The sequence below is a fragment of the Microplitis mediator genome, chromosome 8 (genome assembly GCF_029852145.1).
Source record: "Microplitis mediator isolate UGA2020A chromosome 8, iyMicMedi2.1, whole genome shotgun sequence".
NCBI lineage: Eukaryota > Metazoa > Arthropoda > Insecta > Hymenoptera > Braconidae > Microplitis > Microplitis mediator.
Genome location: NC_079976.1, coordinates 14,519,857 through 14,591,945, shown reverse-complemented (window position 1 = coordinate 14,591,945; position 72,089 = coordinate 14,519,857). Strand labels below are relative to the sequence as shown.

At 35.5% G+C, this 72,089-nt stretch overlaps 4 protein-coding genes and 1 pseudogene across 5 annotated transcripts; 3 read left to right on the top strand and 2 right to left on the bottom strand.

The window, feature by feature from the left end:
* Positions 1 to 4,391: 4,391 nt before the first annotated feature.
* On the bottom strand, positions 4,392 to 5,546 carry LOC130673812 (uncharacterized). The gene has a single exon (XM_057479022.1). The coding sequence runs from the start codon at positions 5,544 to 5,546 to the stop codon at positions 4,392 to 4,394; it is 1,155 nt and encodes a 384-aa protein (XP_057335005.1).
* A 13,416-nt stretch (positions 5,547 to 18,962) lies between these two features.
* On the top strand, positions 18,963 to 21,048 carry LOC130673811 (GATA zinc finger domain-containing protein 10-like; annotated as a pseudogene).
* A 6,429-nt stretch (positions 21,049 to 27,477) lies between these two features.
* Positions 27,478 to 33,738, bottom strand: LOC130673810 (probable cyclin-dependent serine/threonine-protein kinase DDB_G0292550). Its single transcript, XM_057479021.1, has 3 exons — positions 33,715 to 33,738; positions 33,508 to 33,598; positions 27,478 to 29,837 (listed from the first exon to the last, which is right to left on the bottom strand). Exons 1-3 carry the CDS (start codon positions 33,736 to 33,738, stop codon positions 27,505 to 27,507), a joined length of 2,448 nt encoding a protein of 815 aa, XP_057335004.1. The 3' UTR covers positions 27,478 to 27,504.
* Positions 33,739 to 37,680: 3,942 nt separating this feature from the next.
* On the top strand, positions 37,681 to 40,061 carry LOC130672933 (uncharacterized). Of its 2 annotated transcripts, XR_008990794.1 has the most exons (3): positions 37,681 to 39,180; positions 39,281 to 39,473; positions 39,838 to 40,061. XR_008990794.1 is itself a non-coding variant. In XM_057477746.1 (2 exons), the coding sequence occupies exons 1-2, from the start codon at positions 37,723 to 37,725 to the stop codon at positions 39,839 to 39,841; spliced, it is 1,755 nt and encodes a 584-aa protein (XP_057333729.1). In that variant the 5' UTR covers positions 37,681 to 37,722; the 3' UTR covers positions 39,842 to 40,061. The 2 variants fall into 2 exon arrangements, 1 of the variants encoding a protein (XP_057333729.1); XM_057477746.1 differs by having other exon boundaries at positions 37,681 to 39,473.
* Positions 40,062 to 49,860: 9,799 nt separating this feature from the next.
* LOC130673809 (uncharacterized) lies at positions 49,861 to 50,583 on the top strand. Its single transcript, XM_057479019.1, has one exon. It carries the CDS (start codon positions 49,861 to 49,863, stop codon positions 50,581 to 50,583), a length of 723 nt encoding a protein of 240 aa, XP_057335002.1.
* Positions 50,584 to 72,089: the final 21,506 nt, after the last annotated feature.

The window sequence follows — 72,089 nt, the reverse complement described above, 5'->3', positions numbered from 1 at the left end:
CGGACATCATTCTGAAAATAGTCAGAATAGCTTCCTAGGACCTAAAAACGTCGACATCTTCATTTGAACATTTGACATCATCCTTTAATTTCTTACGAATTAATTCTTTTTCATCTCCATGCTCAACTGGATCGTGATTATGTTCCTGTATCTTGGCAAACGTATTGTTCTTATGCAATAGTGCTTGTCCAGGACATAAGATAGGATACTGCGGTTTGATATTTTCGCGATAGTTGCATTCAATAATCCTAAATAATAATAATAATAATTATTATTATTTTTGATTTTAATTTTATTTTTATTGCACTGTAAAAAATCGAAAGTGAATTCGGAGTGAAATTCACTTCAAGGGAATTAAATGCCCCGGGAAAAAATGTTTTCATAAAATTTTATAAAATAATGTAAAATTTCATTCAATTTTATCAAATTTTGTAAGATTTTATAAGATTTTACAGCCAAATATTATAAAGGGGGCGCTACTGTGCTAGTAAAGTGAACAGACTTGTCAGAAATTTTGTCCTCAGTTTTGGGTAGTTTTTCGAAGTTGTTAAATTATATAATTGAGTCCGAAGTGAAAATTTAGTTAACAATACATGCTAATACATTTTGACTATTAAAACAAGTTGGGATATGTGTTATTTGTGTAGATACATTAGATGAAAAACTGCATAACCAAAGAGGTTATGTTTCGGCATTAAAATCTTCTACGGTTGCCAAGTTTGGTGAGCTGAGCATGAGTCAGTCGCTTGCATCAGATAAACGAAAGAAAGCGCCAACTTTAGTTCAATCTATAGAACCACAAGAATCTAGAATGAACACAAAAACTACTATACCAGCTTCAGCAAAAGAAGAAGAGATAAACAGTGAAGTCCAAGAGAGAGAAGGTGAAAACAATAAGAAAAGGAAAGGCCGACCACAGAAGGCGCCACTTTTCGACAGTTCGCCGAAGACCAAGAAGGGAAAAACTAAAGAATCTAACGCTTTCACACATCACAATATTATTAAATACGATTTTCAAACGTTTTTTGTAAACAAGGATATAATGTTCCGGTTTAATACTCCAAGTACTACATCTAACACAGCAACGAACTCCAGCACGGCTAACGATATGTCTTGTAACGAAGAGGCCACAATTGCGGATGTGATGCGTGAACTGAAGAGGATGCGCGAAGAATCAACTAATCTCGGGAACTCAATCAAAGAAAGGATTGAAAAAGATACGGCATCGCTTAGAGGTGAAATTCATGAATTAAAAGGAGCCATAGAAAAGCTAGAGACTGAAAAAAATAATGATAAACAAATGATTATGAACAAGCTAAACATCCTCGAGGGGGAATTAAATAATTGTAAGGCACAAATTATCTCAAACACAGATGAGAGCATTCACAACAAAATTGGGGCATTGCAAAACCAATTGTCCAGTTTACAGGAGTCCTCAGGCATTATTATTAATGAAAATAATGAAAATAATCTTCTAATTCGGATTTCAAAGATGGAACGATCTCTGGAATATCAGCGAAAAAAAGAGATTGCTAATAATATAATCATAAAAGGCCTTGGAACAGATGGAGACGAAAAAGAAAAGGTTTGCTCCTTTCTCACTCAGAAGTTTCAAATTGATACAAACTCAATAGATGAAAGTAGTTGAGCTGGGGGAGTTCACCCCCCGATAAAACAGATTGTGGGTTCTAGTCCGTGCTAAGTTACCGACCGAGGGTAACCTACCGGCAGTCGGTGGGTCTGTTTTACCGACCGAGGGTAACCTGCCTGCAATCGGGATTGTTATCGGTAGTCGGTAGGTCTGTTTTACCGACCGTGCTTGGATATTGGCAGTCGATCAGCTTGTTTTGGTAGTCGGTAAAACCTCTTACCGGCTGTAATTTGCTTTTGAGCTCATTTTTAAGGGACTTTTTGAGCTAATGGTCACCATTTCGAGCTCATATCGATTTTCCCGGTTGAATCGAGCTCTTGTTTGGATTAGATGTCGCATACAGTCTCTTTTGAGTGGGAAATTTTGAAACAAAAGAGACTTCGTGATAGCGCTCAAAGCTGATGATTTCCAGTCTATCAGCCTTGAGCGTCATCACGAGGTCCATCTACATCTCTATCCGGTTTTATATATTGAAACTGGGGTATATATGGGTACATGCGAGAAGCATGCGAATAGCACGCCATCTAGTGGTTTAGTTCCCCCCACTCTTTTTTCTAAAGATTGCGTCATCTAACAGGTCTGGACTTGTTTTCCTTTGTTTGTGACGTCATTCGACAAGTCTGAACTTGTTTCAAAGTTTAAGTGGGGGATACAGGTTTGTGCGCTGAGCTCAAGAGCTCGCATTCAGTCAGTCTACGCTGAGAAGAGTTGAAGTGAACATATCGCTCCCCGTTATTTTATATTTATGGCTGAATTAAGTGAAAGTGAAAAGATTTTTCTTCGCAATAATTACCCGTTTGCTGAAAGTTTTGAAGATCTTATTGAAGGGTTTTTTGGTGACGTGCCTCCCGAGTCTATCGGTAAATTTATTGATGATATAATCGCGTTCGCAAAAAACACAGACATTATTCACAGTGTTCGATTAGAACCATCGTGTGTAAGCTGTCACGATAGGAGGATTTTATCCAGAAGATTAATAAAAACTACGGAAAAGTTGGTGAAACTGGAAAAGCGTATAGCAAAGAAATAATCACGATGAGTCGTTCGTCAAGGTATGTAGTAATGATTTTTTTAATAACCTGCTTTATAGTCGTTTAATTATAATAACTAATTAATTAAACTTCTTTTCCAGACCCCATGTATGTACGGATGTATGCATGCATGATGCGCAGATCGACTTCGAGGATGTAATGGTTGACGACAACGTTTATGACTTTGATCGTGATAACGAAGAACGAGAAAAATTAAAAAAATTGGCTGAACAAAAAAAAGAAATTGATATACAAGTGAAGCATTGGAAGAGATTATTGTTAAGCTTCAAAGATCATCACGAATACGAACAGGCTTGCCATAAAACTACGTTCATGCTAACCAAGTTATTGTTTCACGCTAACAATCATCATCATCATCATCATCATCATCATGGAACTAATCATTGATTTCGTGGGTTTTGAGATGCCTGATGGCAAATTCGTGATAAAAGAACTATGCGCTACTGATATTTGTGATGAAGTTTGTACATATGGACTTGCACGATGTGAACATTGGTTGTTTGAACCACCTTTGGATCAAGTCGATGTTGCTGTAATGCAGAAAAGTGTTGATCACTGTGGACATCATCATTCAATATCATGGATAGCTGGTTTGCTACCATATGAATTATTGAAAGAAATTCTTGAAATTATGGTCAAACGTACACGTTATTTTTATGTACAAGGTGAACATAAGAAGAGATGGCTTGAAGATCTAATTGACACCGCCGTACCGATTATTGATTTAGAAAAAATGAAATTTTTCTCACTATATTTCAAGAATGATTGGTTGAAATATCAGTGTCCATATTATGCCTATCACTTGAAGAAATTGGATACTTCATGCGCATTTCAAAATTTCCAAGAGTTCAAAAGATGGTTCTGGCATTTTTATGGAATTCAACCAACCTACGAGAAGTCGGTTCAGATCTTCAATCAATTAAGGAATCTACTGTGTATGGATTATCGAGATATCGCATGTCTTGATGATACATTTATCCTTGAAAATGCAGCTCAGCAAATCGATTTCGCTTGGCACAAACTACCAGAAGAATTAAAAAATAATGAAGAATTGATTGGCTATCAAAGGTGTCGGGATCATTATATATTCAACGATGATATCCCTGATAGCTTCGCATATCCATTTAGAAAAGATTGCTCTAACTGTAGTGTATTTTTAGGTTAAGAAAAATATCTATAATTTATTATGTATTTGAGGTTATGTACGGCTAGAATGTAATTTTTTTTTAGGTTAAGAAAAAATACTATAGTTTATTATGTATTTGAGATTATGTACGACTAAAATGTATATTTTAGGTTAAGAAAAATATCTATAGTTTATTATGTATTTAAGGTTATGTAAGACTTAAATGTATATTTTAGGTTATAAGTAATAAAAACAATATATATCAATATAAAAAAAGTTTATTCATTTATAAATGTAAGTTTTTTAATTAATACAGGTTCAATAATTATATTTAATTTATGAATTCTTTGTTTAAATCGTTCTCGATCTCTTGCTGCTTGTTCCCATTTGCTTTTTCTTGCTTGTTCGTGTGCAAATCTCCAGACATACAAGTAATGTATGGTTGGCGTTGGATTAAATTGTACAGTCTTCATATTAGTTTTCGTACGATGCTGCTTATGGGATTATACTCGACTATGCGATCATGTATAATGAGGCAATAAGCTGATGTCTGCGCAGGAAATTAATTTGCAGATTCAAATTCCAGGCGAATGTCCACGGGTCCAGATTTTATTGATTCGTTTTGTTTCGAGCAATCGATAACATACAGTGGCGCTTGTTCCAAAAATTTCTTCTTTGTCAGCAGTGGTTCAGGTTCTTTGTTGTAGTAGGAAATTTGGAAATTTATATACATGTCATACAACAGAGCATATTGATTATTTGCAATGTTGAGATTCAAATTCCCATATGGATAGCTCTGAGAGTTTAAAAATAATTTTATATCTCTGATGTTGCAATGATCAAATACGCTGGCATTTTTAGTAGCGTCATTTTTTCTTGCTGTTTGAAATCCAAGTATCACAAAACGTGGTTTCTCGAGCTGCGTAGAAGTTTTTACTGCCCAAATGTGCTTCGAAGTATTTGGCAATAGAGGATACTCGTACAGCTCCCAAGCACGGAAACTGATTGAGATAGCTGGATCACTTGTGATATAATTCAAAGCTTCAATCTTTTGTTTATCAGCCATAGTCACATATGGTACAATCCACTCGATTTTTTGCAGCATAATTTTAACAGCTTCAGCATGAGCTCCAGCAGCAGGTGTGGCCACAACGTAGGCATTCAAATCGGAATTTGATCTTATTAAAATTAATTCATGCTTTGCATTGATGACAACTTTATGGTAATCTTCAGCAAATCCAAGCAAAAGACTCAGTGGTATAGATACATCAAAGTAGCCATTATCATTGTGTAATTTGTTGACAGCTTCATCCATAATCCAGCCCGAATTTTCTAGTGTATTTTGTTGAGCAGGACTCAGTGATGTGTATCCTTTCATGAGACTTGTGATGCCAACATTTTTGCTACGATCAATCTCAACACCATTGAGTTCGTAGCGTATTTCTTCAAACATATGACAAACTGTCATGTTGACCATGTGAGTAGTTGCACTTACAGCTGTTCCATCAGACTTGGTGACTTTCCCGTATACATGTAATGTACTTTTACTCGGAAGTAGACACAAATCTTGATGTTGAACTGCAATTCTTATTTCATCGCTGTTGTTGAATGTTGATGAAGCATACGGTAGATGAGCATGCGCTTCATAGTGCGCTATTGACTCATCAAAAATTATTTGTCGTTGAATATTTAAGATTTCCGCCGCCGCCGCCGCCATGGTCGTGTACACGTCAAACAACAAAAATAAATTTTTATTTTCTTAATTTTCCACGTAATTTTAGTCCTAGGCTCTGTAGAAACTGAGCGTTCTGATGTGTTAACACCTTGTGAGGTACTCGGCGACTGATGTTGCTCGACCATGCTGCTATCTTTTTATAGCCAGCACCACTTTTTGTCTCATACACGATACCCATTATTTTATAGACTTTATATGTAGTCTTATCGTTATCGTCTCACCTCTGAAATTAGCCAGTTTTCCGTCTTGATCTACAATTCTCAGTCTGAGATTATGTATTGCTTGTATGGCGATCGGTAGATAAATGATGTGTGATGGCAATTCAACAATCTTATATCCAGGTGGTACACTCGGGAAAAATTCATGAATAGTGTGAACTTTGCGTTCATTTATGTAAGCACCTGATGTGATGTTGCACTCAACTCTCAGAGCATTGAGTTTTAATATCTTTACTGGTAAATCTGATGAGTGAGTTTTATGTGGTGCAAGCTTCTGATTTGTAAATCCCAATAGCTGACCAATAGAATCTTGGGGTGTAAAATTTACAAATTGATCACATTTAATTTCACTTCTCAATTCATTGTTATTAGCTCTGATGCTGATGCTGAGTCTTCGTAATTTCTTTTGAATGTATTTTTCAATGTCAGTGATTTCGTAACTTCCTGTTGGTATTGTCAAGACTTTTTCTTCAACAGTTTCATATTTTTCAGCTTCTATATCATTTTCACTCACTGAGTCATTTATATTATTATTTTCCGGCACTGAGATATTGTCATCATACTTTGTAATTATTGCCGCATTTCTTTTAGCTCTTTTTTTCTTGACTATTTTCTTTTTCTCATTGATGCTATTATCATCATCATCATTATTTTTATTCACAGGATAAGAGACATAGAATTTATTAGCACCCACATCAATATTGGGTATTGAATTAAATGTTAATAACTCTACAAGTCCCAGGACATAATTTTTATTTGGTGATAATTCAATTGGAGGGAAGTAGTTGGCCTCCAACACGGATGTAGATCCCGTTAACGTTAATGTGAATGACTCAGCCATGACTGATGTGCTCTACACAAAGTCACTTCAATTTATAGTTGTCCAGTGAGAAATTTGAGACATAAGTGTCCGCATATAATTGTATCAAAATCCTGATATCTTCTGTGATTATATTTCACGCTACCAACATCGAGATACTCCATAAGATCTTGCGGTGGTTGTAAATTACCAAAACTGTCAAAATAAATAACTTTATCATTATTTTTCTTGTATGCAACCCAATGAGTACCAGGTCCAAATTTATCATCAAGATTTATAATAGCTGATTCGTTTTTTCTCGGACCAGTTTTAGGTAAATCATTTCTCATAAAAACACCACGAAAGTTTGGAATTTTTAGAGCTTTAGCGTAGTTTAGTATGTCGATGTTTGTAAGTGGTCGATGTGGTAGCTCTACTTGTTTTTTGACTTGCATCCTCGACCTACTGGATATGGTCTCAAATATAAACCCATACCACGTCTGTAAGGTCTCAAGTATAAACCTTTACCCATGGATATTTGCTCCATTTTCAAATTATGACGTTTGCTCTCTTCCAATCGATTTTTAGCAGCACTTGCATCATTTACAGCTTTCGCTATACCAGCAGCACCCCCAGCCAAAGCTCCTGTTGCACTCAGGCCAGCAAAAAGTGGTATTAAAAATGGTAGTACACCACCAACTTTGGATGGAACTGGTAGAATTCGTGGCAGCCGAATATTTTTTTTCCCACCAGATTTTTTCACAGCCTGACGAGCTCCTTTCAACGCCGTTTTAATTGGATCACCTCCAGGAGTCATGGAATTTTTGGCGGCTGTGACAACTTGTCTTAGTGCTACTTGTTTCTTTACACTAGTCTTTTTCTTGCTAATCTTTCTCTTGCCAGTCTTTTTCTTAGTAGGCTTTCTCTTACTAGGCTTTTTCTTGCCAGCTGTTCTCTTCTTCAACCCCATTCCGAATCTTTTTTTCATCTTCATGATTTTATTTACACTCCACGCAGCTGCTTTTTCACCAATACCAGCGTCTTTTGCTTGATAACGTTGCCACGCCTTCTCAGCAAGTATTTGATCAGCCTCGTGACGTGCAGGCAAATTTTCACGATTATATGAGTATGCGATATCGTGTTCTTTACACGCAGCGTCCAGTGGATTAATTCCAGGATCTCCACGAGCTAATCTCTTAGCTAGCTTGGTGCCTGGTCCACAGTACTGGTATCCAGGTATGTGTAGTTCAACTGGTAGCTTATTAATTAGACTATTTATAAAACCTCTACCACTGGTCTTTACACATGTGCTCTCCATAGTAGTAGCATCATGACTGACTTAAAATGATATAAAACCTGATACTTATAGCTTGCTGAGTGAGTTGTTGTTGTGATCGCAAACTAACAACATGGAGTTTAAAAGTCAAGCTGCCAAGTTACCAGGAATAAATTTCGATCAGATTGTTCAAGGTACCGGAGTGAAAAAAATTAAAAGACATGGTGCTTTATTACCAAACAGTGTACGCGCTATATTTTGTGGTCCATCAAATTGTGGAAAAACAAATGCTCTGCTGTCACTCATCATACACCCCAATGGCTTGAGATTTGATAATATTTATCTCTACTCAAAATCTCTGAACCAACCGAAATATAAATTTTTAGAATCACTACTTAAACCAATAGAAGGTATTGAATTTTTTACATTCAACGAGCACGAAGAAGTACTGAAACCGGAAGATGCAAAACCAAACTCATTGATGATATTTGATGATGTCGCTTGTGAAAAACAAGATCATATCAGAGCATACTTTTGTATGGGTCGACATAAAGATGTTGACAGTTTTTATCTCTGTCAGACTTATACACGTATTCCTAAGCATTTGATACGTGACAATGCAAATTTTATAGTTCTCTTTCGACAAGATGAAATGAACTTGAAGCATGTGTATGATGATCATGTAAATACTGACATGTCATACAATTTATTCAAAGACTTGTGTTCAGCATGTTGGAATGATGTCGATGGTAAATATGGTTTTGTCGTGATTGACAAAGACAGTGAACTAAATAGTGGCAGATATAGAAAAGGATTTGACTGTTTTATTAGTATAAATTAAGTTGTACTTGATAAATAGTCATCAGAGGTTAAGTGAACTTTAACCCATCAACATGAAGACCGAGGAGCTTTCAAAGCAGAGAGATGTCTTACATCAGATATCTCAGGCTAGTGATGCTATCCGACGGAAGCACAGAATGCTCAAGTTGGGTAAAGACACAGCTGAAAAGGCAATGGGTGAAATGTTTAAGCCTATTGTTACACCTCTGCAGAGTCTAGTCGAATCATCTAAACATAAAGTCAAGCAAGAAGTCAAAGAAGAATTTAAAGATGATAATTCAACGGTGAATAATGATACAGAATTTGAGGATGCAAGTAAATATAACAGTATCATCTCTGAAGATAGAAGCGGAACTCTGGAAGAAACACAAATATCTCCTGCTGCATCGAGTACCCCCGCTAAGCCAATAAGTGGTGAAATAAAATCTTATTTAGCTAAAGTATATAAAAAAAGTAAAGATATAGATGTGAGATATGGTGTACGTCGACGTTATAATGATTTTTATATTGGTGATTCTGAAATAACTTTTGATGATAATGATAATGAAATCAATATAAAAAATAAAAATTACTCTGTGACTCCTGGTTTATTGGAATTATTATTTAAAAAATCGCCAGATGATTCAAAAGTCACGCAGAATGATAAAAATAAATATCTCGAAATTATTAAAATGACAAATACTCATAGAAAAAATTATAAACCAGATGGTAGTTTTTATGAAGACTCGACAATCAAGTATAATAATTATATTGCCGATTTTCTCGCTAAAAATGCAAACTTATCAAAAGGTAAAGGATTACCTGATTTTATGATTGCGAAAAAGAAAAAATCACGTATGGATTATGTCTACTGGGATGATCCAAATGAACTAGTTGACCGCCTGCGTTTACTCATGGCATCTCAAGCAGCTGGAAATCCAAGTCACACTAATGAAATCATATCAATTATCGAAGAGCTACGAGAAGCGGGGATTATTTATTAGCATCTGCTGTGTCAAATTTATGTCATTTACTTGCTAACTGTTGAAGTGAAAAGAACAAAAAATGAGTATCGATATATTTGGACGTTCACTACCAACTGGTGCTGTAATCAGTGGACCACCTGGACCACCTGGACGAGGATTTCAAGTAACTGTTGATGGGCAGTACGATGTTGAGAAAAAGAGACTGTGTCATGTTGGCAAACCTGCAGAAGATAGCGATGCAGCAACTGTAAAATTTACACGTGATCTTGTACATCGCGAGTTGTCTCTAATGTATGATAGTATGAGGAATGATCAGTCAGAGATCATTTCGCATTTACACTCTCAAGTGGTAACACTCGACTCAGCTGTAACGCTATTAAAAAAAGAAAATCAAGAACTAAAAGTTAAAATAAAACGTATGAAGTCACAAAAAGACTTAATCAGTAGAAATACACAACGAATAAAAGAATTGGAAGCTAGAATTTTTGTCAACAATGGAGGAGGAGGACAAGAAATCAGTAATAGCGTATGAGCTGCACAGACAAGCACGCAGGAATTATCAACGTCGTCATGTTGACATACGAGCACTTGATGAAACTTGGCAAGCTGACTTAGTTGAAATGATTCCTTATGCAACAGTAAACAAAGGAAACAAATATCTGCTAACTGTCATAGATATTTTTTCAAAGTATGCTTGGGCTGTACCGATTAAAAGTAAAAGTGGCAGTGATGTCACTAGTGCAATGAAATCTATATTTCAACTGGGACGTGTTCCAAAAAATCTGCACGTTGACCAAGGCAAAGAATTTTATAATAAAGAATTTCAAGAACTTATGCAACGTAAAAACATCAACATGTACTCGACATTCAGCAACTTGAAGGCATCCATATGTGAACGATTTAACAGGACACTTAAAAATAAAATGTGGCGTGAATTCTCTGCACGTGGTACCTATAAATGGATTGATATATTAGAAAACTTATTGGATACTTACAATAATACCAAACATCGGACAATTAAAATGAAACCTGCTGATGTAACTGCTGCTAATGAAAAAGAACTGCTGGAAAAAATATACAAACCTCTTCAAGCTCAGCAACAAGCGCGAAAAAATAAATTCAAAGTCGGAGACAAAGTTCGAATCAGCAAGTACAAACATGTGTTTGAGAAAGGTTACACACCCAACTGGACGACTGAAATTTTTACAATTAAGACTGTGCAGAAAACAAATCCAACAATGTATAAGCTCGTAGACTATCAGGATAAGCCAATTGAAGGTGGATTTTATGCAGAAGAACTCAGCAAAGTCAAATATCCAGATGTATATCTAGTGGAGAAAATTATAAAAAAACGCGGAAATAAATTGTACGTAAAGTGGCTCGGCTTCGATAGCTCCCACAACAGCTGGATTGAAAAATCTGATCTGTAAATAAACTTTTAAAAATACACTTATGTCTATAAAATAAAAAACAATTTTTTCATTTGTATATAAATGTTTTATTTATTTACACACATATCCTTAAAACTAATTTTTACATACTTTTTACATACTTAAAAAACTATTTTTTTTTTTTTTTTTTTTTTTTTTACAAAATTTTTCTTTTTTTAATAGCAACAACATTTTCATCATCATCATCGTTCTCATCTTTATCATCATTTGATTTGAATCCCCATGGCAATGTATCAGTTGAGTTGTCCAACAGTTGTCGTTTGTCATCTGTCCAGCTTAAGGCAATTTTGTACTGTGCTACTGTCGTCACGTCATGTTTTGAACTTTTGATTAAGTACTGTTTTTTCGTCAAGTTAATATGATCGTGAAGACATCTATCGAAATCATCAAACGTGATAGTTCGCAACGTAGGACCTCGGATTCCCTTTGCTCGTTTTTTGGTTTCATCGTCATTTAAAATTTTATAAGCGTATAGCTTGGCCCGAAGTCCGTTGAAATGAGTCATAATTTTCCCATTATTCTCATCTTTCATCAGACCTGGGACCTTTTTGTTTGCTAGCGGCATATTGTACGAGTTTTGAGGGGGGTAGTCCGAGGTATCGAATTTTGAAATATCACGTTTCATGATTTCGTAGATGTCTGGTACGGTAAAGTGGTAAATTAAACTGTCAGTGTCGGTATACATCAACTTAGATTGTTGATTTGTCAAGTTCTGTTTGACATAGTTATAGTGGAAATCGTAGATAAATATTTTTGATAAATCTAAAATCGCGAACCCAGTGTAAATGGGTTTATCAAAATATACCTGGGTTGTTTTCATTTCCACTATAACCATGTCTTTGTCAAAGATGGTAAGACTATGGAAGTTAGGCTTACAAATGAGGTCTGATGCACCATATCGACCAGACCATCTAGTAACCAATTGAACATCTTTGTGTTTCCTAACATTCTCCATAGTCTTACCGAAGACTGCGTTATTCATGAGTTTGAAGAAATTCTTCTCAAACTCATTTTGGGCAGCCTTCCTACAGTCTGTATTCTTGTCAATGTATGTCTTTAGCCATGGGGATTGCTCAAATTTGAGTATACGATGAATTTTTTTTAATTTCATACCTAAATCTAAACATTGTTTTAAATTTTCACAGTGAATAATATATCTATTTTTATCATACAGAGTGGTACATAATTTAGTAGACTTGCTACCTGGTGGTAAAAAGTGCTCAGGGCACAATGGTCAATCTTTGTGTAGCTCATATAGCTCCTGAGGATAGTGCAAGTCTACTTCTAAAATATATCCTACAGTATCATTGGTATTTACAAAATTATCTACATCATTTAAATCATTTTCATCAACCCACTCAAATGAGCCTTTAGGTAGTGGCATACTCATCGCCGCACCATACAAATTATTGACGTCAAAATACATCAAGTATGACTCGGGTTTATTTACATCAAATTCATCACCCATGTACCGATTGTTAGCCTTCGCATGCCTATTAGTACACTGAGACACTCCACCTCGTATACCTTTCTCAATGAAAAGTACCATTTCGGGGTCAGTCAACAGTTCAAGTTCCACATTGGTGTATTTCAACATTGCATCGAAAGCTAATCCGGGTGCTGTATAGTAGTGCAGCGGATCTAAGTTATAGTTATTTAAACAACTATGTCTGAAATTTTCAAATACATCAGCCAAGAGTAGTACATCCGTCTTCAGATACAGATCAGAGTACTCACCCAATGTACTGATATTAAATTTATTCCAGACATGTTGAGCAAATGTATAATTATCGTTAGATATACCATTATTAGATAATTTAGAAAAAAATGAATTTTGATCGGGCAACTGTTTGTCATTAAGCTTATCAATGTTTGTAATGTATTCATACGGGAATACACCCTTGCGAGTAACTAATTGGAATTTTTCCGGATCTGGGTAATGAAGTCTTGTAATTTTTTTATTGTCATCATCAAGATAAGATGCCAATTTTTCTAAACTTGATGCCACGAATCTAAATGAATCGATAAAGCGTAAAGATACAGATATATTATCAATTGTCTTTGTAAATGATATATATCGCTCTTTATTAATTGGCAACAATGTAACTTTACCTTCAAAAACTGTTGCTAATGATTTAATTAAGAAATGCGAATCATACCCAGATAAATTGTGAAATACTACCGGTATCATGTGAGATTTTGGATAATTTAAATTGCATGAGATGTGTGCAGGTCCGCGATAGTTACCAGTAAAATGGCAATGATCATAGCATTTCTCCTTGTCAGAGGCTATTGTTTTTTCGCAAATATGACAAACAGTTGACCGATCATGACTCTTTTGTTGCTGTTTGTCAAGTGGTTTCATAGGTACAGGATTCTTTAAATACTGCTCAACTTCAATAGCAAAATTTTCAAGTTTATTTACAAACCACTTTACGCAATCAGATGATCGATTAATTTCAAATTTTGATAAATTATTGTCATAATTACAGTGACGATAAAATGCAATGCTGTGTGGAACGTGATTTTGAATATCATCATCCCCCTGAGGCTCTAGTGTACACTCTAAGTCCGCGTAGACAACAAACGGTACCGAGTCTTTATTACGATAGTTTTTAAATTTTAATATTTTGTTTTCATTAGTGGGAAATTTCATACGGACTTTATTTAATTTGAAACAGTCATCATTGTGATTATTGATAGATGTTTCTGTTTTAAAGTGACTTAAACATCGATCACAGAAATACAATTTACAATGTGCCTTAGAAATTTGATTTTTTACTAATCGCGATAGATTTTTAATTAAGGCAAAATGATAAACAGGCTTATAATTTTTATAATCATTCTCATTAGACATATTCACATTAGCGTTCGCCTGCACCATTAAAAGATGAATTTTTTTTACATCAGACTTAGAATTTTTACTTAAATATAACGGTATAATTGTACTTTTTTCATTCCCGAAGCCGTTAAATTCTGACTCAATCCCGTATACATTAATTGACAAATTATTTAACGTTTCAAATTTTGGAATATCTTTCGGGGTAATTGGAAAATCAATACCTTCATACTGAAGTACGCTGCTGTAATGAGGGTACGATGTTGTCCTCTCCGGATGTCCAGTGTGAGCTTCGTGTGTTGCTGCCACAACACACCAGAGGAAGCAGTACTCGTCATGGTTCTCGATGTTTAAGACTGCGCGTTTACGTTGGATGTCTCTGGGTAGTCTGACGAAAGTCGATGCTCCAGCTTGTAGAGGTACATATCTGGACATGGTGATAACCAAACTATGGATCTCAAGTAATCTCCACCCCGAGTCCTTTTGATTGAACTCTTCAACCTTTTTTAATAAGTTCTCGTACACATGGTCAGCATACCAATCAGCGAGAGATGTTGTGGGTGTAATTTCACGACTTGTAGTGTTGAAAGATTTAGTTTCATCAACGACGTCATTAATTTTTTCATTTCTAAATTTACATACAAGTTCGACGTTGATTTTCACCCCAGCAACATCTCCCAACATTTCTTGGATTTTCTCGAACACCAAGTCTTGTGAATCGTTTAAAAATTCTCTCAAATCGGTGTGAGAGAGATTTGTGACACATCCAGTTCGAATATTATTGGCGAAAGCGTTATCGAGATCTTGCCACTTGATGAGTCGATGACGCATTCTCAAATCACCACCTGCAGCCAGGCCGCTGAGTTGAGCAAATTGATCGCCATACCAGCACAAAAGCTCAATACTGGCTTGAACGCTTCTCTTAATTTGAACACTTGATTGTGGATCTGCCAAAATAGTCTTAAAGTATTCAATTGTCTCAACACACACCTGATAGCACCTCTGACAATGTTCTTCATTCACTGACTCTAAGTGCAAATCGTTGTACGATTGTGCAACAGAATTCACTAAACCGTGAAGTGCATCAACTAATCGCGCCATTTTAAATAATGTTTTTATCAATAGTTTACAAATAAATAAAAAAAAAAACGTGTCTTTTGCACTAAAATACTAATAAGTGTCAGTTGCACAAAAACTAAAAACTAATAAGTGTCAGTTGCACAAAAACTAAAAAACTAATAAGTGTCAGTTGCACAAAACTAAAAACTAATAAGTGTCAGTTGCACAAAAATTAAAACTAATAAGTGTCAGTTGCACAAAATTAAAACTAATAAGTGTCAGTTGCACGAAAAATTAAAAACTAATAAGTGTCAGTTGCACTAAAAAATAATGTCTATGCACTTCACTTAAACTAAAAATTGTTTATAATTTTTTGTAAAAAAAATTATTTAAAAAACCGTAGAGAACTTCACAGAGAACTTTAACACAGTAAACGTCAGAGAATATTTGAGCAGAGATTCGTACTTCATTCAGAGACTCGTACTTCTTTTTTGTGGAGTATGCTATCGCGCGTTGCTTTTATAGGTGGGGCGCGACTCATCAACTGCGCAGTAGAAAGTTCTAGAACAACCTGTGACGTCATAAATGACGCAGTAAAAATAGATGTCGCCCTAAAAAGTACCAACATAACCAAGCAAAAAGTAGTGAAATCCCCTAGAATAACGTGTCAACATAATCTAAAACGCTAGATAGCGCGACAAATGGTATGACGTCACCTACTACCCAGTTTGATAATCAAACAAAGAAAACAAGTTTTTTCCTGCACGTGCATGAGTCATCAGTCTAAAAATAGATCTTCTGGAACTTTCTACTACGCAGTTATAAAATCAAACAAAGAAAACAAGTTTTTTCCTGCACGTGCATGAGTCATCAGTCTAAAAATAGATCTTCTGGAACTTTCTACTGCGCAGTTTCAGAATCGAACAAAGAAAACAAGTTTATTCCTGCACATGAATACGTCATCAGTCTAAAAATAAATTTTCCGGAACTTTCTACTGCGCAGTTTCAGAATCGAACAAAGAAAACAAGTTTTTTCCTGCTTATGGATGAGTCATCAGTCTAAAAATAAATATTCTGGAACTTTCTACTGCGCAGTTTTTTAAATTAACCAATGGAATTAAAATATTATTGATTAAAAAATTGTGTGGTGGGGGATGATAACAAATAGCTGTGCTGGATTTTTAATTATTCAGTAATTCATTGTCTGTTGTCGAGATACGAGCTATCAAAATGGAGATGATAATAGATGTGCAAGGGTTTAAAGGCTCAAATAATCAGTTTATTGTAAAAGAGCTTGCTTCAATTACGGTCCAGCATAAAATTGATGGTGTTGAAGAAATGTCATGTACGTTATTCAAACCACCTTGTGATTGGACATCATTATCAAATCAGTGTCAACGCTTAAATATTTGGGTAACATATAATCATCATGGAATCACCTGGGATGCTGGAAAAACGCAATATTTAAAGCTAAAAGAAACAATTGAACATGTGACTCATAATTACAAATATATTTATGTAAAAGGTTTTGAGAAAAAATTATGGATCGAAGATTTGATTGGAAGCGAAAAAATTGTAATTGATTTAGATGATTTTAAAGTTCCCGCGTTAAAAAATATAAAATTATTGAACAATAATTTTTGTGAATATCACTGTAAATTGAACAATAATAATTACTTGTGTGCTCTTGAAAATGTAATAGTTTTAAAAAATTGGATTTTTAAGTAATTAATAAAATTGAACTTGATGTTATTCTATTTTTTTCTCTATTTTTTCCCCCTTTTCTTTTTATTTTTAAAGATATTAAGTAATTGTTTACATTTTTATAATTAATTATTATTATTTTAATTGAATTATCAAATAATTTACATGCATTCTGGTAGTCAAAACTGATGATAAGTTGACATCAACTACTTGTTATCACATTTTGATGATAACAAGTTGAATTTACTACCACTATTAACGATCGATTTTAAATTTCCCGCGTTTTGAAAAAATAATTACTTGCATGCTTTTGGAAAAAATGTAGAAATTGATATTTAAATTAATTTGATGCAATTCAACTTTTTTTTCTAACAATTATTATTTTTAAAAGATATTAAATCATTGTTTACATTTTTATAACCTAGAAAATAATTGTTTACATTTTATAATTAATTGAATTATCAAATAATTTACATGCATAATGATAGTCAAAAACTGATGATAAGTTGACATCTACCCACTGAAATAATTTGTTGTCACATTTTGATGACAACAAGTTGATTGAATTTACCACCAACATTAACGATCAGATGTATCGATTTTAAATTTCCCGCGCTTGAAAAATAATAATTACTTGCATTTTTGGAAAATATTTAATAAAATTGAATTTGATGCAATTCAACTTTTTTTCTAACAATTATTATTTTTAAAAGATATTAAATCATTGTTTACATTTTTATAACCTAGAAAATAATTGTTTACATTTTATAATTAATTATTATTTTAATTGATGATAAGTTGTCATCAACATAATGTTGCAACCATGCTGAGTGTAATAAATTGATGACAATTTAACGACAACTTACGGTCATTTTCAGTCATTTATGCAAACTTGCTGACTACCAGAGTATATTTTTTACGAAGTTTGATTGTACCACAACTAATGATTAGATACATTGATTATTACTTTAGTGTTTTATCTTTTAAAAAACAGGTAATTATAATTTATATTTTAATTTATTTAAATGAATATCGATGTATTTCAATAAATATCGATGAATTTCAAACGGCTGGAATTTTATAGCCGATAATTCGAATACAATGTTGGTTACATTTTTTACTCATAGATGGCGGTATTCTAATCGTCTAAACTTACGCGCGCAAATTTTTTTCTACGATAAAATTTATTCATTTTTAATTAATTTGTGAATAAAAAAATTATGATTACGATCATACACCATGATATTAATTGATATATTCATATTATTTTTGTAAGACATCGTTTAAATCAATTTCTTTGAAAATGTAAACAAACCAGCGTGGGTTTGTTACCCACGAGCTCATAGTGACCAACAATAAAAGATCTGTAAATTTCTGCGATTGGCCAAGAAAAATCAATTTTTTTTCTGATTGGCCCTTTAATTTTTTTTTGTCTTACATATAAGATTTTAGAAAAGTGGTGGTGGGGTAGTTTCGTGTAAAAACCTGTCACGGAAGACAAAGGGCTGAAATAACGTGACAAGTTTTTCTATTGCGACAAGTGTTTGAAGTTATTCGATAAAATCAATTACGATTTAAAGTTCTTGGATAAAATCAATTGCGATTGAAAAAGTCATCATTAAAAAAACAACGTAAGTAATAAAAAAATATTTTCTTTCCTATTAAACAATTTTTTCTTTTTTTTTTTTTTTGAATAATTATGTCTAAATATTAAAAATAATTAGAAGGAAAATTAATTTTCTTAAAAATTCATTTTGTATTGATAAATTAATTTTTTTATTATTTAAAGACACAAATAAATATGTAAAATAATTAATCATGTAGAAATAAGAAAATTTCTTTTGTTTTAACACAGGATAGTAAAAATAATTGGGAAAAAAACTTATTCGTAAAGTCTTCAATTGTAATATAATCGAAAATTAAGTATATTAATAATTAAATACTTTATAAATAATTTTTTAAATTATTTTTACTAATCTGTGTAAAAAATAGTTTTTCACCGTAACTGACTTTTCTATTTTCTTCATGATTATTATTAATTTACATATTTAAATTGCGCGTGTGTGTGTCTCAAAATCCAAGTCATGATAAGGAAAATTTATTTCTTAGATTTTTTAATTATTAAATATTTTATGAATAAGTTTGTTTAGACGCAACTAATTATTTTAATTAAACACTTAGAAAAACATATACATAATCAAGTATTTTTGCCATTGCAGGACGATGGATCGAGAATTCAATATAGAAATGAATTTCATTGAGAGGCGGTTGCATTATCTCTTCGTAGTACCGTTAAGAATTTACTTAAACTACAATGACGAATACTTTTTGGCGGGTGATGTTCGAAGCCAAGTCATCCGCATTTTGAGTGGAGGTGAATCGGTGCGAGATGGCCCACTTATCGTTTTGGACGGCATATCCGTCGAACTAATTGTTGATGATTCCCGGCAAGAATGGGTGCTTCAAGTGCCAAATTCGAACCGGGAATTAAGAATTCTGATGGGGGCTGCCGTCGAAGCGATATTTTGTTGGATAGGTGATGGAGTTGTTGATTATCACCGTCAAATTGATGAGAACATCAATAACTTCTTACACCAACAACAACAACAACAACAACAACAACAACAACAACAACAACAACAACAACAACAACAACAACAACAACAACAACAACAACAACAACAACAACAACAACAACAACAACAACAACAACAACAACAACAACAACAACAACAACAACAACAACAACAACAACAACAACAACAACAACAACAACAACAACAACAACAACAACAACAACAACAACAACAACAACAACAACAACAACAACAACAACAACAACAACAACAACAACAACAACAACAACAACAACAACAACAACAACAACAACAACAACAACAACAACAACAACAACAACAACAACAACAACAACAACAACAACAACAACAACAACAACAACAACAACAACAACAACAACAACAACAACAACAACAACAACAACAACAACAACAACAACAACAACAACAACAACAACAACAACAACAACAACAACAACAACAACAACAACAACAACAACAACAACAACAACAACAACAACAACAACAACAACAACAACAACAACAACAACAACAACAACAACAACAACAACAACAACAACAACAACAACAACAACAACAACAACAACAACAACAACAACAACAACAACAACAACAACAACAACAACAACAACAACAACAACAACAACAACAACAACAACAACAACAACAACAACAACAACAACAACAACAACAACAACAACAACAACAACAACAACAACAACAACAACAACAACAACAACAACAACAACAACAACAACAACAACAACAACAACAACAACAACAACAACAACAACAACAACAACAACAACAACAACAACAACAACAACAACAACAACAACAACAACAACAACAACAACAACAACAACAACAACAACAACAACAACAACAACAACAACAACAACAACAACAACAACAACAACAACAACAACAACAACAACAACAACAACAACAACAACAACAACAACAACAACAACAACAACAACAACAACAACAACAACAACAACAACAACAACAACAACAACAACAACAACAACAACAACAACAACAACAACAACAACAACAACAACAACAACAACAACAACAACAACAACAACAACAACAACAACAACAACAACAACAACAACAACAACAACAACAACAACAACAACAACAACAACAACAACAACAACAACAACAACAACAACAACAACAACAACAACAACAACAACAACAACAACAACAACAACAACAACAACAACAACAACAACAACAACAACAACAACAACAACAACAACAACAACAACAACAACAACAACAACAACAACAACAACAACAACAACAACAACAACAACAACAACAACAACAACAACAACAACAACAACAACAACAACAACAACAACAACAACAACAACAACAACAACAACAACAACAACAACAACAACAACAACAACAACAACAACAACAACAACAACAACAACAACAACAACAACAACAACAACAACAACAACAACAACAACAACAACAACAACAACAACAACAACAACAACAACAACAACAACAACAACAACAACAACAACAACAACAACAACAACAACAACAACAACAACAACAACAACAACAACAACAACAACAACAACAACAACAACAACAACAACAACAACAACAACAACAACAACAACAACAACAACAACAACAACAACAACAACAACAACAACAACAACAACAACAACAACAACAACAACAACAACAACAACAACAACAACAACAACAACAACAACAACAACAACAACAGCATCAACAGCGAGTTATTGCTGATCATCAATTGATCTCAAAGGGCTGTCATGAGCGTTGTTGTTGTCATGATAGGCATCAATCACAACAACAACGGCGAGAATCGCCAACACCGTCACTGGCTTCAACGCTGCTGGTGAGTGATGATGATGATGATGCATCACCACCATCACGACCGCCGTCACCAGAGTCATTACCGCCATCACCTCTTCCACTGCAACCGCAATCATCATCGTCAGCTCAAAGGTTTCGGTCCGATGGAGAAAATTCGTCATCATCAGATGGAGAATAAAATTATAATTTTTTTTATTATCATTTTCTTATTTATAATTTTTTTATTAGCATTTTCTCATTATAATTTTTTTATTACCATTCAATATCATTTTGTAAGAACACACACACACACACACACACACACACACACACACACACACACACACACACACACATTCTTTTTATGTATCTTAAGTATTTTTTTTAAATTTAATTTTTAAATTTAATTTTTGAATATTAAATATTTTTTTTTTAAATTTATTGATTAATAAAAAAGTACTCAATACACTTATATTTTTTCGTTTATATGTTAAAAAATATACTTGCCTCTCCTGTCCAACTTATCCCTCATGATTAAAATAGTCGTAAATACCGCGCGCTGCACGGAGTGTGCGCGAGCGGTTTTTTAAATTTCCCGCAAATATAAAGCCTTGTGGATAGCGTCGACTTGTCATCTGCTTTGCGCTGCGCATGCGCAGTCTGACTTTTTTCCAATTTGGATTATTATTATTGTTATTATTATTATTATTATTATTATTATTATTATTATTATTATTATTTCTTTTTTAAGTAAATGCTCAGGGGGTTATCCCCGGTAGTCCGACTCTACCGAGGGCCTCAGCTGAGCGCCAAATCGTTACTGCTGCGATGCTTCATCAACAAGATGATCAGCATGCGCAGCAGGCCAAGTTTCGTTGCCTAAGTAGCCGGAGGGATCCAAGAATTACAGCCTTTTGCATCCTCGATGCCAGAAGCTCAACTTGCGCTGAACAAGTTGGTATTCTAGCCAATGCAGATACAAAAGACTGTTTCATCCCTCCTAGGACGCCAACAATGAGGACGACAAGTTTGACACGGTAACCTGAGTAAAGTTTGCCAATTTCGAACAGGAGATCCTGATATATCTCGTGTTTGTGCTCTTCTTTAACCGTAATGTTATACTCAGCAGGAGCTGAAAACTCAATGACATAAATGTCACGAGCGGTTTTATCGAAGAGCACAATATCAGGTTTGTTGTGATCTATTTTCCGCGTTGTTGCGAATGGCACGTTCCAATAAATGCGGCAACGGTCATTCTCAACAACTTGCGGAATATCTCCTGGCAGATAAGGCAGCACTGGTGTTTTGTCGATACCGTGCGTATGTCTAAGGTGGTAGTAGAGTACTCGCAGAGCAGCATTATGACGCTGGATGTATGCACTTCTTGCCAGCACAGGACATGCTGACAAGAGATGCATAAGCGTCTCAGGATGTTGCTTACACACCCTACACGATGTGTCGGGTAGCTGCATCTGGAGTACTTTCGCACGGTATTCGAGGGTATTGATTACACCATCTTGGCAGGCAAAAATATATCCTTCGGTCTCGGACATCAGGCCAGCTGACTTAAGGAAGGAAAACGTCAGCTGGGTGGACAAGCCATGGTCACGCACGTGTTTAAAGAACACGCTGTGCATGGACTTGTCCATGTGTGTACTGAGCAGTTTTTGCTGCTCAGCATTCCTGACGACACTCTTAAATTCCTCCTTAGGGAGTTCAATAAGAGGGTTTACTCTTCCGAGACCGAGGGATTTTGCACTCTTAAATTCCTCCTTAGGGAGTTCAATAAGAGGGTTTACTCTTCCGAGACCGAGGGATTTTGCCGCGTACTTTGCTGCCTTATATAAGAACGCTCCCTTCTGCAGATTCTCATGACTATGAACAATCTGCATAAGGAAGTCGTCCTCATCTGCAGTGAAATTGACAACTTCGTATGTTAAACCCAAAACCAAACGATCGTGTAGACACTCCAAGCTCTGTAGACCTCTTCCTCCGATGTTCCGGGAAAGGTATAATCTGGTGACTGAGGATTTAGGGTGCATGCTCCGATTGATATTCATGACTTTGCGTGTCTTGATATCGAGATCTCTAAGCTCTTTTCGGGTCCATTTAAGGACACCGAAAGAGTAGAGTAGTACTGGGACAGCAAGCATGTTTGTTGCAGAGACTTTGTTTTTTTCCGGAAAGTTCTGATGACCAGATTTTCCGGAGTCTCCGTCCATACTCGCTACAGAGAGTCGTTTTGATTTTCGAGACATCCTGCATAGGACTCCCGTCAATCCCTAGATATTTGTACGACTCTCCGGCGTCAAGATGGTCAATGACGCTCCCATCTACTAACTCGATATCTTCGCGCAAATCAGAGCACTTACCCCTCACCAGATTAACGACCGCGCACTTGTCCAACCCAAAAGCCATGCCGACATCCCGTGTATACTCCCCTACGATATTCAAGGCTGTCTGAAGGTGCTCCTCATCAGGAGCATATACCTTCAGATCATCCATGTAGAGTAAGTGGGTGATCGAATATTTCCGATCAGTTGGTGGGCCCACTGAGTATCCACGGGTACGGCGTAGCGCAACAGATATCGGCAGCAGTGAGATGCAAAACAGCAACGGGCTCAGGGAATCTCCCTGGAAGACACCTCGCTTGTACTGTTATTATTATTATTATTATTATTATTATTTCTTTTTTTAAGTTAAATGCTCAGGGGGTTATCCCCGGTAGTCCGACTCTACCGAGGGCCTCACCTGAGCGCCAAATCGTTACTAATGCGATGCTTCATCAACAAGATGATCAGCATGCGCAGCAGGCCAAGTTTCGTTGCCTTAGGAGACGGAGGGACCCGAGAATAACAGCCTTTTGCATCCTCGATGCCAGAAGCTCAACTTGCGCTGAACAAGTTGGTATTCTAGCCAATGCAGATACAAAAGACTGTTTCATCCCTCCTAGGACGCCAACAATGAGGACGACAAGTTTGACACGGTAACCTGGGTAAAGTTTGCCAATTTCGAACAGGAGATCCTGATATATCTCGTGTTTGTGCTCTTCTTTAACCGTAATGTTATACTCAGCAGGAGCTGAAAACTCAATGACATAAATGTCACGAGCGGTTTTATCGAAGAGCACAATATCAGGTTTGTTGTGATCTATTTTCCGCGTTGTTGCGAATGGCACGTTCCAATAAATGCGGCAACGGTCGTTCTCAACAACTTGCGGAATATCTCCTGGCAGATAAGGCAGCACTGGTGTTTTATCGATACCGTGCGTATGTCTAAGGTGGTAGTAAAGTACTCGCAGAGCAGCATTATGACGCTGGATGTATGCACTTCTTGCCAGCACAGGACATGCTGACAAGAGATGCATAAGCGTCTCAGGATGTTGCTTACACACCCTACACGATGTGTCGGGTAGCTGCATCTGGAGTACTTTCGCACGGTATTCGAGGGTATTGATTACACCATCTTGGCAGGCAAAAATATATCCTTCGGTCTCGGACATCAGGCCAGCTGACTTAAGGAAGGAAAACGTCAGCTGGGTGGACAAGCCATGGTCACGCACGTGTTTAAAGAACACGCTGTGCATGGACTTGTCCATGTGTGTACTGAGCAGTTTTTGCTGCTCAGCATTCCTGACGACACTCTTAAATTCCTCCTTAGGGAGTTCAATAAGAGGGTTTACTCTTCCGAGACCGAGGGATTTTGCCGCGTACTTTGCTGCCTTATATAAGAACGCTCCCTTCTGCAGATTCTCATGACTATGAACAATCTGCATAAGGAAGTCGTCCTCATCTGCAGTGAAATTGACAACTTCGTATGTTAAACCCAAAACCAAACGATCGTGTAGACACTCCAAGCTCTGTAGACCTCTCCCTCCGATGTTCCGGGAAAGGTATAATCTGGTGACTGAGGATTTAGGGTGCATGCTCCGATTGATATTCATGACTTTGCGTGTCTTGATATCGAGATCTCTAAGCTCTTTTCGGGTCCATTTAAGGACACCGAAAGAGTAAAGTAGTACTGGGACAGCAAGCATGTTTGTTGCAGAGACTTTGTTTTTTCCGGAAAGTTCTGATGACCAGATTTTCCGGAGTCTCCGTCCATACTCGCTGCAGAGAGTCGTTTTGATTTTCGAGACATCCTGCATAGGACTCCCGTCAATCCCTAGATATTTGTACGACTCTCCGGCGTCAAGATGGTCAATGACGCTCCCATCTACTAACTCGATATCTTCGCGCAAATCAGAGCACTTACCCCTCACCAGATTAACGACCGCGCACTTGTCCAACCCAAAAGCCATGCCGACATCCCGTGTATACTCCCCTACGATATTCAAGGCTGTCTGAAGGTGCTCCTCATCAGGAGCATATACCTTCAGATCATCCATGTAGAGTAAGTGGGTGATCGAATATTTCCGATCAGTTGGTGGGCCCACTGAGTATCCACGGGTACGGCGTAGCGCAACAGATATCGGCAGCAGTGAGATGCAAAACAGCAACGGGCTCAGGGAATCTCCCTGGAAGACACCTCGCTTGTACTGTACAACTTCGGTCACACGTTTGTCGTTGCCACATGAAATGTGGAACCGTGTTCGCCAAAGTTGCATCGTACGCTGTATGCATCCCACTGTATCGCGATTGACCCCAAGGCATTTGAGCAAAAAGAGAATGAGCTCGTGAGATGTTGAGTCGAATGCCTTACGGTAGTCAATCCAGGCCATTGACAGGTTGCGCTGATAGTAGACCGCGTCTTGAATGACACAACGATCTACTAACAGATTCTCTTTGCAACCTGACAAGCCTCTTTTACTGCCACGTTGTTCGTATATCTGCTGCCATACAGGATCTATCTCCTGTAGAATGCGATTATTCAAGATTTTTGTGAAAATCTTATAAACTGCATTCAAACAGGTGATAGGCCTGTAGTTCTTCGGATCGGACAAGTCACCTTTCTTAGGGATGAGCACGGTTCGCCCTTCTACAAGCCAGCACGGAATAGGTTCGTTGCCTCTGATAAACGCTGTAAATATCCGGGCCAGGTGGCTGTGGGTAGAAGTAAGTTTCTTCCACCAAAACAAGTTAATGCCATCCGGACCCGGAGCAGCCCAGTTCTTACCATTATTCAGAGCCAAACGAACTTCTTCCGTGCTGACTTCAGGGCTCTCTTCATCAGCATTGTCGTTTCGGTGGCGGCGACAAAATGCCTCGAAGTCGTTGAGAGCTGGAGTGTCACGATTCACGTCTGGTTGATCACCATACAACTCGGACCAGAAAGCTTCTACTCGCTCGATAGATGGGGGATCGCCAGAAACAGATGTCTTAGGTGTCAGAAAGCGTGAAGGACTTAACCGAAACAAAGAGTTATCGGTAAGCCGCTTCAGCTTTTTCTCTAGTGACTTTTTAGCAGTCCCTAGAGCCCGCAACCTGTTGAGAGAACCTTCTTTGATGTTAAGAAGATTCTTCTTATTCAGTGTGTGATGTTGATATCGTAGTCCAGCCGCAATACGGCGGACTTTAGGCGTAAACGCTTTACGAGCATTTACGTACTCAATAACACACTGAATGCGGGAGACATGTTTCCGGAGATCATCAATCTTCAGTGAAAGCTGTCCAATGCGACCTCTCATCTTAGCCTCCGGAGAAGGAGTATTATTTCTTGCCGGAGGTAAGAGTGAGGAAGCAGCATCATAGACAGCTTGATTGATGGTGAGTAGAGTAGAATCTTCCTGAATCCGAAGCGATAGCTCGTGGTTTTCCGTGTCAAGTTGGTCTTTGGGGTAGTGTGTCTTTTTAGAGACACATACTTGTCGTCTTTCAAAATCATTGTCAGCGTCTTCGGAAGAACGGCGTCTCTCCTGATGTAGCTGTGCTGGAAAAGACAGACGGTGAGATACTCGTCTGTTATTTAACAGTGATCGTCGTGTTCGCCGGAGATGAGAGGCATAATCACGCAGATGTTGTTGTGAAAAATGGCTATGGTTAGGGTGCATATCGCTCCAGAGAGCATGCATCCTAGCCATGTAACCTCTCCGCTCCGGTTCACTGTTATTATAGCACATCAGGAGATCGACTCGTAATTCCTCCGTCCACCTAAATGCAGTCCGTTGTTCGCCAGGGTCGTCATCATTCGGAATCTCGGTGCTCCGCCCAGCTAGTGGGTAGCCCTCATCCGAGAAGGGCCGGTTGTGGGGAGCACTTCTGTGTTCAGTATTGTCTTGAACTCAGTTTACTTCACATTGGGGAGTTAACCCAATGCGAAGGTTGTTGTGCGCTTAGTAGGTCAGTAGATGGAGGGCTGACCTATCTAGCCCACGGTGCGCCACGGAGTAATCAAAATCTCCGCTGGCCGCACAACATGCACCGTGGGCATTTATTATTATTATTATTATTATTATTATTATTATTATTATTATTATTATTATTATTATTATTATTATTATTATTATTATTATTATTATTATTATTATTATTATTATTATTATTATTATTATTATTATTATTATTATTATTATTATTATTATTATTATTATTATTATTATTATTATTATTATTATTATTATTATTATTATTATTATTATTATTATTATTATTATTATTATTATTATTATTATTATTATTATTATTATTATTATTATTATTATTATTATTATTATTATTATTATTATTATTATTATTATTATTATTATTATTATTATTATTATTATTATTATTATTATTATTATTATTATTATTATTATTATTATTATTATTATTATTATTATTATTATTATTATTATTATTATTATTATTATTATTATTATTATTATTATTATTATTATTATTATTATTATTATTATTATTATTATTATTATTATTATTATTATTATTATTATTATTATTATTATTATTATTATTATTATTATTATTATTATTATTATTATTATTATTATTATTATTATTATTATTATTATTATTATTATTATTATTATTATTATTATTATTATTATTATTATTATTATTATTATTATTATTATTATTATTATTATTATTATTATTATTATTATTATTATTATTATTATTATTATTATTATTATTATTATTATTATTATTATTATTATTATTATTATTATTATTATTATTATTATTATTATTATTATTATTATTATTATTATTATTATTATTATTATTATTATTATTATTATTATTATTATTATTATTATTATTATTATTATTATTATTATTATTATTATTATTATTATTATTATTATTATTATTATTATTATTATTATTATTATTATTATTATTATTATTATTATTATTATTATTATTATTATTATTATTATTATTATTATTATTATTATTATTATTATTATTATTATTATTATTATTATTATTATTATTATTATTATTATTATTATTATTATTATTATTATTATTATTATTATTATTATTATTATTATTATTATTATTATTATTATTATTATTATTATTATTATTATTATTATTATTATTATTATTATTATTATTATTATTATTATTATTATTATTATTATTATTATTATTATTATTATTATTATTATTATTATTATTATTATTATTATTATTATTATTATTATTATTATTATTATTATTATTATTATTATTATTATTATTATTATTATTATTATTATTATTATTATTATTATTATTATTATTATTATTATTATTATTATTATTATTATTATTATTATTATTATTATTATTATTATTATTATTATTATTATTATTATTATTATTATTATTATTATTATTATTATTATTATTATTATTATTATTATTATTATTATTATTATTATTATTATTATTATTATTATTATTATTATTATTATTATTATTATTATTATTATTATTATTATTATTATTATTATTATTATTATTATTATTATTATTATTATTATTATTATTATTATTATTATTATTATGATTATTATTATTATTATTATTATTATTATTATTATTATTATTATTATTATTATTATTATTATTATTATTATTATTATTATTATTATTATTATTATTATTATTATTATTATTATTATTATTATTATTATTATTATTATTATTATTATTATTATTATTATTATTATTATTATTATTATTATTATTATTATTATTATTATTATTATTATTATTATTATTATTATTATTATTATTATTATTATTATTATTATTATTATTATTATTATTATTATTATTATTATTATTATTATTATCATTATTATTATTATTATTATTATTATTATTATTATCATTATTATTATTATTATTATTATTATTATTATTATTATTATTATTATTATTATTATTATTATTATTATTATTATTATTATTATTATTATTATTATTATTATCATTATTATTATTATTATTATTATTATTATTATTATCATTATTATTATTATTATTATTATTATTATTATTATTATTATTATTATTATTATTATTATTATTATTATTATTATTATTATTATTATTATTATTATTATTATTATTATTATTATTATTATTATTATTATTATTATTATTATTATTATTATTATTATTATTATTATTATTATTATTATTATTATTATTATTATTATTATTATTATTATTATTATTATTATTATTATTATTATTATTATTATTATTATTATTATTATTATAAATTAAAATACAACTACAAAACATAAAATTACTATGGATAGGTCTATGAAAAATTGTGTAAAAAAATAATAACATTTTGAATATTTTATTTTGTTAAAAAATAAAAGTACATTTTAAGTTGACAAAAGAACAAATTCAAATTTACAGTATTTGCTACCGTGAAATCGAAGATAGAGATGCTCTTCTTCAACAGTGTTGGTGAGATTTTTTAATGTCTCTTCATCAGCAATCAATTGGTTGTTGGTCCTCGTAGGAAAGTAGACTATAAATTCATTATCGAGAGCAGCAACCACTCTAGGTCCATACTGCGTTGGAATTTTTTTTAATTCGGTAATTTTGTACATTTTGCCAACTTCTAATTCTTGAAACTTTCTGGTTGGCAAAATGTTTTCTAAATTACTAATTTCATTAATTTTCTTCAAATCCATCCTATCACAGATATTTGATTAATTACTTAATTAATTAATTAAATAATATGTTAATTAATTCATTGATAAAAAATCAAATATTTATCTAAATTTACAAGTGAAATGACTTACGTGATTTATAAAAAAATGAACACACTAAATATCATAAAAAACTTTAGTATAAAATTTTCACTGACTGTTCACTTAGATGTTTCAGCATAGACAGAGTGCTGAGAGCTCGAGAGCTCAGAAATTATTCGTCTACCCCCACTACAACCTCGGAAACAAGCTCGAACTTGTCGGATGACGCAATCGATGACGTTATTCATTAAAAAAAAAGGGGTGAGGGATAATTAAACCGATAGATGGCATCCTCCCCGCATGCTTCTCGCATGTACTTGTCCAAACCTCAGTTTCAATATATAAGATTTGAAATAACTACACTTATAATTACACACACGGACACAACCTGTAGATGGCAGGTAGCTAGTGCCAGCTCTGGGGTGATGCGAATTACACAACCACCTTTAATCTGGTAGGCGGCCTATGACCCATTTAGTTTGTGAGAAATGTGTGTGTGTGTGTGTGTGTGTGTGTGTGTGTGTGTGTATATTATTTTTTAAACAATAACTACCGTACATAAGTTAAAAAAACATCAAAAAATAACCTCAAAGCGTGTTTCCATTTTACCAACAGCCAAAACACGCTGATCGACTGCCAATATCCATACAGAAGATAAAACAGAGCTTACCGACTGCCAAATAACTGATTACCGACCACCAAATAACTGTTTACCGACTGCCAAATAACTGTTTACCGACTACCAGTAAAAGTTTACCGACTGCCTATGCGATTGGTAAAACAGACCTACCGACTGCCGATAGCCATACCGACTGCAGACAGGTTACCCTTGGTCGGTAAAACAGACCTACCGACTGCCGGTAGGTTACCCTCGGTCGGTAACTTAGCACGGACTAGAACCCACAATCTGTTTTATCGGGGGGGTGAACTCCCCCAGCTCAACTACTGATGAAGTAAGCTACACAAGGAAAGACAAAAATATTATTATAGTTAAATTAAATTCTGCCGCAGTCAAAGAAAAAATTATGAAAAATAAAAGTAAGTCATAAGTAAACTCGATTATCTACATTGAGAATGACATGACAAGTGAGGAGAGAAGTATGCAAAAAAAAATCAGAGACTTTGCTAGGCAGAAAAAGCAAGAAAACTGCAAAGTAAAGGTAGCCTTTGGAAAAATCATTGTTGATAACAAAGTTTGAACCTGGGACCGAAGTAAAGGTGAACTAATCTTAACAAATAAGACCAAAGTGGCTCCAAGCCCAGAAAGGCAAGAAAAAAACTAATAAACGATGCCCGGGATGCTAGTTGCTTACAAATAATTTTCTGGAACATACATGGTTACACTCCCCATCAGATAAAAAATTTAACAGGAAATAATGATATGATATGTCTATCAGAAACTTGGCTATTCAATGGGCCGCCTAAAATTCAATCAATGTGTTCATTGTAATACAGGAATGCTGAGAAAAAGGAGTCTGGCTGTGATAGCAAAATACAATGTCGAATGCATCAACAACTCACTGTCATGGATCTTTACTAAAACGAAACTCTCAACTCAGACAATAGTAGTTGGTAATATTTATTTAAAGCCCACCAGCTGTATGGAATCATTTTTCAAGAATCTACAAGATGTTATAGATAAAATTGTACAAAGTGAAAGTATAAATGTATTAATCATTGGTGGTGACTCTAACGCCTGGGTTGGAGCTGAGGATAATCTACCAATGGAACCATTTTTTGGCACTGTCTGTATGTTCGATATTATGATGTCAGATAATAAAACAAATTCTAGAGGTAGAAGACTCATGGATTTCATGAACCAGAATGGATTTGCGCTAATTAATGGAAGAACTCCGGGTGATAGACCTGCCAAGCCAACTTTTTGTTGCGGTACCAGTTCGAGCATTATTGACTTGGTGTGGATTAAAGCTGATCATCTTTATGCAGTGAAAGACTTTGAAGTAATTAAAGAAATAACTGACTCCGATCACTTTCCTGTTAAATTATCCTTATCCAGATATGATTACGAGGATTTGGAACGACCTGAGGAAACTGGGGGCACGTGTACTAAAAAGAAGTGGAGTTATAATGATAGTAATAAAGTAAAAAAATTTGTAAGTAATCTGAGTAGTTCAGATGATAACAACACTCTAATAAATATATTAAATGTACAAGAATTGTATAATAATCTAATTTCTGGGATATTTGAGGCTGCGGTATCTAGTGGCATCGTTGTGGACAAGAACTCAAGCAGAAAAAATCAAAATGCACCATGGTTTGACCTACAGTGCATTAATTAAAAAAAAACTCTGTGCAGTTTGTTAAAAAAATGCTTTAACTCGTGCTTTAAAGAAGAAGACAGAACTAATTATATTATTCATAAAAAACGATTTAAAAAACTTGTGAAAGATAAGAAAGCTGAATATAGAATAGAGATAGAAAAGGCGTTCAATAACGTTAAAGATTCAAAAAAATTTTGGGCTGCTATAAAGAAGTTCAGGCCATGTAACAGCTCGGTAACCCCACCACCTATAAAAACGTGGAATGAATACTACAGACACATCTACATCGCAAAACCTCCATCTGATTTTGTACCTGGTATACCCGGGGATGAAAGTCTGGGTGGTGAATTTACACTACCTGAATTAGAAGAAACCCTGAATAATCTAAAAGCAGGTAAAGCAACTGGTCTAGATCAAATACCAAACGAAGTCTATAAGTTATTACCGGAAAACTGGAAAGTGTACTTAGTTGGCCTTTTTAACTTAATCATGGAAAAAGAAACATGCCCAGAGAATTGGTCAAATATAGTTCTAACAATGATCTATAAAAAAAGGGACCCGGGAGTCCCGGAGAATTATAGAGAAATTGCGCTTGTTGATCATCTTACAAAGATTTTCACCTTCATTTTAAAAACACGCCTAGAAAAAATTTTAATTGGCAAAAATATTCTCCCAGAGTCACAATTTGGCTTTAGGCAAGGTAGAAGTTGTACTGACGCAATTTTCACGTTAATTGCCACAATTCAACTTCAACTTCAGCACAAGGGTAGAGAAATTTACGCGATCTTTGTGGACTTCAAACGTGCGTTCGACATGGTTCCACACCAGCGGCTTTGGAATAAATTGGCAAACCTAGGCATTAGTAATAAATTCATTCAGGTCCTTAAATATCTTTATGATCATGCCAATGTCAGAGTCAGAATAGGAAATAATTACTCGGACAGCTTTAAAGTGACTGAAGGAGTGCTTCAAGGAGAAGCACTGAGCGCTCTACTATTTATTCTCTACATAAGCGACTTCGAAGAATTTTTCAGATGTAAAGGTGCTGAAGGGCTGAACATCGATGGTATTAATGAATTATTAATTGCGCTTTACGCTGAGGATACAGTCATCCTAGCCAAATCACACATTGATCTAAAAAAGAAACTTGATGTACTTGCTGAATACTGTAACGCCAAAGGACTAAAGGTTAACAAAGAAAAAACGAAAATAATGACTTTTAAAAATGCTGGTAAAACGAAAAAAATGAGTGAAAAATATACCACGTATGAAGATACCAACCTAGAAGTGGTTAACACCTACAACTACCTTGGTATTCGGCTTTCATCAACAACATTAGGTAATTTAGCGTCCGTGTCGGCTAGGTCGAAAGCAAGTGTCGCATCAGCTGCTGGACTGGGAATTTTATTTAGATCTAGATGCCAAAACTGGGAGGCCTACATGAGCCTGTATTACAGCATGGTTACCTCGATAGCACTATATGCTTTCCCAGCTTGGAGTTTAAGATATTGTGATGAACTAGAAAAAATCGAGGTCGAATTTTTCAAGAAAGCACTACATCTTACAAGAAACACACCGGGCTGGGCAATCCGTCTCGAGCTAAATATCCCGCCTCTTAAATATCAAGCACTGAAAAATGTATGGTCCTGGTTTTTAAAAATTCTGGAGGCTGAGGACAGTTATGTGCCAAAAATCTGCGTAAAATGTTTGCTCAGTCTTGCTCAAAATGGATATGGCTCCTGTAAAAATAATTGGATATTGCAATTTGATAAATTCCTGAAATCCACCGGCCATGATTTTTTACTTAACAACCTTGATGTGAACGTATGGAAAAGTTATGAATCAATCATCTTCAAAAAGTTAAAAGACCATCTGAGTCTGAGCGACTATAACAGTTATAAGACCTCCAACCACAGCCAAGTCCGAATCAGTAGACCGGTAGAGAACGAAAGACCAACTTACTTTTATATAAGATCGATGATACTAATCAGAACTATAGTACAAATCAGATTAGCAGGAAAACATGCCTCTTGCTTCTCTTTAAATAAATCCAGCTACAAGGTGTATCCAATGAAAGAATGTCAATGCTGTGGTCTCTTCAAGGGGGAAACTATCAAAGATATATTGTTGGAATGTCCGGCCTATAATTCACTCAGATATCTACTACCAAAGGATGACGACCTACAGTTTGATGATAACTATATTTTTGTATTATTTAATAATTTATCTTTTGCCAGGTGTAAAGCTATATTTAGATTTCTGAATAATTGTTTTTTAACAAGAAGTTTTTTGCTTGAAGATAATTTTTAATTTCTGATATTTTAAAACCTGATCTCTCAATGTAATTTAATCTCATACTTATTTATTTATATATTTTGGGCAACGCTCCTCTCTGTTATAAGACTTTGTATCTTGATAAACAGAAATTAAATAAAAAAAAAAAATATTATAAAAATTCATACAATTTTAAAAATTTTATACAATTTTATAAAATCTTATAAAATTTTATAAAATTTCATAAAGTAAGCTCTGAGTAAGGAAAGTAATAAATAAATGTAATTTTATAAAATTGTATGGTATTTTATAAAATCGTATAAAATAGAATAAAATTTTACAAAGTTTTACACAATTGTATGAAATTATATAAAATTTTATCCAATTTTATAAGACTGTACAGCGAAATTTTATAGAATTTCATCTAATTTTATCAAATTTCATAGAATTTTATAAAATTTTATAAAATTTTATATGGTCAGATCTTAAATGGGAAGTAATAATTAGATAAAATTTTATCTAATTGTACGAAATTTTATAAGATTTTATAAAATTGTATAAACTTTTAAACAATTTCATAAAATTATATTATCATATACAATCTTCTACAATTTTATATAATTTTATGAAGTAAGTCCTTATAGAAGAGAAGTAATATTTAGATAAAATTTTACAAAATTTTAGAAGTTGTATACGATTTCATAAAATTATATGCAATCTTATAAAATCTTATACAAATTTATACAATTTTATAAAGTAAGATCTCAAAAGGGCAGTAATAATTTGATAAAATTTTATAAAATTGTATGAAATTTTATGAAATTATGTAAAATTTTATAACATTTCATAAAACTTTAGAGAATTTGATGTCACTATTGCATCTAGTGTGATGTAGCATTTTGTAAAATTTGATAAACTTTCACACAATTTTGTGAAGTTTATTACAAATTATTATAAAAATTGTTAGAAATTCAAAGTAAATAGACAAAATTTTCAGTGGCCATAAAAAAAAAATTTCATTTTTGCGGGCAAAATACGGTGATAAACAAATATGAAAATTATATGATAAAAACTATTATTGTTTACCTAATATATACAGGGTACCCCCAGAAAAATGTAGAAAAAAAAAATTCTGAATATTGAATAAAATTGATTTTATTAAAATTTTTTGTAAGTTATTTACATAAAGAAAAATTATATTTTACACAATTATTGGATGCAAAGGAAGATAAAAAAGTTTTTAATAGTTTTTATTTTAATACAAAAGTCTTTAACATTTTTCGACGAGCACTCGATTCTTGAAAAAGTTTAACGAAAAAAATTCAAAATAATGCTCAATTATATTTACAAAAGTAATTTTGGGATGGTTATAATAAATTAAAAAAAAAAAAAATTTTTTTTATAAAATTTTATAAGTACCTCGTTTTGCCTACCCCTGCCACCCCTTTCTTTTACATATTTATATATATTACATAATGTGATAATTTTCAATTTAATGTTTTTAAACTTTTATTTTGTCAACTATCAATTAAAGTTAATTCTTCATTACTCAAGGAAAAATTCAAAGGTTTCGCCATTAATTCAAAAATATAAATCATTAAAAGTCAATAAATTTAATCAATTTTAAAATTTCATGTCGATTAAACATTCGACAGTTGAATTATTCAAATTTATTTTTTATATATAATTACAAATTAGTGCTATGAAATACGGCTGATAAGAATTCATGAGTAATCATAAATACAGCCACGAATTTTTCTAAGCTACAACTGACCAATAGACGAGCGGAGCAGACTACGATTCTTCAATAACAAAAGTTAAGCAGCATCGAGCTTGGACATTAGTTGGATGGGTGACCCGTCCCGGAAAAAAAAATCATTTTATAAAACTTTATACTGAGAATGGCCTGGTAAAATTTTATGAAATTTTACAAAGTTTTATAAATTTTTATAAATTTTTATAAAACTTCATAAAATTTTATAAAACTTTATAAAATTTGATAAAATTTTACCAGGCCATTTTCAGTATAAAATCTTATGAAATTTTACAAAATGTTAGAACTCAAATTTTGTAAAATTTTGTAAATTTTATAAAAATATTTTTTCCCAGGTAGTTAAAACATATAGTATAAATGTCCTAATTTTTTTTGTGATCCAAATGATTACAATCCAGCAATTAGTTGATCAGAATTTTCACTTACTGTGCAATTTCACCATCCTCGAGAATCTTAAATTTCTTATGAGAGTAAGCGTAACCTCCGAAGGAATGTTCTTCTAAGCGTTTTTTATTTCTTCTTCGGTGGAGCATCATCATCTCGCGAAGACGGACCAGATTTATCAGACATAATTTCTAGTTCGACACTTTTTTTTATTTAGAAATTTGTCACCACAAGATTTTTTATTAAGGGGTTAGGGGTAGTCAGAATTTTCAAAAAATCGATTTTTTTTTTTTTGCATTTTCTTAAAGTATAATATTTTAAAAATATTGTGTGAAAATTTGAAGTGAATCCGACAAATTCTTTTCGAGTTATTTAACAATGACCAAAGGACGCTCGGGTGCTACGTGGCATTCGAGAGCAGGTAGCTAGAAACAGCTGCAAGCAACCGACCTTTCGGGTTTCATTGTCATGAATATCTCCCCATTTTAATGTATTTATAATTATATATATATATATATATATATATATATATATATATATATCCTTCTACATATATTCACAATTTGTAGGTAGTACAAGAACTGAAAAATAATTTTTGGTTGCCAGTATACCTGTAGTCGTTGCACTAATCAGTCGATAGTTTTGTGATAAATTATTTCTCAAGTGAATTAAATTATTAACCATGGGACGTGATTCTAGAAAGGTTTCAAGAGAACTTCGGAGTTCTGAAAAAATTAATAAGTCGCGTTCAGTCAAAAGAAAGAATGTTTTTAATCCGAAAACAGCCGAACGTGATGAAAGTATTCAGAGTACATCTTCTAAAAAATTAAAACAAAACACTGAAGATGATGTACCTGAAGACAGCAGTACTGAATTTCGAATAATAAATTTTATTCAGGTATTCACTGCAATTTCTGCTCTTATAAAATGTAAAAAATGTGATGGAAATGTAGTGTTTCAAACAGCAAGTACACGTGGGCTGGGATTCAAAATTGTAGTTGCATGTAATAACTGTGGAAATGAATATATTCCTTCCTGTTCTTTCGTTGGGCATTCTTATGAAATAAACAGACGTTTCATTTTTGTAATGAGAATACTAGGAATAGGATACGAAGGATTGTGCAAGTTTTGCGGCCTGATGGACATGCCGTCTTTTTTAGATAAATCTACGCATACAATTTTACTGAAACAGATTTTGAATTGTAGTAAAGCCGTCGCAGAAACCTTCATGACGAAAGCTGTGAATGAAGAAAAGCAAGCAATGCCAACAACTGAAAATGAAGATATAAATCATCTAACTGTATCGGGAGATGGAACCTGGCAAAAACGGGGATATACATCGTCATTTGGAGTTTCTTCTATAATTGGCTATTTTACTGGAAAGATTCTTGACATAAACATTAAAAGTGCATATTGTAAGCTATGTGAGTATTGGAAAAAAAAAACAAATACTGTTGAGTTCGAGGAATGGTATCAATCGCATGAAGATGTGTGTTCTGCTAATCATCAAGGGTCTTCTGGGAAAATGGAGGTGGATGCGATGGTCGAAATGTTTTCGTATTCTGAAACTAAATATGGAGTTAAGTATGCCAACTATATTGGTGATGGTGACTCCAAGACCTATTCAGGAATTATAAAATCAGATCCTTACGAAAATACAACTGTAAATAAAAAGGAATGTATAGGGCATGTCCAAAAGCGGATGGGGAGTCGATTACGTACGCTGAAGAGTAAACAAAAAGGTCTTGGTGGTCGAGGTAAGCTCACAGGAAAATTAATAGACAAACTAACTGTGTACTATGGTTTAGCAATACGCCGGCATTGTGATTCTATTGAAAATATGAAATCTGCTATAATGGCAACCTTTTATCACTACGGCTCGAGTGATGAAAAACCGAATCATGATATGTGTCCAAAAGGCGAAGAATCTTGGTGCTCTTACCAGCGCGCTGAAGCAAGAGGAGAGCTTGATACCTTTTCTCACGATTATTCTCCTTTACCTTCTGATGTTTTAAAAGCTATCAAGCCTATATACGAAGATCTTAGTAATGAAAATTTACTTTCAAGATGTGTAGGTGGATTCAATCAGAATAATAATGAAAGCTTTAACCAACTAGTATGGAAAATATGCCCAAAAACGGTAAATACTAGTTTTACCATCGTACAAATAGCTGCATACGTTGCTATGTGTATATTTAATGAGGGTATAAATTCATTATTAGTCTTGATGAATACACTAGGACTTAATTGTGGGCCTAATTCTCATCGGTATGCAGAAAGAATGGATGCTGCACGTATCAAAGTAGCAGATAAGCGCGCTAATGATAACACCCGAGAAGGTCGATTGCAACGTAGGCACCAGCAAATCGATATTTTGGAAGCTGCTATGTCGGCTGAAGAGCTATTATATGGTCCAGGAATAGATGACTCAGTGTAAGTTATTAAATAATTCTTATAATTCGACATAAATCCATAGCAAAACTTTAAATGCGTTTTTCTCAAAACTATGTTTTCTGAACTGGTGATCACTGTAACTTAAAAACTGCTCGGTAGATTTCAATAAAATTTATTGTACTTTTGAAATACATTAAAAACTCGTGCCTGATCGAAGGATTTTTTTTTTTTTTCAAAATTTCGATTTTTTTTTAACAATAAACTGTCGGTTTTTTTCTCGAAAATTTGAAAAAAATTTCCTGAGGCCGCCATTTTGTTAATTTCGAAAAAAAAAAAAAAAGCTTCGATCAGGCACAAGATTATCTATTAATAAAACTAATTTTTCTTGTCCGATTGATTTTAGATGAATCTCCAAGGACTTATGATGATCACCGCAAAGGACTTCGGGAGGAACGGGCTCTACAAAAACAGCGATAACTTTTTGAATTATTAATTTTTTTTTTTGAAATTTTCGTGAAGTCAAATCGAAACGTGTTCTAATAAAGCTATGTTTTTATTTTTGTCAAATAAAGTAATTAACTACAAAAAAAAAATTATTGAAAATCATCATTTTTTCATACCCCTGAGTACCCCTAACCCCTTAATAGTATTTATCTGGGTCACTTAATAACAAAATATTTTTTTATTGAAAAGCAATAAACAGAGTGCTACTATGGTAACCAAGTCGCGATAACCAGACTGTTAACTTCAGTAAACATATGATATAAATATATTTAGTGACAATATTCAAATAATACTACATTCAGAATTTTCTATCATGAATTGAAATTTAACCCCAAATAACTTTCGAAGGAGAAAGTTTATCGAAAAATTGCATGAAACCTTTTTTGTAGACCGCTAAATTTTCTACAAGATTATGCTACGGTATTATAAATCCTACCAAAAACAGATTCTCTGTATAAAATCGCGCCAAGTACAAGTTTAAAATTTTTTACAATTAAGAAAAGATTCTTTTTACAAAAAAAATTAATCAAATCGAAAATATACCAAGTACCTAATACAATTTAAAATCATGAAAAACATTTTCATAGAATTGAAAAAAAAATTGAAAAAAAAAAATTTCAATGTACTTGGTGTGCATTACTAAAAATTGATTCAAGAAAAATTAATTTCTAGAATGTTATGGCCCGGTGATATTTGGGCCTATGGGGAAAGTAGTTGTTATTTTAGTATGTTTGGGAATCTACAGATTCCCAGGAATAACCTCTGATCTATGAATTAAAATTTTATTTCTACTCACGTTGGTGGGAAAAGGGGATCTATTTTGAAAGGTACCTTTTCCTTGAATTACTCCAGAATAATCAATTCCACGTGATCGTCGGGTACCCCCGTATATGGTTCCAATTGCGAAGGTCCAGACAAGAATTTATCTGCGTAGAAGTGGAATCGTGGATCTGCTTCGCTTATGTAGATTAAAGGTAAAGGTCTCTCGACCTCGGTGATCGGGATCAATCTATATTTTAACTTCTTTAGGATAAGAGGTTTAGTAAGGGGAATATCCCTTCTTACAAATAATAAGTTAGGTCTTATGAAAGGTCGGTGATAACGTTCACCAGAACAAATCTTAGCGTACTCCGTACAGGAGTAGCAATCGCAATACTTGGGTTTTGGAACAGAGCCCTTAGGCCTGCGTAGCTTTGGCGCCATTGGCTCTGTTCGGAAACATTTTGATAACAATTCTTGTCTCGAAAGACGCTCTCAATAAAAGTTCAGAGTATGGTTTAGTTGTTGAGAAAGAAAATATAACAATTAATTTGTTCTAAACTCAGGATACAGGATTCCTTCACGGATTCATAAAAAAAAACAATAATGATATCAAATGATTTAATGAATTTGAGTGTTTGAACCTCTTTTTATTTACTTTATGTTCAACAGGGTTAAACGGACAGAGAGGAAGTGATATAATTATAGGAAAATTTTAATACACTCAGCGAACCAACGAAAGGATCATTGACCACCTCGGGGGTCGATCTCTTAATTGCTATCTGTCATCATTGTGTTTTACGAGAAGTTTTAAGATAGCTATTTTCCTGGATAAGAGGAAAGAGTAAGGAAGTAGGATGATTTTACTTGAAATAACATTCACTGATGTCAATAAAATTTCGATTAATTGAGAAACTCTAATAGGAAAACAACAATCAAAAGCACAAAAAAAAATGCCTTGAATAAAATCTTTGCTACACTCGAATTTTAATTTATGAAAATGAATCGGTGAGTGAATTTCCGATCCTGAATAGGTTTTCAAATAGAAATTCAGAACAAATTAATCAGAATTGAACCAATTAGACGAATTAAATATTTCTTGTAAATAACTCCTCATTTGAATATAACTGTTGATGAATTTTAGTTTAATGGTTTTAGTTTTATTTGGATGAATTTCAATACATGAAGGAAAGAAAGAGAAAAAAAAATTAGATTTATTGATTCTTTTGAATTAATAAATCTTAACTTGATATTAACTGATTTAATATCTAATGTTTTATTACGTTGGTAGATTGAATATTCAATAATATAAAAAAAAAAAAGGCCATTCGGCAGCCGAAATGGAAGGTAGATTTTCCAATTAATCTATATAAAAAGTTACATACATACATATCTTGTGATACATGTTAGTGTATAGTCATGACATGAAATTAGGCTCGTTTTCTTAGAGTGAGGGATAAAAAAGACAACGACTATTTTCGATAGCGAACTTCAGATTGTTGATTTGACAAAACATTATATAGGTAATGTATCGAACTAACCATCACGTAAACAAAGTATAGAAAATTTAATTAGTATGAGATTATAATTGTAATTGCTATTACGATGGCAAGATCAGATATAATTATAGGACTACAGGTACGATTGAAACATCATAAATATTAAAAGAAATACTTTTAAAATATAAAATAGCTGTGAAATTTACAGGTTATTTTGTTCACAATAAAAGACATCTGACAAAATTGTATTGTAATGGGAAATCCATAGATTATGTGGAATGAACACCATATTTGCAACATTTGTTGATTCCATTAGAATTTTTAAGGCCATCAAATTATTGGAAGAAATGGTCAAAACATAAAGTTTAAGGTCAAATATTAAAGCTTACTAAACAAGCTTCATGATACTTTATACTGAAACTGTCTATCAGTTTTAATTTTAATGTTATATGAACTTTAACAGTAAATAATAACTGATTTTTACGAAAAATCATAAAAAATTCCAAACAGCCATAATTTCAAATCTATTTTAACGATACAGCCCATCTTTGAACTTGATCAAGGTAATCGCCTATAGAATAAGTGTGAAAAATTTTATTAAGATCTGATATGAACTGTGGGTGCTATCGTAATGACAAGACCAGTGATAATCATAGGGATTAGAGGTACATTTGATACATCATAAATAATAAAAGAAATACTTTTAAAAGATAAAATAGCAGTGAAATTTACAGGTTATTTTGTGCAAAATGAAATAAAGCTGACGAAACTGGATTATAATGGGACGAGCATAAGTTATTTGGAGTGAAAACCATATTTTCAACATTTTTTGATTCCATTAAAATTTTCAAGGTTATCAAATTATTGGAAGAAATGGTCAAAATATAAAGTTTAAGGTCATAAATTAAAGCTTATTAGTCAAGCTTTAAAATACTTTTTACAGGAAATCTCTATGAATTTTAGTTTGAAAGTTATATGGACTTTAAACGTGACTAAAAACTGATTTTTTCGAAAAATCGTTAAAATTTAAAACAGCCATAACTTCTAAACTAATCGACCGATTCAGCCCATCTTCGAACTTAACCGTGGTAATTACACATAAAATAAGTGTAGAAAATTTCATTAAGATCGGATAAGAATTGTAGACGCAATCGTGTCCTCAAAAGTCCGTTATATTACATAAATATATATATATACATGTATATACATCCATATATAAATTTTTTAACGAATGGTATTTTTTAACTCTACTCAACTAATTATGATAGTTTATGACGAAATCCCTTGAAAAATCGACCATGAGGACAAATATAATAGTTAGATTTTAAAAAAAATCTACCTAAAAAGGAAACTAATTATTAAATGAACTTTTAATGATTTGATCGTAGAATAGTAAAACTAATTTATTTTAGTACTAGAATATTCTAAATTGAATTCAGATAACTAATTATTAATTTGAATAATAGTTCTGAGTTGAACAGATTTTAATTGTCAACGATCAATCTAACAAACTTCAACTTTGTCCGTCGGATAACTCAACTAGGTTCTAGATGGAGTTACACAACAAAACATCGAATTTTATTAGATCCACTCGAATTAATATAAAATAACGTTAGTTTTATTGTTTATGTTTATAACTAGTGTTTGATTGAAAGGTTCGTTCAAGAATATGCATGCAATGTATATTTATTAGAATTATTGAAACAAACAAAAAGATATATTTAGTGTACTGAGAGAGAACAATTCAATTGTTCACAAGTTGTTTACAAAATTCTGAATTATTGTAAAAGGGAAAGAGAGCATACTTTCGTGAGTAAAAATCGTTACCTTATTGTTGTGATTTTCAAAAGAAATCCTAAAAATTAAACTTCACAAACTTGTTTTAATATCACTGGATTTCATAAGTTTCCACTAATAAATTTTAATTAAATTATTTTAATTGCCCATAAATTTCACTTCACAAACAAATAAAAAAATCACTGCACCCTTTTATTTTAACGCAGGGGATAAATTTAAATTTATTGAGATTCTTGAACTGAAATGTGTAATGGTGAAAATCGAAATGTCCTTGAAAATTGAATGAGAAACAAAATTTGAATATCCTTGAAATTGAATGAATGATAAAATTTGAAATATCCTTGAAATTGAATAAATGATAAAACTTAAAATATCCTTAAAATTGAATGAATGAAAAAACTTGAATTATCCTTGAACTTGAATGAATGATAAAACTTGAAAGATCCTTGAAATTGAATGAATGATAAAATTGAGATATCCTTGAAATTGAATTTATGTAATCCTGGATCGGACGCAAAGCGGGATCACACCCGAAAATGATACTTTTATAAAAAACTTCGAAAACGGGGTCACACCCGGCAGTAACGAAGCGTAAAAATGAACTGATTAATTAGCGGCTGCAGTGACTTTTTTCAACTTTGTAATATTAGATAGGCCCTATGGTAGGGGCTATGAGAAAAGACGCAGAAACGCTCTCCCATAGTTATTGTTCATTCATCAAAAACTTTATCTATGATCCAGCTCTTCCGGCGTTATCGGAGATGAAGTACCGAGAATTATAATTTATTTAAATAAATATGATATGCTTTATAAGCAATCATATTTATTTAAACAAATCTGAGATGCTATCGTCATCCGATAAATTTGTTAATAAATAAATTATTGAAAGTTATAGGTATTTTTTAAATTATACAAGACCAAAATGCTACGAGCACTAAATAATAGATGAATTTATAATTTTGGTAAAGTTATTCTGAAATTTGAGGGTTTTACAGCCCTCTGAACGATCTTTTCTTGATTTTTAGTATTAGGATAACAGCCGGAGTAAGTTGGTAGCTTACTCTCGCTGCAGGCGTTTACTTATTTATTCTGGGCCTTGCTCTTATTGTTTTACTCCGCCCAGTACTCAGGTTACCGCATGGTATTCCTGACGCCCACTCATATGTTTGTATCGCCTATTTGTATGCTCTCTTTCGTACAAGATGGTGTATTAAATGAATACCTCTTGGATAATAGATTAATATTATGTATATGTCATACATGCAGTATTTCTGTTTATTGATAAACATATTTGTAATTAGTTTTAATTGTATAGAGAATCATATGTATGTTTTATATCCCCGGGTTGTCTAATCTCCGTAAAGGAGAGCGGACAACAAGGTTAAGGGCCGACCGGGCGCGTCCCCAGGTGGCGGATAGGGGGACGGCCAAGGTGGGAAGTGGCGGCTCACGATGACCTCCAGCGGGAGGGATATTGTGGGCAGGCCACGACTACTTTGGTTAACATGTGCTACAGGAAACCCGGCAGGTGTAAAAACCAGCCTAGGGGGACCAAGGCCATGTCGCGGACCAACTTCCCAAGCCAAGGTGTAAGCGATCGTGCTGAGGGCTGAATGGCACAGGGGTACTGTGTCGCTAACGATGCACCTTGGGGCACCAGGTGCAACCCCATTGTATCTATGCACCTTCCGCTGTGCAATCAGGCTCTGCCGGCGGTGACTGTATACTTCCTTGACTACTCGTGGGACCAAAATGGAAACAACAAACAAAAGCACAAACAAAAACTCTGGATTGGAGGCTTCGAAAGAGGACTCCGATCTTCTAAATGTCCACATGGACGTAGTGGAGGGCACGGGAGGCTCAGCTAACGCCGGGACTCCTGGAACTCCAGCAAATGGAGGTAAGAAGAAGAACCGCAGTGGAGCCGCAAAAAAAAAAGGGCCCGGAAAGCCAAATTGGCCGTACGGGAACAATTTTCGGGGCAAAACAGCGGGGACGCTTCTTCCCCCATCGACGTAACCTCGGTGGAGGATGGATCTACAGGAACTGGTAGCTCTAAAAGGCCCAGACCTGAGGACCAAACCCCACCAGAGGTGAAAAAAGTGACCAAACACGGCAAGGTGACCTACAAGCCGACTGGTTTCGGCGACGCAGTTAGGGCGGACAGAAAGGTAGCTATTGTGCCTTCTGGATACCCTGACGCGTTGCTGAGCCAGGAGACGGGTGATCTGATCACACAGGCGTTAGTCAGGGCGCTGGACGCTGTCCCTACAGGACAGCCCGTCCCGTGCTTTGACGGATGCCGGTGGGATCAAGGAGCTCTGTGGGTTACCTGCGCCGATGTCAAGGCCAAACAGTGGTTGCTGGGGACCGTTCCGGCTATTAAGGCTGGGGGGGACTCGTTCTTCAAGCTCTGGAGAATGGAAAACTCCCTAGACTTAAGAAGCTGACGGCAGTCCTTAGTACCACTGAGGATACCAAGGTCATCCTGAACAGGCTGGCACGACGAAATCCTGGGCTCACCACTCAATTGTGGCGGGTCTGGGATCGTAGGGTGGTAGGTAAAACTGTTTACCTTGTTCTGGGTGTGGACCAGCGGTCGCTGGCAGCACTCTCGGGGTGCAACTACTCCCCCCACTTCGGTCTTGGTACAGCCCGTTTTTACGAGGTCACATCCGGGAACGCAGCTGGGGCGAGTGGGGGTGCTTCGGGAGGGGCTGCTAGGAAGGCAACGAAGACCACGTCCGGAGCAGTGCCTCCTGAAAAGGCAAAGGCAAAGGTAGGGGAGCAGGGCCAGGAGACTGAAGCGGCTAGCGCTGCTCAGGAAACTGGCACTGCTCCCGTACCTCCAAAGATTGTGATCGTTCCGCCTCCACCTCCTCCAGCTGAGGAACCGGCTGGGTCCCTCGGTGGTGGGGAGAGGGAGGGGGAACGTCACAATTCGCTTTAGACCTCGATAGTAGGGCTAATCATCAAGCCGCCTCGCTTGATAATGAGTGGGACTTCCGATGGGGAAAAGACCATGCCTCCGGCAAGATCTGGATCCAGAGAAAGGCCCACAAAGGCGAAGGCGGTTGCCAAAGAGGGCCTGTCAGGGACTAAGCAGGGTAAACAAGCTACCCTCGCTCAGGCCCTGGCGGGAACCCTCCAGTTGTCCGGCACACCGAAAGAGGTGATAGCCGAGACCAACAAGAAGGAAGAAGATGGGCACTAAACTGTCCCCTTCCTTATCTAACCCACCAGCCCCCACCCCTCCCCCTCCTATTCCCTATTTCCCTCCCCATAATAAAAGCGATAAGACAACCAGTGCTGCAGATTCTGTAACTGCAGGACAGACTAGTTTTTCGCAAATAAACTTGCAACACTGCAAAGCGGCCTCTGCATTACTTAGTAGAGACCTGGCGGTGTTGCAGACAGATGTATCCCTAATCCAAGAACCTTGGGTCTACAAGGGCCAAGTCTTAGGGATAGACAGGAGAAACGGCTGTTTGATCCATGGTAACGCGGAGCTGGGGCCCAGGGCCTGTATCTTTATCAATAAGAAACACACAGCGCTCAAGTTGCACCAGCTTTGCATCAGGGATCTAGCCGTTGCTTCCATGAAAATCTCCATAGAGGGGACTAGGACGGAGCTGATCGTCGGCTCTGCCTATTTTCCACATGAAGATGCCAATGTACCTACCAAGGAAGTCACTGACTTGGTAGAATACTGCAGGTCCAAAGGGCTACCACTCCTGATTGGCTGTGATGCAAATGCACACCATACGGTTTGGGGTAGCTCGGACATAAACGAAAGAGGCTCAACACTACTTGAGTACCTTTCCACCACCTGCCTAGAGATCCTAAATGTGGGATCCAGGCCCACTTTCGTTACCTCTCGGAGGCAGGAAGTGATTGATATCACGCTGGGCTCTAATAAGATTGCACAGTCTGTCACGAATTGGCGGGTGAGCGAAGAAGATTCTCTTTCTGATCACCGCCGAATTCACTTTGTGTTGGAAGGCAGCAGGAACGGCAGGACTGGGGACACATATAGAAACTCTAAGGCCACGGACTGGCTCATCTATAAGAAAGAGCTAGTAAGTAGGCTGGAGGAACCTTGTAGGACCCTAAGAACGGCCGGTAGGATTGAGCAGGCGGTCGAGCATTTGCAAACGGCCATTGTTCAGTCCTATGAAATTGCATGTCCTTTGAAAACTAGGAAATGTAGCAAGCGGGTGACATGGTGGAATGCAGAGCTGAGCAGGCTCCGTTCCTGGTCCCGGAAGCTACTTAACAAAGCGTTAAAAACGAAATCAGACCAAAACTGGGCTAAGTATAAAACAGCCCAGATTCAATACAAAAAGTGTATTAAGGTCTCCAAAGCTGAGGCCTGGAGAAGGTTCTGTGGGGAGATTAAGGATTTACCATTGATGGCCCGTCTCCGTAAGATCTTCACTTCGGGCCCTACAGTTAAACTAGGTGGTCTGACTCTCCCGGATGGGAGGGCAACAGCAAACCACGGAGAAATACTCGCTCATCTCTTTGAAATACACTTCCCTGGCTCGGAATTGACGGGACAGGAGGGAAATCAAAGAGAGGAGAGAAACCTCACAGTTACCAGACATGGTGACTGGAGGACTGCTGCAAGGGTGGTAACGCCCAGCAGAATTGAATGGGCAATTGGCAACTTTGAGAAGTACAAAAGCCCAGGGGTGGATGGGATTTTTCCGGCTCTCCTACAAGAGGGTGGAGAATCACTTCGCAAACACCTCCTACACATATTTAGGGCCTGTCTGGCCCTAAGTTATGTGCCCAAAGCATGGCGTGAGGTCAGGGTAGTCTTTATACCAAAACCTGGGAAAAGCTGCTATGACCTGGCGAAATCCGGTTCAGGCCTATCAGCCTAACTTCCTTCCTTTTAAAAACCCTGGAAAGGATGGTAGACAGATACATAAGGGACGAAGCGCTGTGTCGAATACCAGTGCATCATTCACAGCATGCATACCAGGCTGGTAAATCTGTTGAAACGGCTCTACATGAAGTAGTTAGCTACGTCGAGAGGGCTTTTCGGCAGAGGGAATCAGTTCTGGGAGTATTCATTGACATTGAAGGGGCGGTTGATAATACACCCTTCGAAGCCATCTGCGAAGCAGCGGAACGCTTTGGGTTAGAGGAATCTATCACAGAATGGGCCCACAATATGCTTCGCTCGAGAATAGTGACAACCGAACTTAGTGACACTAAGGTACGGGCCCGTGTTAGAAGAGGCTGTCCGCAAGGAGGCGTGACCTCTCCTCTCATGTGGCTATTAGTCATTAACGAGCTTCTAGTAAGGTTGGAGAAGCTAGAAGTACACACAGTGGGCTACGCGGATGATGTTGCTTTGATGATCAGAGGCAGTAGCCCAGTAGAGATAAGATGGAGGATGCAAAGAGCACTCGATCTTGTACAGAATTGGTGCACCGACAGATCTCTGAAGGTTAACCCTAACAAGACAGAGATGGTGCTCTTCACCAAAAAGAGGAAGCATAAGTTAATTGCGCCCTCAATTTTCGACACTGAGCTGAAGTTTTCAACAGAGGTACGCTACCTTGGAGTAACTCTGGACAATAAGCTCACGTGGAGAAGCCATATAGGGAAACAAGCTCAAAAAAGCCACTGCCACTTTTTGGGCCTGTAGAAGGATATTTGGCACAACGTGGAGTCTAAAACCAAAACTAGTTAAGTGGATTTACACGGCTATTTTGATACCCCAACTAACCTTTGCCTCTGTCATTTGGTGGCCCGCAATACGAAGGGACGTCAACATCAAGGCATTAAACAAGGTCTACCGACTTGCTCTGCTAGGCATAACAGGAGCGTTTAAAACAACTCCCACCCTAGCTATGGGGGCACTCCTGAATGTAGTTCCTCCAAATATAACTGTAGAATCTCTGGCTGTGAAAACGACTTTGAGACTGCATTTTGTTGGGTTGTGGTCGAAGGCTAGGACGGGACATGCGTCCATCCTACGGGCCAGAGATCTCGAAGAGGTCCTGGCCCAAGGAGGGGACTATGGCTCTCGTAGCTACCACTTCCGACACAAATACAAAGTCGTCTTTCCAAACAGGCAGGAATGGGAAGGAGGGAGCAATGAAATCCTATCACCCCAAGGGCTAGTCTGGTTTACGGACGGGTCCAAAAGGGTGGAGGGAGCAGGTGCAGGAATTCATAGCGGTGGACCCAAAACTGAGATATCCCTCAGACTGGGACACACTGCCTCTATTTTTCAGGCAGAAGTATATGCGATCTGGGCCTGTGTAAAGCACATTCTAGAGCTAAATCACAGGAACAAACACATATACATATGCAGTGACAGCCGTGCAGCTCTCAAGTCACTCACATCGGTCGTGGTAATTTCAAGGCTTGTACGGGACTGCATCACACTCGCCAAGAAACTAGCGAGCACCAACTATGTCAATCTTATTTGGGTACCGGGTCACAGCGGTATCAAAGGGAATAACATAGCAAATGAATTGGCAAGGACAGGGGCCTGCAAAACGGACCCTGAGCCAGTCTGTTCAATTCCGGTGCCTCTGTGCTTTATAAGAAGCCACTTGGCTCAATAGACCTGTGACAGGTTCTGGGACCTGTGACCTGTGACAGGTTCTGGGACCTGTGGCTTGAAGCCGGAGGCATGCGACATACGAGGGCACTAATTGAAGGACCATCGAAGTCGCTTGGTACCAGTCTAGTAGAGCTCGATAGATCCAAATTAAGGATTATTGTCGGGCTCGTTACAGGACACTGGTTTACCGGGAGGCATCTGAAGCTCATGGGCATCACCGATGATTCGATATGCCCTAGATGCAATTCAGAGGATGAAACTCCCCTCCACCTGCTGAGCCAATGCAGAGCCTTAGAAGATGTAAGGAAAGACATCTTGGGGATCTGGGATGATACTCAGCCTAACTTATTAGAGGTTGGGATGGGCGGATTTCTGCGATTCTCGAAATCCATAAATCTGCCAACCCAATCTTAATTTCAACGAGAATTGACCTAGTGGGGCCAAGTACAATGGTTCAAAAGAACTGAGTGCTCGGCTCTACACCAAACAAAGGGGTCAAACTCTCACTTCGATTCAATTCAATTCAATGTTTTATATCATACATGCAATGTTTATATATATATATATATATATATTGAGACAAATCGCTTATTATCTTCGCGATTTTCACCAGCAGCCACCAGAATTCGCGGGTTTAACCCTGGCTTAGGCTGGCCTCTAACAAATTTTATTTTTATGCTGGACAGAGCAGTAGGCTGGGGTTCTTGCAAAGCAAAGACCCGCACTTATTCAAACTCGGCAACGTATATAAAAAAGCTTATCAACTTACCTCACGGCTGATAATTTTTATGCTGCTTTCTTACAGCTAACTTACTTATTATTTCTAACTTAATTAATAGTAATTTATCGTATTAAATAATCTCACCAGTATAGTAAAATAGGGATAGAATAAGGTGATGAATACAATAAGGAAATTATTAGGACAATGTGCAAGTTTATTGCCAATTATAATCAATTCAATTACTTACAATAAGAGTTCACGCAGAATACAGAATAATCGTGGTCCTGGCTGGCACGCAGGATACGCAGTAGTGACCACGTGGAATGAATCCTTATCACACTGATTTTATTATTTAATTTAATAATATTACCGCGAATAGGTCGCCGGTAACGTATAATATTTTATATGCTTAACTTTGATTATAACTAAGAACTAATAAACAATACAACAGATACTATTTTGCAAGTTAATTGCCCGGAAAATTGTGCGGTTTACAAGGTATAAAATAGCGCAAGTATAACAATTAATAACGTCTAAGCGTTAACGGATCCAGGATCGAAGTGGTGACGGATAATTTTTGGGCATAGGGCTCGCTTCCTGACTGTCCCCACCTCTTCCAAACCGGCCTGCGTCAACGTAACGAGTTGTCATGTGACCACGGCACTATGGCATGTGACATTAGACGGCAACGAGACGGAAAAAAGCGGGAACCGCAAGGCTGAAGGCGACGAAGGCAATTCACATTGTCTCAATATATATATATATATATATATATATATATATATATATATATATATATTTGTGTATGTAGTACATGCACGTAGAATTAATGTATATTTACGTATATATTTTATTGTTAATGATTATTTGTGGAAATAATAATTATTTTTATGTATTTTAATTATATTTATACTCGCATATATATTTCTATATACACATATATATTGTGACGTTTTTTTTCGTATGGGGGTCAACTCAAAGTGAACGTCACAAACACCAACGAATTTTATTGTATTTACGAGCATGGTAATTCAAGACTCATAATTTAGCTTACAGTAATTTACGATTTTTATACAGATTTTTGATTAAGTTATAGTTTAAGAATTAAATATGGAGTAACGTCTGGCTACAGTTACGGATTTTTGGATAAAGAAAATAAGAATTAGAATCAGAATTATGGAAAATTATTATGGGATATGGTTTGAGATTAAAGTTTGGGAAAATGATTGTTTGAGTTTTGGATTTTTGGTATTTTGAGTATGTGGACGAGTCAGTGTTACCGTGGAGCGGGACTTAAATTAGTCACCCGGTATCATCTGATGATAGAACCTAGTTCTATCCCTCTGAGACTTCTTGGTTGATTGCAGAGGTCTAGCTGAGATGCTAGTGCTCCAGTATATAAGGAATTTGACGGATGCTGAATGGGATCAGTTTGGAGTTTTGGTTTGGCAGGCCTCAACAGTAATTTTGTGACCGTTGCTGTTGTGAAAGCCGTTTGGTCATTTTTAAATTATTAGTCTGACAGGCCTCAGAGGACAAGTCATGACCACTTGTACCGCTGAGGAAGTCATTGGTCACTTAGTTTATAAGTTTTATGATCCCAGCTGAAGTCTGTTCCAGGAGAGCAACTGCCAAGGATATCCATACTCAGAATGGGGTTTAGTGAGTACGTTTGGTGAGGACTTGAGCCTCCAGTTACCGTTATAGTAAAGATTGAGTTGGATTTAAGAATTTAGAATATAGAGGTCAGCTATTGATAACGATAGGATTGAGTTTGGGGTTTTTAGAATTGAGAATTGAGAGAAAGAAGTCGAAGGGAGACCTTCGAGGAGTACGGACGTGGGCATTCGACTCTAGTCGCTTGAAGCGAGTAGACGTGTGCAGTAATGGCGCTACAGTTCAAGGCATTGTGGAAAGCTACAGATTGAGATTATTGATACAGAAGTATTATTTAAAACAGTGTAAGACGTTACTTAATATTTATTCACCAGACATCAGGTATGAAATAATTATTATAAATAATTAATCGAGTTCGAATCAAAAGTCTTGAGGTATTATGCTCCTGTTTTAATTAAAGAAAAGATTCAATATCTGAGAGAATAATGTTACATTTTTAGAGTCACGATCATGTTCCATTGTTAATATTATTTTATAAAAGAATTATACGAAATATGTTTGATTGTTAAACCAATTAGTGTAATTAACATCGAAATGAGACCCATGTACGTTAGTTTTACGATTTTGCTAAAGGAAATGTTCTAGAGTATCGAATCCATAATTATCGTTCTAGTTTACCAAATATTATCTGATTATTATTCAGTTCTAGTTAATTAACTACTTTATTCATAAAATATCGATCTGTATCATATAGATGTCAATTTACTTACTACTAAGATTAATTTTTATTATATTCAACGTTTGTTATAGAGAAAATTATTATTTGTACTGAGCTACCGTATTTTATTTATTGTTACATAGAGTTTGAGATTATTGTTGTTAAATAAAAGTTGCAAATTAAAAATGGATCTACATGACTTTGGGGAATGATGTAACCCGGACCACTCCCTCTCTCCATAAACCTACACACTGAGCGACACCATGGCATACCGTAACTCTGTTTTTAGTTTTCCAGTCTCCGTTTTGTTTTGCCAATAAGTTCTGAGCATTTTGTTAAGTTTTAGTTTTAGTTTTGTTTATGCGTGGTTTTGGTGATAATTCCACAGATCAAAAATTATCCAAAATTTCATGATTTACTGGTTTGGTGATTCCAGTGATAAAAATTACCTGGCGCCCTGTTCGTATTGAGACTGGAGGCTAAAGGCAGAGAACGAAGTTATAGCGCAGAAATTAGCGTCTAGTTTTTGTGTTATAATATATATATATATATATATATATATATATATATATATATATATATATATATATATATATATATATATATATATATATATATATATATATATATATATATATATATATATATATATATATATACGCATATGTCACCTGTATATATGCGAATACAAATGTTTTATTTGAATATTAAGTTATTCTTTTATAGATATGAAATTCTTATAAACTATTTATATTTGTATATTCTTATATGTTTATGTTTATTCCAGTTATTTGAATGTTATTGTTCAAATCTCCCGCGCTCAGCTAGTCTATTCTCACCGTCGATATCTTATCGCCGGCATTACCGATCAGTCATCCACTATAGGCGGCTCCGCTAGTCGAATTCTCATTCAAGGGACCGCTAGAGTGGGGATGAAGAAGACGGATACGCTGTCTCTTTCACTCTTCCAACGCTCTCTCTCTTATTTATAGTTACAGTGATTTCATGGCTGACGCCTTGTGCTCTCATAAATAGTCTCGTAATATCTCGATCCCTTGCGTTCTCAATACAGTTCTCAGTGCTTTTTGTTAATAATAATTTATATTAATTATTTGTTGCATTATTTTTGATCTCATTTTTATCTCAGTGTTATTTTTGCATTAATTAGTCTCACCTCGTGTACCGGCACTTTTCGCGCCTCGACGCCATCTTGGCCACGTGTTGATCGCGAGTGCAAATCTCATAAAATAAACATTTATAATATTAAAATAAATACCCGTCTCATCATAAACAATTCTCATACAGTGTAGATATTGTAAATAAAATATTTATAGTGTTTATTAATTGAAATCGCAGTGTTAAATAAATTTATTCATTGCCCGCCAATTCACAAACACCAGATCCTCTCATCCTCTCACTTAATAATTAATTAGTTATTAATTATTTAAACAGTTATAATGCGTAATTGTTCAATGAAAGTTCTATCCATGTATATATTTATATACAAGTATCTCCCATATACACATATATATAATTCATATATATATATATGCGTATACGCTCAGATACATGTATCTACCTAACAAAATTAAGTTACAAAATAAAATAATACATTTCCATAGGAGTATCATACGGGGATGGTCCGAATGATTTATTCATGCTGGGCATTTCCCAAAATAATAATGCATTTTATATGTTTTTTAAATGCCAAAACGTTTGAAGGGTGACGAGGACGTAACAAGAATTGATTTCGCATATAAATTATTTTCTAATAAAATTGAATTTTCTTTTTTTTTCCAGTTTATAGGCACACCAAGTACATTGAAAATTTTATTTTCAATTTTTTTTTCAATTCTATGAAAAAGTTCTTCATGATTTTGAATTATATTAGGTACTTGGTATTTTTTCGATTTGATTTATTTTTTTTTGTAAAAAGAATCTTTTTTTAATTGTAAAAAATGTTAAACGTGTACTTGGCGCAATTTTATACAGAGAATCTGTTTTTGGTAGGATTTGTCTTTTTTTGTCGTGTTCATTGTTAATGATTTTAATATACACTACTAGAAATCGATTTATAATTTAAGTCAAGTGAGCCTATATTGTTTATAGTATTATCTTGTAGAATCAATAAAATTGTTTGTTAACAAAAGGTTACTTACAAAAGTGGCCTTGAATTTTTCGTCAAATGTCCGTCAACTTCGAACTTTTCCGTTTTTGACGACAACTTATATACAACCTTCTATACAATTTGACGTAAATTTACTACCCGAATTAGAATGCAAATTTACTTCAAAAGTTAACTAGAATAAATTTATCGTCAATTTTCAGGCAAATTTTTACATCAATTTATTGTTGACTTGAAAAATTGTAAAGTATTTTACCGTCATGTAGACATTTTTATGTACAAATTCGCTTATCTTCAACAATGGTAAGAACGAACATTACAGACTTTTTTTTGTAGTAAAAATTAACCTTTAAATTGAGAAAAAATTAACCGCAAATTTTTCTTTTTAACTTTTACTGTCAAATTGACGCTAAATTCGGGCAGCAAATTTCAGGTAATTTCAACATTAAAATACCGTCAATTTCAAGCTAAAGTGGCCATTAGGGCATCTGTATCTGTCTTCGTGCTAAATATTATACGATTTTGATACCACCTAGCGAATATAACTAGATAGAACTTAAGAAAATAAAAAAAATATACTTTTTAGCAACCCACAAATAATATTTCTGTGGTCTATGTATCTATATATGTATGCAAAATCAGGAAACATTTAAAAAATACAAGTAAACTTTGAATGCGAAATGAATAAGAAAAATTCATCTTAGACATTAACAAGGATTTATTTATATCATTGAAATCTAGAACGTTCTTATATTCTATTGATCGTCATCTCTTGCTATGATATCGATAATTTAAGTACGGATTGTTTGAATTTCATATCGGAATTTCTATATAACTCAATGAAACTATAGTAAGAAATACAGGCTGAAGCACCGCTGGTGGCGCAAAAATAAATCATTGCTATAAAAAAATTTCAATGTTGTACTGAATCATGGCATTTCTTACAACTTTTTATTCTCTGGCAGTGCCCTTTGTTATGTCTAAATAATTTTTTTTTTTATGTTAATAATTATTTAAAATAATTATTTCTGAGCTCCTCTTTGAAAAGCGCGCGAAAATGCAGCGTCAGCTTTTTCACCTTTTTATGCGGCAAGGAATAGTGGGAAGACACCTGCAATAAGTTTAACGAATAAACAATAAACTGTCGTCACTTTCCACCAATGACGATAATTAAAAATTCCCCATCAATTGTCAAAGCAAAGTTTATAAAAAGCCTGAGCACCATGGCTCAGGGCCTTCAGTTTTATTTAAACTTTTTGGTCCGCGTAAACGGCGTCGATAGCCTGTTATCTTATTGCAGAAATCTTCCGACGTGGCATTAAGTAATCGTCGCTGATTTAGGTATCCGGCTGATTAATTTCGTGTAGGATATTATTTTATCAGTTACGGTTTTCCAAAATTCACTTTAAATAGATTGTAAATCGATCTAGGTATCCGGCTGATTAATTTCTTGTAGGATATTAATTTATTCATTTACAAAAATTCAAATCAATTAAACCGTGAATCCATCTAGGTATTCGGCTGATAAAGTTCGTGTAGGATATTAATTTATTCATTTACGGTCATTATTATTAAATTAAATTGCCAATTGAGTTAGATACTCGGCTAATAGTCAACTATCGTGTAGAGTATAGTTCTTAATTGCAATTGGAAGATCTCAAAGATCTATCCGGTTCGAGTGAATTGTGACACAAATCACGTGAATTTGTGATCTCACTTTGTGCCGAGTTTCCGCGCATAAAAACCCCTTTTGGGTATGAAAAAGGACGCATTTATAAATAAAAATCTGTTTAAAATATCCGATAAGATAAATAATCTTATAATACAACTGATATAAAAGTTGTGAAAACCTAGAGTGAACAAGTGACGTTCAGTTAAAACGTTGTAATTTAAAATACAATAAAAGATCAAGTTCATCACTCCTACCTTGCGGCTTCATTCGAAAGTAGTACACAAGATATCATCCTACCAACCCAGCCGCACCCATTCTACCAACCCTACAGGAAGGTTGAGTGAGCTGTTTAGTCCTGGAGGGATAATAGCTGCCGCACTAGAAGAATTGACATCGAAAGGTAGGTGAAAGAACTATTTTTCCATCATTCGTAAAATACTTTTGGCTTAAACAAGAGCACCAGTCTCTTCGAAGGCGTTTGGGTTCTTACTTTTCGAAAAGATCCACTATAAATAATAAATTATAGGAAGATAATTTCTTCCTCGTATTCTTTATTGTTGTCCGCACCCTCCAACCCGCTTGTCCAAAAATTACTATCGCTACCAAAGGGAGAAATCCCGGATGAATAATTAAAAATTAAGCGGCGGACATAACATAAAGAACACTGGTGGCAGCGGTGGGATTTTCGAAATTAAAAATCCTTCTTTTTGAGCCACAGGTATCATTTTTCTACCAATTTTGAGATTAAAGGTAGATTTGTGGTAATTTTCCTATTTTCAAAATTCTAAAAATTTCAAAATTATATTTTCGTAGCATTTTTGAAAGTGCCACACCCTGTCTTCGTGGACTTGCCACACCTTAACGGTTAGCAATTCCACGTCTTGCAAACTCAGCGTTTTCTGCCCCTCAATCGAGTTGCGAAACAGCTGAGTTCACAGTCCGCGACTTCGCGATCAAACCGCAGAGTCAGCGAAAAGTCAAACATCGACTTTATTGTCCCAGCTTTGAGCTGTTGAAAGAAACTCTTTCTCTCTCTTTCTGACTAAGTCAGCAATTTACATTCCGAGTTTAGCGACTCATAAAATTGTCTCTTCACCATCACCTTAGGGTGTAGTCATCATCATTACTCGTAGTAGATAACACCGGAGGCGAAGAAATCTAACGCCTCCCCCAGCTCACGGCTTACAAGCAGAAATGCCCGATAACGAGAGACCCCTCATCCGGCTGGATGCTACTCTGCACGATGCGAACACCCCACCAACCCAGTACGATATGGCCAAGGATCTCTATCGAGAGTTACCTAAATTTAACGGTGAAGGCCCAACTTGCGAACAAGATTTCAGAGAATTTGACGCAATCGGACGAAGCTGGTTACCCTGCATCCTCCCAGACCACCATCACATGTTCGTTGCAAAAATCGCAAAGAGAATTTCGGGTCGTGCTAAGAGCATCATTGAATATACTCCGATTCACAGCGTTGAAGAACTTCTCGACGCTCTGGGCGAGAGGTTTCGCCACGGCGATCCAGCTCTTATCTGGCACAAACGTCTAGCTGCAGCGTCCCCGAAGGACGGGGAAACCATTGAAGACTTTTATTTCAGGTTACGCAGAATGATCAAAGGCCTGGAAGCTGCACTCCCAGCCGAAAATCGAGATGCCATCATGTCGCAACAAGAAAAGGTTGCATTCGACCTTCTTTATTCCGCTTTGCCTGACCTTCCAAAATGTCTTGCGCGTCTAAAAAACCCCGGACCGCTGGAAGAGCTTTACAAGGCGATTAAAGAAGAGCGAACTCGCGAATGTTTGCGGCCTGCTCGGAAACGCGATTCTAACAAATTTTCGCGTCATCCTCATAAAGACCGTCGAGACTATGACCGAGACTATAACAGACGCTACTCGAGAGACGATTATCAGAGACTTCGTCGAGATTATGACGAGTACGACGATCGTAGAGAGACTAGAGGACGAACATTTAGTTACTCTAAAAATAACCACAGACGGAGTAAATATGACACAGACGACAAAGACAGTGTAGACTCTGACGTCAGTGCAGAGTCCGCAGACTACTTAACTTACGCTTACACCTCAAGTAAAGGGGGACGTAGTCAGAACCGTGACGATGATTCGACTCCACGAACGTACAAGAAAAGCCCCTCACGTTCTCGAACAGAAAAGCAGTTTCCAGCCAGACAAAAGACTGTGACGTTTGGTCCTGCTGACATAGACACTGAAAAACTGAAGCATTTGAAATTAAACGCTCCATGTTGCGACTGTCCGTTCTGCCCTTCACCGCGACTCGAATAAATCCGCCCCAAGGAAAAACAACGACGATCATTTAAACTTGATGGGCGCTCGACAGGCCGAGGCGACTGCGAGTATGCCCCGCGAGCCTTGCCGATCCATAAGTGTCCAGCAGAGACCTCAGACCGCGAAGGAATTCAAAATTCTTCAACGCCCGAAGCCCTCGCACTAGTAATCGGTAAAGGTCCGAGAGTCTGAATGAAATCTCCAGACCTCTTCCAGGGTGGTTGCGAAGTTTTATTGGATACAGGTTCTGACCTGAACCTTCTTTGTATCGACGCTCTGGGGGATGATACCATCTTTTACCCCGATAACGGAGGTAAAGTGGGCGGCATAGCGACCAGCAGTATGCCAATCATCGGAACTGTGACGCTCAAGGTCTTTGAAGTAGATGTTTGTTTCCCTTCCCGGGAATATTCGGGTATCCTTGGAAACGAATTTTTCATCAAAGAACGAGCTGACATTTCCTTTTATTGGAATACGCTGGTCCTCAAAAATCGACCTACCCGTCCTATCCCTTTCACAATGGAAGACGATCTTGACGGAGGGTATATCCTGTCCTTAGGGACAGGTCCAAAAATTTTTGACTCGTGTAACTCCCTTCATGGAGAATTACAATGCTTTCTTGTGGACACAGGGGGGGGGGATGTATGTCTGATAAATTCTTCTGCCCTTAAACCCGAAATTAGAGTAGATCGTGGTAACACGATGCTACTCCGAGGTTTGAATGGGCATCCCATGGAGACGATCGGTACTGTCGAACTGAAAGTTTTGGGATCCAAAATTCGATTTCACGTTTATGAGGGCAATTTACTCTTCAATGGCGTGGGCATTTTGGGAAACAACTTCTTGAGGAAAGAGCAAGCAGGAATCTCATATCATCACCAATCTCTGAATTTATTCTCGCGACCTTCCCGACCTCTATACTTCAGCCTAGGGGTAAAGCCATCTCGTTCGTATGTCATTCCACCGCGTATACGAATGTCTGTCTCCGTACCTGTCCTGAGTCCAGAAATCAGACAAGGCTATCTCCGCAAGATTCCTCTTAAAGAAGGACTCTTAATGGGTGAAGCCGTTGTCTCTGTGGATGATGGCCAGGAAATGTGTATGGTGATCAACACAACATCTGACACAGCGGAAATCGAGATCGAACCTCAAATGCTTGAAGAATTCGAATTCGATCACCTCAATTCATCCGACGAATATTTTGATACTGCTAAAGCTCCACCCGAAACGAACTCACTTTCTAAGCAAGAACGTGTCCATTTAATCTTTAACAAAATTCTCACCGACCACCTCAGTCGTACAGAAAGGAAACAAATATTTAGACTTATACAGAAAAATCATGACATTTTTCACCTTCCGGGTGATCGTTTGGGACGCTCCAAAAAGTTCACTTGTAAAGTTGAAACCACAAGTGATACGCCAGTCCGAATCAAACAATACCGTTTTCCTCAAGAACATCGCGAGAAAATCAAGAAACAAGTCGATAATTTACTCAAACAAAGAATTATACATAAATCAAAATCTCCGTATAATTCGCCCTTGTGGATCGTCCTTAAGAAATCCGACGCACACGGTAATAAAAAATGGAGAATGATTATCGATTTTCGAAATTTGAATAAGATAACCATCGGGGATGCTTACCCCCTACCACCCATAATTGACATTCTAGATCAACTCGGTGGAGCGAAATATTTCAGCGTGTTTGATCTTGCAAGCGGTTTCCATCAAGTACCAATGGATCCCAGGGACGCTGAGAAAACTGCGTTTTCCACCCCTGATGGTCATTGGGAATACTGCTGTATGCCTTTTGGGCTTGAGTGCGCTCCAGCAATTTTCCAACGTATGATGGACTCCACTTTGAGTGGTTTGAAAGGAACTGAATTATTCATTTACCTGGATGATTTTGTAAGTTACGCATCTTCACTTGAAGAGCACGATGTACGAGTGCAAAGACTTTTCAACCGCGTTCGAGAGGCTGGGCTAACTCTTCAGCCCGAGAAATGTAAATTTCTCTGCCCTGAGGTGGAATATTTGGGTCACATTATCACTAAAGATGGCGTGAAACCCGACCCGAAGAAAATTCCGTCTCTTAAAAATGCATCCCACCCCCGTAATCATACGGAGGCGCGAAAATTTATGGTATTAGCGAACTATTACCAACGTTTCATCGAAAACTTCGCCGAAAGAGCGAAACCGATCACTGACCTTACCAGAAAAACTAAACCGTTCGTCTGGTCAGCTGATTCTCAAAAAGCTTTCGATGACTTTAAGAATGCACTGTGCGAAGATTCATTCCTCGCTTATCCAGATTTTAATCGACCATTGATACTAGCAACTAGTTCATCCGATGTTGGCATCTCGGGTATCTTTAGCCAAGAACTCGATAATGAAGATCAAACTCCCGAAAACCCAGATGCAAATGTCGAGAAAATTGTATCATGGACATCTAGAGTTTTGCAAGAAACTGAAACTAGATATACTCACAACGAAAAAGAATGTTTGGCGGTTTTGTATGCGGTGCAACAATTTCGGCCTTACCTCTACGGTAAGCCCTTCACCTTGTATATAAGTAGTCCTTGTATGTCCTGGTTAAAGGATAGCCAAACCGTTACAGAACGCCAAATCAAATGGAGATCTAAATTAAGTGAATATAAATTCTCTGTTGTTGTTCGTCATAAAATCTCCGAGCAATATGCCGAAGGATTATCCTACAATCCCGAAGGAAGATCTCCAGCAGAAATTAATTCAGAAGAAACACCCATCAAAGAAGCTGTAATATTACCGCTCAAGAAAAATTCTTGTCCTGACGACGAAGCGGTAGCAGCAGTAAAACTAGGTCGAAAACTGGGAGGCAAAAATAAACCCCGTGTTAACAGCGCTCCACAACCTCGTGATACAATTGCTTCTCGTTTACGTATGAGACGAGCTACAGAACTAAACCCAATTCGGAAAAAGATAAATTATTGTGAAATAAGCACCGCTGAACCTGACGTTTCAGGGTCTATCGAAGACGACGTATTCGAAGAAAATCAACCACCCACATCATCAAAACCCCAAGCTCCAGTAGATCCAGAACCAGAGCCTGAAACGAATTCTGAAGAAACAGATGAGGAGAAAGAAGAAGCAGTCCGACTCATGAACAAAGAGTATCTGATGAACGAACAGGATAAAAGTTCCAGCGATCAGGGGGATGAAAATTCGCCCGTGGCAATCAATCGACAACAAATGCGGGAAGATTTGAGAAAATCATTCGAACGTTTCAACAGAGCTCTTGAACAACGAACCGTTAACATCCCAGATAAAGAAGCGGATTGCTCCGTCCATCCAGATGACTACTACAATTCACTGCCAGTAGTCAGCCCTTAGGTGGCCAAGGAAGTCAGAGAATATCTTGAACAGAGTTACCTTCCACACGAATACGATGAAAACGAAGACCCGGACGAATCCGAAGAAATGGAAGAAGAAGAAGAAGAATTTCGTCAAGATAATGAAAATACTGAAGAAGATGAAGACTCCTGCGAAGCCAGCTGCTCTGAACCAGAAGCCCAAGTTGAAACAAATCCAGCAACTCCACTGTTGTCGCGAGCTACCAAACTTCGCGAAAAATATTTAAGTGGTGGTTCAAGTCCATCTACTCCCATGTGGAAACACACTGTGTTGAGAGCTGCACAGAAAGAGCATAAAGGGCTGGAATACGATGACCATTCCAAAACCTTCTATTGGAATGACGAGGTAGAAGCAGATAATCGAAATTCTACCATCATAGCAAGACCTTCTACTTGTCAAACCGTAAACACAGAAGATTTTCCAGCTGCATCTTCCAGTATAGCACATAGGGAAACTCCCAAGCGAATGGGGGAAGTTTCTCCGAAAACTAATGATAATGAAAAAACGTTGCTGAACGAAAACCAGCAACCCAAATCACCAAATAAAAATTCTACAAATGATCAGACGAGAAGGGTAAAGAGCTCTTCTCAATCAGACCAATCAGAGACCACACAATATGACGAAGCCACGGTGATTCAAGTAGAGGTACACCAAGAGCAAGATGACGGAAATGAGCAGGCAAACGAATCTGATCCTCGCCATGTGATACATCCGGAAGTTGTTGACGAACAACTGGGGGATGAACCGGCTGTGAATGACGATTTGCCACCTAAATTTTCGAATCAAGCTCCATAGTGCGTCTTCGACCCTCCATCTTCGGACATAGCCGAAGATTTGAGTGGTCAAAACTACTCACTGCCTGAAGTTTCCTCTTCATCTGGTTCTGAATCTGACAGACCTCAGAAACTGCTTAAAAATCAAATTAAATTCAAAGACAGTCGAGATGGGATCACGTATGTGAGAGATCACGTGGTGCATTTCCTGTCTCTGGATTGTGAAATGATGAAACCAGTTTCAAGGCTGTTGAGAGATCTCACTTCCATCAATCGAGAAGACCTGAAAGCGGCTAGACGAAAATTGGGTGACGTACTTCTCACAAGATTGGGTCAATTCTCCATCTTTACCATTTTCGTCAAGAAAAATCATTTTGAAAAAATCGACTTAACAAATCTAATCGACGGACTACGAAACTTGAGAGCGTCCATGTTCAAACATGAGATTTATACGTTCCGCATAGCGAAACAGGGGGATGACTTCGACGATTTGAACATAAAGCCTTATCTCATACAAGAATTGGGCGATTGTCCAATCGAGGTAACTCTTTGCGAAGGAAATATAGAAGTTTCTGCCGAAGAATTACGCGATAAAATCATCGAAGAAAACCACTGTAGCCCTATAGCAGGTCACAAAGGTGTCGTGAAAACTTATTGGCGAATCCGCGAGAGATTCTACTGGCCTGGCATGAAGGAAAAGATCTACAGATTTATCCAGAAATGCGAAATTTGCCAGAAGAACAAACTCACACGAATAAAAACTAAACAACTAATGATGATAACCGACACTCCCTTCGAGCCCTTCAAGAAAATTTCCGTCGATACCGTTGGACCACTTCTGATGACCAGAAGTGGAAATGTCCATATCCTGACGATTCAGGATAACTTTTCGAAAGCTGTAACCGCGATCCCAATACCCGATATCCGATCGACAACAGTGGCTAAAGCTCTTGTCGATCGATATATGTGTTATTATGGGTGTCCGAGAGTCATCCTCTCAGACAAAGGTACGTCATTTACCTTGAAAATAATACAACAGCTTGAAAAAGCTTTAAAAATACAAAGATTAACGACATCGGGTTATTACCCCCAGTCAAATGGATCCTTAGAAAGGAGCTATCAACCACTGATAGACTTTTTGCGAGTAATTTCAGATAAGTATCCGAACTGGGATCGATATGTGGGTCTTGCTGCGTTGAGTTACAATACCAATGTGCATACTTCTACCAAATTCACTCTATTTGAGTTGATGTTTGGTCGAAGAGCTCGGTTGCCAAACCAATTCCCTGATTATTCAGGGATCGAAACTTATTCTGATTGTCTCGCTGACCTTATGGAAAGACTGTCAGAAGTTAGAGAAATCGCGGCTGATTGTCTTAATAAGGCGAAACAGGATTCCAAAATTCGTTATGATCGGCACACACACGCCAGAACTTTTAAAGTTGGTGGTTTCATTTATGTTTTAAAAGAGCCAAGGAAAAATAAACTCGATGTTTATTACACCGGGCCTTATGAAATTGTCGAAATTAACGAATTTGGGAGTCTTATTTACCTGAATGACAAAGGGAACCGAAAATTGATCAACCCTAATAAGGCTAAACCTGCTTTCGATCAAAAAGCTAAACCTTTATAAAGTTCTCTGTTTCAGATCCAAGAAAATAATTTACCACCATGAAGCCATTGTTGATATTCCTGGTCATCATCATAGAAAGTAGCCAATCCAAGGACGTCATGACCATCCAACCTTTGGCGGACAACCCAGGGTTATTGTATGACCCATTTAAGAAGATCCACTTGGTTGAAGAAAATTGGTGCATCATTTCTTCCATTAACGTCAAGGGGGTGGTAGACCTGTACCCCTTCGAGTTGGAACATATACATTCAACCATGCTTGCTTGTGCCAAGATCATCGACGTCGGGTCCTGCATGCACTATCTGAAAATTGAAATGATAAATGAGGTACAGGTCGGAATATATCAGGCCAGACATCGCTTAGACCAACTCCTCGACGAAACTAATTTCCAAACGCCGCCACTTAACCGTAACCAGAGAGCTCCATGGTTCGGTTTCATAGGCACGATTTTTCGAGAATTGTTTGGGACCATGGATTATGAAGACAAAGAACACATTAATAAGGAAATTAACAAGTTATACCAAGATAATGCCGAAATGGTGCACCTGGTACAGAACGCCACTCACATCGTCAAGAGTGAGATTATTACTATCCTTCAGAGTGAGGCTCAGATGCAGTCCAATCTGAACAAACTTGCGGACGTCACTCACGCATTCATAAACGCGACGCTCAACTCCTTAGAAAAAGTCGTTTATGTCACAAAAGTCCTCATGCTGGGGGATGAGCGCTTGGAGATCGCCAATCACCACCTGAGAGTCCTGAGAGAGGCCGAAACCATCATCAAAGAGGCAAAAGCCGGCAGACTCTCTCCTCAAGCGATATCGCTAAAACAACTTAACAAAGCAACGGTCGACATCATGCGGAAACATCCTGATTTAAATCCACCTCAGCCGATTGATAGGATGGACATCTCAACCCTGTCAGCAGTATCGACAGTAAAGGTAGCGAGGGCAAAAGGTTATTTACTCATTATAGTAACCTTGCCTCTGTTCCACAAGATTCCGCTATTATCGTATGAAATGAGACCGTTGCCAAAACCAGAAAACGTGAACGGAAAAATTCAAACTTTGACCATTTTACCATCCAAAAGGTTTTTGGTTACAGATCCAGGCCTGCGAAGATTTTTCCTGGCAGACTCTGAATATATAAATAAATGCAGAACCATCGGAGAAGATCTATCGTGTCGTCCCGACATCTTATTCTAAACTACAGAAGATCCTGAAGAAGTCGACTGCGAAATGAAGCTGCTCTTGAAATCGACAGAAGACATTTCGAGAACTTGCAACATCCGCATTATCCTCGATTGCAAAACTACGTGGATAAAGCTCAATCAACCAAACTCTTGGGCTAATTCGACCTGCAAAGAGGAAAAATTAAGTCTCAAATGTTTGGACCCAGTCGAAAAAGACTACTACATCAATGGAACAGGGATGATCTATATCCGGGGCAGATGCGAAACGAAAAACGGAAAATACTTAATCAAAAGTATCGATGAAGAAATCACCTAGCTGAATATCACGCTACCGAAGTTAAATTTAACTTTGGAAACACTGTCAACAAATTTAACAGCTGAGCCTAAAGTCTCAGGGTTTCTCTTCAAAAAGAACATCGACCCGTTAAACACAATCGATAAATTCCAACCCTGGGGAGCAGGATTGGAAGAAACAGAAAACCGGATGTCTGAAATAGCGCTGCATCATCAGGAGGACGAGATACAACGAACGATGACGGCGGGAAATATGTCCATCCTCGTCATCTTGTGTGTCATTCTCATCGTTTTAGTTTTCCTCAAATGTTGTATCTGCTCAGGCAAGAGGCGCTGTTTCACCGATAAGAAAAACAAGCAGCCAGGCGAGGTACTACACAAGACAATTATAGAAACCAAACGTACCTTTGATCTCAAACCAAAGGCAGTCCAAACTAAGGACCAATCAGAGGTCATCGAACTCCAAGAGCATCCGTCGACATCAACTCGTGTCTCCTTCTCCGCAAATCGGCGAACAACTCCAACTCGTACATCCAGAGGTCTCCGTCTCTCCGACTTCAACGCACCAATATAATCAAGCTGAACAAGATAAGAATAATGTATAATCAAACAAAAAAATTTCGCGTGGTAAAAATAGCAATCCTCTTCTAATTATTTAGAAACTGACCCCGAAGTAATTTTTGGGGCCATTTGGAAAACATCTACAAAATTTTTGTATTCATTTAACCATATCTATGACTATCTTTGAAGAGGTAGATTTTAGAGGAAAAACTTATTAAATTTGTACTAACAAATATATATACGTGTATTACAACGAATACACCATAAATATTGGGAAACTCAGATGTAATCTTCTATATTTTAAATATTTTCATATATCTAGCTGTAAGTTCTTTTTAAATAAATTTGTAAGTGTTATCGCGAGCTTCTTAAAAGACGGGACATATGTTTAGGAAAGCAAGAGAGTTTTGCGACCCTCTTACTTTCGGGGGATTGTTATGTCCAAATAATTTTTTTTTTTTTATGTTAATAATTATTTAAAATAATTATTTCTGAGCTCCTCTTTGAAAAGCGCGCGAAAACGCAGCGTCAGCTTTTTCACCTTTTTATGCGGCAAAGAATAGTGGGAAGACACCTGCAATAAGTTTAACGAATAAATAATAAACTGTCGTCACTTTCCACCAATGACAATGATTATAAATTCCCCATCAAATTACCAACCAAAGTTTATAAAAAGCCTGAGCACCCATAGCTCAGGGCTAGTCGGTTCTTAAAACTTACGGTCCGCGAAGATTCGAACGTCGAAATTTTGTGCACTCTTATTGCAGGATTCCGCCCTAGGCGTTGAAAAGTCAATAAGAGGATTTTTAATATTTTCAACATAAACCTTATTGCAGGAATCCGTTTCGGCGTTGAATAATCAATAAGGCCCTTCTTAATTTATCTAGACTAATTCTTATTGCAGGAATCCGCTACGGCGTCGAGTAATCAATAAGAAATAGTCAAAGATCGTGAATTTCACTAACCTTACTGCAGGAATCCGCCCTAGGCGAAGAATAATCAGTAAGGCATTTAAAACTAAAATCTTTTGTATCCAATTATTGCAGGAATCCGTTTCGGCGTTGAATAATCAGTAATTGAATTCAAATTATTATTAAAAATCCTCAAATATTGATTAAAAATTCGATCTGACGCAACCGTAGTAAACGTGCGTCTATTACAATATTTGACGGATTTTAAAAATCATCCGGTACGATCAAACCAGTGACGCAAATCACGTTAATTTTGCAATTCCATCTCGTGCCGAGTTAATTTGCGCATAAAAACACTTTTCGGGTGTGTAAAAAGGACGCATTAAATATAAATTAAAATCTTAATAAAATATTTGTCAAGGATAAATAATTCTATAATATAAAGTAAACATAAAATTGTGAAAACTAGAGTGAGTAAGTGACGTTTAGTTGAAAACGTTGTAATTTGAACCATCAAAATAAAGACAAAGTCCATTACTCCAACCTTGCGGATTTCATTCAAGAGTAGTACATAAGGTCTTATCCTATAACCCAGCCGCGCCCACTCAACCCAAATCCTAGGAGGAAGGTCAAGCGAGCTGCAACCTTCTGGAGGGGTAAAATCTGCCGTACTAGAAGAAGTTACATCGAAAGGTAGGTGAAAGAACTATTTTTTTATCATTCATAAAATACTTTTGGCTTAAACAAGAGCACCAGTCTCTTCGAAGACGTTTGGGTTCTTAATTTTCGAAAAGGTCCACTATAAGTAATAAATTATAGGAAGATAATTTCTTCCTCGTATTCTTTATTGTTGTCCGCACCCTCCAACCCGCTTGTCCAAAAATTACTATCGCTACCAAAGGGAGAAATCCCGGATAAATAATTAAAAATTAAGCGGCGGACATAACAGCATTAAAATAAAAATAAGTAGAAAACAATGCGGAATTCGAATAAACTTTATTAAAAATAGTTTGTAGGGAATGATATTGTCTACAAAAAAGGTCCTACAACATTTTTTGATAAGTATGATAGTTTTGCTGGAAAAGTAAAAAGATCTTGAAATTTATTGTAAATTTGACTTCCAGCTTCAATAATTTTCGAACAAATAAATTTATCAAAAAATGATGAGCGCCTTTTTTTGTAGAGCGTTCAGCTCTCTACAATAATATTTGATGGAAATTACAATGCAATTTATGGTTCATTAGTTTAAAAAATCAGAAGAACAAAAATTTTTTTTCCTGTGTTATTTTTATGGGAAATCGAAAAGTGCGATTCGGACAACCTTAATATTAATATTAAGGGCTCATATTTTCAGAGGCCTATTTTGGCATCTAAACGAAACTTTTGAGCGATGTTTCGAGAAAAAAAAATTTCTTAGTTTTTTTTTAAACGCCCTAATATATATATATATATATTAGACTGGGCCAAAAAAATCGACTATTTTTTTTTTTAACGATACTGTGGAAATATTATTTGGGATGACAAAAAAAAATTATTGTGGAAATTTGAGCCCTTAATTTTGATATTTATTTGATAAGATTATTGAAGTCGTTTTACATAACTTTAACCTTGCATAACTTTTGAAGGAGTGAATTTAGCGAAAATTGTCAAGAGACTTTTTTTGTAGAGTATTCAATTTCCTTCAAGAATATTCATTGTCTTTTTCTGGAAATATATTTTTACATGATTTACAAAATTCCAAAGTTCAACAATCAAATTTTAGAATCATACCAACGTTCAAAGCATGATTATAAGGAAACGGTTCATCTGACGGAAAATTTCAATTCGACCTTTTTTGTAGAACATCAAATTTCTTTCAAAAAATGTTTCCAAGTCGATTTCGTTTATCTTGATGGATTGAGAGTTATGAGACAAAAACCCGCTCATTTTAAAAAAATCGAAAATTGCGATGATACACCTCTTAATATCAAAATTAAGGGCTCAAATTTTCACAATAATTTTTTTTTGTCATCCCAAATAATATTTCCACAGTATCGTTAAAAAAAAAAGTAGTCGATTTTTTTGGCCCAGTCTAATATATATATGTTCTATCCAATTAAGTAAATTCATAGAAATAATAGAAACTGATTTCTTTTAATTGTAATAGATTATTAGTAAATTACTTTTAATAACCAGTAATAGACTTAAATTAAAGTTTTTAATGAAATAATCTATTTATAAAATATTTATGTTACTGAATTACTCATGTCATGAGTTTTCAATAAATATTATTTTAATTGTGAAATATTTGGTTCATATAATTTTGATATCTCAGTTATTTACATAATATGGACCAAAAATTCTATGTAGTTTTATGACTAGTGTATTATTCATGTTTATTACACTAATTCTTATTTTATTATTATTTTTGCTAAATAAAATAGGCTTGTATAATATTAATTTTATAATTAAAATTTTTTAAATATTCAAATTAATTACTAAGTATTAACTTGGAATAAGAGTTGTTACGTTCTCGGAATATTTTATTGATTAAATTAAATTAATTGTTTTTGATAAATTAGTTTTTTGCAATGTAACGGAAATCGGTTACGAAAAGAGAGTCGCCGTGGCTCGCGGATAGTCAAAACAGATGACGATGCATGAGACCCGGGCCACGACGATTCTCTCACAGGGAACCTGAGATGCAGCGTCAACATTTTGTCAACTCTGTTGGCTTTATTATTTTTCTTATAATGACTAAATAGTTAGTCTTACGAGCGAGCTCTTGGAGCTCAAACCTCTGTTCCATAAGTAATTAATAAATTACAATTAATCCTAAATTAATTCAACCTTATTTTGGGGTGCCAATTGGCACCCCAATATTTTCACCTACACTATGACCTATCCATTCACCTGCTGTCATAAATAATATAGAGTTGGAATCGGCATCGAAAATAAATTAAATTGCGAAAATTAAATAAAATAATAATTTATCAAATAATCGACGACCAAAGCCCACCGGGGGTCTATCGATACTTCAACGAGGCCAAGCCTGGACTAAATTAAATAATTAAAAATAATTTTTATTTTTAATTTATTTGGGGTAATTCCCAAAACGTAACAGTAGTGCTGTGACCAGGATCAGTCTCCATTGTTTATAGACAATACTAATAATTATTAAATAATTAAAAATTAATATTGGGAATTATTCAAAACGTAACAGAGTCATTTTTCAAATCATGTTTCAAATACTTATTCTTTCAATTATTAAAATATTATGTCATTTGATCTTATTGAATTTAATATGTCAATTTTATATTATCACAGCAGCAGAAAGCGATATGATATATGTATTACTTATCACAGCAGTTAACTTTTTATTAATATTTTTAACGATATGATAAATTTTTCAATTTACGTCGGTTATCGTATAAATCACGTTGACGTTTAGACTCTTTGTACAAATTGATCTTGGAAATTTTTATTTTACACTAATCATTTTCAGAAAAATCACATGACGTTTTTGTTCTATGAGCAGCAACAAAATGTGTATTTTGTATATTTATAAAAGTTAGTGGTGTTTTTGATTTTGCCGTTTCAGGTGAGTAATTTACAAT

Excerpts from the sequence above, each read along its gene's own strand:
- LOC130673812 (XM_057479022.1), bottom strand. The coding sequence starts at position 5,546 with ATGGCGGCGGCGGCGGCGGAAATCTTAAATATTCAACGACAAATAATT.
- LOC130673810 (XM_057479021.1), bottom strand. The coding sequence starts at position 33,738 with ATGTGTGATTTGGCTAGGATGACT. Across the intron at positions 33,599-33,714 it reads GTGATTTGGCTAGGATGACT|AGCGCTCAGTGCTTCTCCTT; the intron begins GTATCCTCAGCG and ends AATAAATAGTAG. Across the intron at positions 29,838-33,507 it reads TGACTCTGACATTGGCATGA|ATAATAATAATAATAATAAT; the intron begins TCATAAAGATAT and ends GTATTTTAATTT.
- LOC130672933 (XM_057477746.1), top strand. The coding sequence starts at position 37,723 with ATGGGACGTGATTCTAGAAAGGTTTCAAGAGAACTTCGGAGTTCTGAA.
- LOC130673809 (XM_057479019.1), top strand. The coding sequence starts at position 49,861 with ATGGGGGCACTCCTGAATGTAGTTCCTCCAAATATAACTGTAGAATCT.